The 72,089-nt window shown below is 42.9% G+C and overlaps 1 protein-coding gene across 3 annotated transcripts; it reads right to left on the bottom strand.

Moving 5' to 3' along the window:
• Window positions 1–24,703: 24,703 nt before the first annotated feature.
• C6H1orf159 (chromosome 6 C1orf159 homolog) lies at window positions 24,704–53,433 on the bottom strand. 3 transcript variants are annotated; one of them, XM_072155883.1, is made up of 11 exons: window positions 53,266–53,430; window positions 50,685–50,741; window positions 41,558–41,695; window positions 41,372–41,444; window positions 39,569–39,638; window positions 33,814–33,912; window positions 30,150–30,215; window positions 28,943–29,077; window positions 28,320–28,345; window positions 27,469–27,499; window positions 24,704–25,234 (listed from the first exon to the last, which is right to left on the bottom strand). In XM_072155883.1, exons 4-11 carry the CDS (start codon window positions 41,441–41,443, stop codon window positions 25,137–25,139), a joined length of 597 nt encoding a protein of 198 aa, XP_072011984.1. In that variant the 5' UTR covers window position 41,444; window positions 41,558–41,695; window positions 50,685–50,741; window positions 53,266–53,430; the 3' UTR covers window positions 24,704–25,136. The 3 variants fall into 3 exon arrangements, with proteins under 3 accessions (XP_072011984.1, XP_072011986.1, XP_072011985.1); XM_072155885.1 differs by lacking the exon at window positions 33,814–33,912 and having other exon boundaries at window positions 53,266–53,433; XM_072155884.1 differs by lacking the exon at window positions 50,685–50,741.
• Window positions 53,434–72,089: the final 18,656 nt, after the last annotated feature.

Genomic DNA, 72,089 nt, shown 5'->3' with positions numbered 1-72,089 from the left:
CCCATAATAATAATAATAAAATGTGATTTATGCAGTTTTATATGTCACATCAAGCATCGATTTGCTTCAGAGTTCTCATTTGTTCATTCAGTTTCCAATTTGGATAGATATATTACATTAAATCTCTCATTTTTTAAAGCCATTTTTTTCCACACCGCCTATAACTTTTGCACAGTCCTGTAATTTAACACAAAGACTTTAAGGGGTTGTCCATTTTCAGCAAATTATTGCTATTAAAAGGTAATACAATTTTTCAATATACTTTCTGTATCAAATCATCACGGTTCTCTAGATCTCTGCTTCTATGTTCACTTCGAGTGGATAGAAATCTGTCCTTGGCCATGATGTGTCACAAAGGTGCACGGCTCATTACAATGTTATAATGAGCCGTGCATCTGGGTGACATCACATGACCAAGGATATAATGAGCAGTGCACCTGTGTGACGTCACATGGCCAGGGACAGATTTCTATCCACAGGAAGTAAACAATGAAGTTTCTTATAGAATGACAGCAAGCAGAGATCTATAAAACAGTCAGGAACTGGTACAGAAAGAATATTGGAAAGTTGTAAAACTTTTCTTTACACAAACTAATATTAATTATTTGCTGAAAGTGAGCAACCCCTTTCACCAATATTTGCTGATGACATGTGTCACACAGGTGCACTGCTCGTTATATCACAGAGAGTAATCAGAGCCATGTGTTATAATAAGCCGTGCACCTGTGTGACACCACATGACCAGGGATATAACGAGCTGTGCACCTGTGTGTCATCACATGAACAGGGACAGATTTATATCCACAGGAAGTAAACAATGAAGCTTCCTATAGAAGCAAGCAGAGATCTAGACAACAGTGAGGAATTGATACAGAAAGTATATTGGAAAATTGTATAATTTTTCCATTACACAAACAATATCAGTTATTGGCTGAAAGTGGACAACCCCTTTAAGTAATATTTGCTGATAACACATTCCATTTCAGCTATAATAAACCCATAAGATGGAGCAAGAAATACATTGTGACTTCTCAGTATCTGTGGATTTACTACAGTCATGGCCAAGTTCTGAGAATGACACAAATATTATATTTTCACATCATCTGTTCCCCTCTGGTTTTTATGTGTTTGTCAGATGTCTTTATCACATAAAGAAATACAAGTGCAATCATATTATGAATAACAAAAGTTTTTATTGACAGAATGAGTTAATGCAGCAAGTCAATATTTGCAGTGTTGACCCTTCTTCTTCAGGACCTCTGCAATTCTCCCTGGCAGCTCTCAATCAACTTCTGGAGCAAATCCTGACTGATAGCCGTCCATTCTTGCACAATCAATGCTTGCATTTTGTCACAATTTGTTTTTGTTTGTCCACCCGTCTCTTGATGATTGACCACAAGTTCTCAATGGGATTAAGATCTGGGGAGTTTCCAGGCCATGGACCCAAAACCTCTATGTTTTGTTCCCTGAGCCATTTAGTTATCACATTTGCTTTATGGCAAGGTGCTCCATCATGCTGGAAAAGGCATTGTTGATCACCAAACTGCTCTTGGACGGTTGGGAGAAGTTGCTCTTGGAGGACATTCTGGTGCCATTCTTTATTCATGGATGTGTTTTTAGGCAAGACTGTGAGAGCCGATTCCGTTGGCTGAGAAGCCGCCCCACACATGAATGGTTGCAGGATGCTTTACAGTTGGCATGAGACAAGACTGGTGGTATCGCTCACCTTGTCTTCTCCAAATAAGCTGTTTTCCAGATGTTCCAAACAATCGGAAAGGAGATTCATCAGAGAAATTGACTTTACCACAGTCCTCAGCAGTCCACTCCCTGTACCTTTCACAGAATATCAGTCTGTCCCTGATGTTTTTTCTGGAGAGAAATGGCTTCTTTGCTGCCCTCCTTGACACCAGGCCTTGCTCCAAGAGTCTCCGCAGTCTCACAGTGCGTGCAGATGCCCTCACACCTGCCTGCTGCCATTCCTGAGCAAGCTCTGCACTGCTGGTAGCCCGATCCCGAAGCTGAAACACTATTAAGTGACGGTCCTGCCACTTGCTGGTCCTTTCTGGGCCCGTGGAGCCTTTTTGGCAACAATGGAACCTCCCTCCTTGAATTCCTTGATGATCCAATAGATTATTGACTGAGGTGCAATCTTTCTAGCTGCGATACTCTTCCCTATTAGGACAGTTTTGTGCAGTGCAATGATGCACATGTTTCTTTAGAGATAACCATGGTTAACAGAAGAGAAACAATGATGCCAAGCTCCAGTCTCCTTTTAAAGTTTCCAGTGGTGTGATTCTTACTTAATCATGACAGATTGATCTCCAGCCCTGTCCTCATCAACACCCACACCCGTGTTACTGGAGCAATCACTGAAACGATGTTAGCTGCTCCTTTTAAGGCAGGCCTGCAATGAAGTTGAAATGTGTTTTGGGGGGAAAAAGTTCATTTTCTAGGCAAATATTGACTTTGCAATTTGCAAAAGTTGCTGTTAAGTTGATCACTCTTTATAACATTCTGGAGTATATGCAAATTGCCATTATAAAACCTGATGCAGTAGATTTTGTTAAAAATTAACATTTGTATCATTCTCAAAACTTATGGCCATGACTGTAGAACAATACAGTTCAATGTCAGATGTAAGGCTACTAATGGGCAGTCAGATATCTTGAGGCAACATCTTTGTAGAGCTGTTTTATTGCCTGTGACACATACAGTTGAAGTCTGGGATAGTTTTTTATGAGCAGGGTTGACATTGGTTGGCTACATGGGTCCAGTGCACTTTGACCCAATCAAACCAATCATTAAAAATGTGAATAAATAATCTCTGTAAATTGTGCTATCTACCTCTATGACCCTGACCATGTTTTAGTGCGACTGATGGGACCCACCATTGCCCTGCTCTACGATTAGAATGTTCCTAAACATTGAAAGTGACTATTAGAGGTGAGGTTTATTGGGAAGTTGAGGAAGGTTAGGCAGCTTAATTTTTTTTTAAACAACACTTTATTTTTCCAAATTTTACCAAAATTTTTAAGTACAAACACAAGGAAATACAACAGTATATAAGCTACAGAGTAAAACAAATCAAAGAACAATCGTCACGTACAAAGTAGCATAGTGCAGTAACAAAGGTCAAGAAAGCAAGTTGGGATTACAGGTGTTCCAACGTATCATTAAATTTGCCCATGGTGTTACGAAGAAAAGCAGTAAGGTGTTTCATAGTTGGGAGGGTGGAACAGGATGATGCCAATATAGGGCTATCAAACTCTTTACGGCCGTTAAAATATAAAAGGGCAACCTGACTCTGGAAAGAATTGGGATAGGCTGTTCCGTTTTTTATGTTGAACCCAACCTAGAAGTGCTGCAAGATTGTCTTTGAGGGCATTACAGTACAGAATGGGGCACATTTACTTACCCGGTCCTCTCGCGATCACTAATCCGGATGGTCCGACGAAGATGAAGTCCGACGCGATTCACCAAGATAGTATGCCTGGGATCCTGCTTCTGTCCTTTCCCCGCTGAGGTCACCTTCTTCTTCCCGGTGTATGTGCGTGCATGACTTACGACACAATTTGCAATGTTAAATCCCGCTGGTTGTTCGAATCTGTCGGATAATCCGCGGGCCGGCCCCCAATTTTTGTTGCGTGAAAGCTGGCGCCGATGCACCAAAATCACAAAAAAAGTGTGACAAAAACCCCTGTTAAATGCAGCGCAGCACGGAAATCGTCGGGGAAAAAAAAAAAAAAAGACGAAAATGTGGTCCGCGGTCCCTTAGTAAATGGGCCCCAATGTATTTTGGAAATTGCCTACCTACATTGGCAATAAAAAACCCATTATGATGAAGTCAAAAACTTTTCCATCCAAGATAACCCATATGGTGTAACCATTAACTGACTCAGCTGTCGATCCTTATCCGTAGGTGTTGATCATGGCGATGAGATACCACATGGTTGTAGAAAGGATAAGGATGTCCTTACTGAATAGGAATTTTTCACATTACACACATGGAAATACTTGCCAAGCAAGGTGTCTTACTCATACAGATCTGTAATCATCTAATGAGGACAATGTACTCTGCAGTAATCGTGTACATCCATGTAAATATCACCCATACCTTTTAGTTTATTCTAGATCCACAGGAAATTACTCCAAAGAGAAGCATAGGCTGGCATGTGCTCATCCACATATCTCCGTAGGCTTGTCATCCGGTGAAAGCTCCTCATTTGAAACTTCTCGTTAAGCTCATTAAGCTCCTCATGTTTGGTGAAAAACATCACAGGGGTTTTTGGAGATGACAAACTGATTGCCTAAAAATTGGCCAACTAACATCAGCTTGGTCAAAAACTCACTCACCGAGCCCCCACCGACTTACTGAGTCCTACCATCTCAACCTCACCCCGACACATCAAGGAATGCCTACTTTTGTGCTGAATATGACAGAATTATTAATTAAAATTAATGATAAGCCCAAATTTTACGTAATTAAATGACTTGAGGTATTAAGAGTTCATGGAAAGTATTTTTAGATCCAGCCTTAGTAACCTGTTCCCTTCAGGGGAGGTGCAGCTACGTGGCTGTCGGAGCATTGTAGTGCATGGTAGGCTTTGCAAGACTGGTTCTACAGCAAAGTGCTTCTGTATTTAATCAAATTCATCCGGGTACAGTCTTTATGGAAACAAGTATATCAACATTACAATATGAGGGTGAACAATGGCAACTCTGCAAATGTTCTTTAGTTTTAGGAATGATTTACTCTTTTAAGGAACTATAAAGTGGAACATTGTTTGACTTATAATGCCGTATAGTTTGACTTGGCCGAGATACTTCTGCTTTAGTTGTTCAGCCCTTTATCCCATCTGCCCAAAACTTGGATCATCTCCAAAATTGGTTAAATCTACAGTCAGAGAAGTGATTGATTGAGCGAATAAGGGTTAATGGTGCATGTAAGTTGTAATATTTTATCAACAGTCTGTTGCCGGCGAGTACCGTAATCTATTTTCATGTTTTTTTCACAAAGCCAGTGAGACAGTACAAGAACTTCCTCCAGGAATGTCTCAACGCTCGGTGGCTGCACAAATAGGGAACAAAGATCTCCATTGGCTTCATATGAAAATATATGACTGGTAACGGTATGCAAAAATATACCTGTTATGGGTTGGGATCCTATTACCCTTACAAAACACAGTTTAGGCCTTTAGTACACAGAGGTGTTCTGTTTAATTTTGTATATGTCAAATTTCAAAAGCAGTAAGTTTTGTATATTAAACGTTGCAGGCTTGGTTTTTGTGTGGCAGGTTGAACTCTGGTGGAGTCCATGCAAGGTGCCTATACAGGCAGTCCCCGGGTTATGTACAAGATAGGTTCTGTAGGTTTTTACTTCAGTTGAGTTTGTATGTAAGTCGGAACTGTATATTTTATAATCGGAACCCCAGACAGAATTTTTTTGGTCTTTGGATTTTAAAGGAGCTTGAAGGGCTCCTGGTGGTGTTACAAGAGCCCCTTGCGCTGTAGCTTCACAGGCTGTTAGACTGTCTACCACTCCCCCACTCAACTTTCTCCCTCTGTCTGATGTAATCTCACTACAGCAGAGGAAGTTTCATCAGACATGGGGAGGGGGGATGTCCTCCTGCACAGCGTAACAGTCTTTGAATCTGCACCAGGGGCTCTGATAACACCCCTCCATTAGCATCATTTTAAAAGTTGATTTTAGAAGGAAAGAGGCCATGAATAATAAATATAACTTTACCACCGTCATGGTGCCTGGATCTATGAGTAAGTGTCCCTGGTTTATCATGATGGATTTTAATTGTAGATTTCCTTTAAAAAAATCATTAATTTGTACTTTGCCATCTTCTCAAACTAATTTTTTCAATTTTTTTTTCTACTGGCAGTACCAGATAAGTGTCTTTTCTCGAGAAGGAGTTATTTTAATTGGTACCATTCATGGGTATCTGCAATTTTTTTTGGAGACAAGATGACATTTTTTACAATTTTTTAAGGATTTTTTTTTTACCATTCACAAAGTGGGTTAAATAATATTCATAGAAATACTTGCCAGACAAGGTGCCTTACTCATACAGGTGAGTTACAAGTACTCTCCAGTAATCGTGCACAATCATTTATATATCACACCGACTCCGTAGTTTACTCTAGATTCACAGATAACCATAACGTGGCATTTCCTCATCAAGTAATCTCCAAAGGTTTGGCATCTGGTAAAAGCTTCTCATTCTGGATAAAGTATAGAGATGGTTTTTTTTTTTTTTATATAATTGTATTTTTATTGTCGTTTTTTCAAAGAAATTTTACAACAAATCTAATATGTACATATTTTACAATAAAGTATTTCAAATAACAGTACAACCGAAAGACAAGTTTTGTTTCAATATACATTTACAGCCTATATCATCCATTTGTGTATCAGGACACTAGGCCTGACCATACAGTGTTTCCTTGTGTTTACACACTTGCCCAGTATGGCATCAGCCTTACGCCTAATCGGTTGAGGTGGGTTTGGGGGGGAAGGGGGGGAGGGGGTATCAACAAAAGACAGTCATACAAACTCACCATGACGACAGGTAACAATTGGGTGAAAACAAAAGGGGAGGACCACATTACTCTTCACCTCCCGCTCGCTCCTCCAACCAGTATCGGTCCCACCGTTCCCAGGTCTTGTCAAATAGTGAGATACGATTGTTCAAAGAGGCAGTCAGATACTCCATACTACGTGTTTCCCTCACCCTAGAGAGGAGGTCCATTCGGGTATAGAGATGGTTTCAACATGTTTTTTTCCATGTGTCATTATGTACTCACTCTCAGTGCGTCTTAAATTTAGGTTCATGTTTGGTGAAAAACATTAAAGGGGTTTTCCCACCAAGCAAGCATGATAGTGATAAGACCCCACGGATCACAAGAAAGGGGGTCCAACAGGGTCCAAGGTACCTCTATCGGACCCCTCGTTGCTCCCAGAGATTAATGGAGCCGATGGCCTGCTCCATTCATCTCTATGGAGTTCGCCGAGCAGAATGGTTTTGCTCGGCTGTTTGTTACATTTATCTTGCGGAGTGATGAGGGGTCCGATGGAGGTCTCATTACGATCTCATCACGGAGACCCCCACTGATCAGCAAGTTAGGCCCTATCTTGCTCGGTGTGAAAACCCTTTTAAGGTGGATTTTGGAGATGACCAACTGATACCGGAGTGAAGTTGCCCCCCACCCCCACCTTGTTGAAACTTCACTCAGGTCCAACTGATGTCTTAGAAAATGAAGTAAAGTGTGCCTCCACTTGTGGAAGACCTCTATCCATTAAGCGTGTAAGCAAGTTCTCTCCTGTCTTTTATATTTTACCATTAAGGGAAACCCAATTGATACTAAGGTCATCAACATTAAAATTTCTTGAAGATCTTTAAACAGTGTGAAAAAATTTCCACCCAGTCTCAAATATGTGATACATCCCTTGAAGACATGGAATTTTACTGCTATTATGGGACATGTTCTGTTCTTAGACATTTACTCAGAATCGAAATTCACTCAGGATCTTACGTTTCCCAGTAAATGATTCGTAGAAATAGACAGACCTGTTGGAATGATGCAGTTTAATCATAATTGTTTATTAGGAAACTGGTCATTACTCAGTTTTACAATATACAGAAGCTTTATCAAAGATGTATTTACACACAATATTAGCTGACCTTGAAGACTTAAAAGTATTGTTAGGGAATCGGTAACCTGTTCCCTTAAAGGAAAGTGCTGCTACTTGGTTGTCCGAGCCAGTAGCCAACATGGCAGATGTAGATAAACCTGTTCTGCAGCAAAGTGTCTCTGGAATTCCTAATATTCACAATTATGTAACTTGGTACAGTATGTATGGAAATTAGAGCAGCAACATCATTATCAGATTGGTAGCAGGCCAGTGCTGCATTCACTAGTTTTTGGAAGGATTGACTTTTCTAAGGACAAGAATAGAGATGAGCGAGCACTAAAATGCTCGAGTGCTCATTACTCGAGTCAAACTTTTCCCGATGCTCAAGTGCTCGTATTGAATAACGAACCCCATTGAAGTCAATGGGAGACTCGAGCATTTTTCACTGAAAGAACACATTGAAAGAACACTGAAGAACACGTTGCAGATGTTTCCGTACATCTGCTAACTTATCCGAAGACACGAGTGCAGAACGGTGTACTTCACAATAGTATGTGAAGAACAACATGGGTGAAGAACACATTTCAGATGTTTCCATACATTTGCAATGTGTTCTTCACACATATTGTTCTTCACATACTATTGTGAAGAACACCGTTCGGCACTAATGTCTTCTGATAAGTTAGCAGATGTACGGAAACATCTGCAATGTGTTCTTCACTGTTTACTTCACTGTGTTCTTCACTTAAATGATCCTGTGTTCACTGTTTTCACTGTGTTTCCTTAAGTGAAAGCTCGTTATCGAGCAGGCAGAATACTCGTCCGAGCAACGAGCCGTTTCGAGTACGCCAATACTCGAACGAGCATCAAGCTCGGAAGAGTATACTCGCTCATCTCTAGACAAGAACAATGCTCACCTGTTATAATGAGCTAGAGTTGTGTTTGGTCCAAACACTTTAGGTTTATCTCTTCAGCCAATGATCCGATCTGCTCCAAACTGGGATCTCCTCCAAAATTAGTTGACAATCAAAATATTTAAATGAGTGTTGATGGATATAATACAATCTTTCGAATCTCATATACATGGCATACATTCACCTAAGGAACTGGGAAGATGCTACAATTACTTAGTTCACCAAGATCTAGAATCTTATCAGTAAAGTTTTGAGGAACAATTTGTTCAGAACACATTTTTTAACACTTTTCTGTCCAGGTGAACCTATGTGGACCACCTATCAACGGTAGTGGAGGATCGGATATTGCAAGGAAGCAGCTGTTGTGCCTGTTAGGCAGTGCCTAATCTCCCTTAGACAACAGGAAACCGCCAGCTTTTTCCCAGAGAAGGATCGGATATCGAGGGGACCCAGCTGCAGAACGCGTTTGGTGGTGCTTAGCACTCAACCCCCCTCCCCCACAGGAAACTGCCAGCTCCCCTCCACCTAAGAGCAGACTTGAGCGGGAGAGGACCCATGTCCCTCAGGACGGAGCAACAACACCACCCAGCAGTACTCCTAAACCAGGGGTCGTGATTATCCAACGACACTCCTGAACCATAAACAAGTGGGCAACCCCACTCAAGCAGAGAGGTTTGGTTTTGCTGGCACACAGTGGTGCATCTGATCAGCAGAGATGGTTGCAGTGCTGTCTTACAGGGTCAGGTGGCACAAGGCGTGTGTGGCAGCTGCTGGGCCTCAGGCTGCAAACCTCTGCCTGGTAACCAGCCCATGTGTGGTTGAGGAGAAGACTGGGGCCACGGCCAGCAGATAACCATGTGGGCCATGTTGACGCTCAACAGGCCTCTAGAGATTCATACCACCTGTAGTGCCGGCATGTGCCATCAATAGAAACAATGGACACAACTTGGGGCAATGTCCCTTGCACTCCCAACCAACTGTTAGCAATACCACCGGTACCATTACCTGAATAGGTGCACAAGCAACCAGAAGTGCCTGCAAACACTGACGCCATAGCCACAGCACCAGCACAGGCCTTATGACCACCCAAACGCCAGACTTCATTGAAGCGTTAGGCCTCAGATGCACTAGAGTGCTAGAACCTGGCTGCACACAGAACCTGATCCTGACACCAGACTGTAAGTTCTGGTACCAGAAAATCCCCCTCCCCCAGTAACATATCAGCCCTGCTTAATTTGCTGGCACAGAAGCAATGGATATTGTCCCTCCCAACCTATGTTGGTCTCACTGTTACCTTAGAACACTGTGAGTAAGCAGTAAGTTACCACTAGTATTGTCTTACAATATGGACATAATCAGTTGTATGTATGTAACTATGTAACTAAGAACCTAAGCAATAAGCAAACTAAACAGTCTTTGTCATCCCAATGTAACATGTATGTAACTGTATCCCTATCGGTTTGTAACAATATGTCTGAGCACTGTGTACAAAAGAATTCCCCCCTGGAGATCAAAAAAAGTTATAACAAGTTAGGTGAGATTAACTAAAGCAGAGGTGGCGAACCTATGGCACTCGGAGCCCTTTCTGCGGGCACTCAGGCCATCACCCCAGTTCACCAAACACTGACTCTTCCCAGGCAACTTAAGATATGCTGTTCTCAGCGTTATTTTAAAGTGACAAATCATTGGCTATTTTGAACTGCGGGAACTGTGAGAAGGTTTTGTTGGATGCAGCATCCTGCTGGACTCACCATTCTTCCTGTACAGAGAGAAGCTACAATGAAATTCTTCTTTTAACTGTATTGGTGACCTCAGGAGGCCAATACAATTGAAAGATGTGGAGGAACAGGTAGCAATAAATTACTGCTAAAAATAACATGCTGGCACTTCACAATAAATAAGTGGATTTTGGTTGTAGTTTGTGCACTCGGTCTCTAAAAAGGTTCGCCATCACTGAACTAGAAGGTTCATAAAACCATTCACTAGTGACCCCAAAGGAAGTAGTCACACTTGAAACATATGGATGGTGGAGGTATGTCCTCCAACCTTGCATTAGGATAGCCACACCCCTAAGACGTGCAGGAGAGGTCAACCCTTGGGTCAATAACCATATACACCATGGTCCTTCAGACATCTTCAAAGCATTGTGTTTCATATAGATATACTTTTCCCTTTTAATAGTATAGTTTAGTTGTTTACCAAGTTCCCAGAATCCAGGAAGGGATGTATTCTACCAGTGGGCAGCTATCAGATTGAGCGTATGATAAAAGACCTTAGTGACATAGTCTTTGTGGCCCATTGAGAACAGTAGCTCAGACACATGACCTAGTAAACCCATTAGGAAACTACTCCAGAAGGTTTGTAATATTGGACTTGTCCAAAACACGTGGAGGAGGTCTTAAAATTAAAAATTTTATATAAAATCCCCCTGAACAGGTTGTTATTGGAACCAGCATCAACAATGAAAGAATATTCTCATCTATAAATTATTAGAATATTAAAGATATTGGCATATGGAGGTCATATGGTCTCCAGAGCTTAGTAGAACCTATCAAAGACCTACATTTTCCTAGTACCAACATTGGACCTTTCGGTTAAACTTTTTTTTTTTTTTTTTTTAACTTGGCACAATAAGTTTCTGAAATGGCCACAAAAGTGCAACAAATCATTATTTTATTTTTTTTAGCATCCTTTTTCCTTAATACAGAAATCATAGTTCCTTCCCCTTTATGTAGTTTGGTGATCAGCAGTTATCTGCAATACATTGATGTGAAGAATTTAAGGAGAAAATAACTATTTACAAATATTAATGTTTTTATAGAAGTTTCAAGAACCTGTGACCATTACAGTTGAGAATCAGTTTATTTCTGCCTTATCCGAGGAATAGGCCATTGATATCAGGACATTGAGGAAGCGTTGACATGTTGCATTAGCCTGGAATTTAAGCATCCAGTGATTTATGTGCAAAATATTTGCAACTATTTTCTATTTCTTAATCCATTAACATGTACATGATTGCTCAACAGTTTCAATGTATTCCAGGGATTGAAGCCTTCCTCAAAGAACCAAGCCATTAGCCAAGCCTTGGTGCTAGGGGGTTAAAGAACACTCATTGTTATCAGTGGCCCGATCAAGGAAATTCTGATGAGGAAATTTGTACAAGATCTCAGATGTGCAGAATCATGCTGTCAAAGCTTTTCCGAATGTAAAAATGGACTGAACAAGGAAATTTTGTTAATCTTTTGCAATAAGGAAATAATTTAAAAATATATTGGAAAAACCAAATAAATACAAGTTAACAACATCTTAGATAAAAGATCTTAGGGCCATGTGGAGTTTTTTTTCTTTCGAAATGGGCATAATCAAATTGGATAGCTTTACTTTCAAGGAGGCAACAAGCTTTGTAGTTACAGAGTTCACAAATAAGGCAACTAGCTTGTTGGTTTCACAACAGACTAAGGGATTTTTCACATTGGGTTGTTTTTCACGTCCGTGGTTCACTGATTTCACTGGATGTCTCACAAAGTCATTGATTCCTATGTGTGTTTTTGCATTGGCTTGTATTTTCACTGATACCTTCAGTGGGAAAAAATTATGAAACATGTCCACATAGGTCCACAAAGAAAAAAAAACTGATGAAACATTGTTTTTTTACTGATGAGGATGAAAAACTAGATGTGATGTTTTCAAAGAGATGTTAATCTTTAATTTTTTTTTTTTTGTGGACATGGAGACAAAACAAAAGAAAAACGAAGACACAACAGAGACAAAACGCAACGGATGTGCAACTGAAGCTGAGCACCAACGCCAATGTGAAAGAGCCCTCACATGAAGCAGATGACAAATAACTTGAACCTTTAACATTTTGCCGAAGCTCATGAAATAGAACCAATGTCTTACAGTTTACCAAACCCTGAGGCACCATGCAAATGTTGGCTTCTTTGGCACTACTTTAGCCATCACAACATCTCGGGATGATATAAACAGCTCAATCTCATGAATGGTGGTTCTACTCTCTCCGTGTCATCTTCACTTGGGAGCAATATCCTGGAAATGGCAAGTTCAGACTTGTTTCTCATTTCTCTCTGACCCTTTCTCATAGTCACTTTGGAGCAGTGTCACAGCTGTCGCTGGTGAGGCACTCCTCATCACTCAGACATAGTCTTAGAGCAGTAGTGGCGAACCTATGGCACGGGTGCCAGAGGTGGCACTCAGAGCCCTTTCTGTGGGCACTCAGGCCATCACCCCATGACAGAGTCACCAAACAGGACCAAATCCACTTAATCTTCCGGGAGTCCCAGGCAACTTAAGAGATGCTGCTCTCAGCGCTATTTTAAAGCGACACTTCATTAGCTGTTTGGAACTGCGGGAAAAGTGAGAAGGTTAGGACAGGGCTGCATTATTTTTGGAGATCCTCCTGCTGGACCCATTATTCTTCCTGTACACAGAGACCCTGGAGAGAAGCTACAACGAGAGTCTGAATTTGCCTCTTTCTTTCAACTGTAGTGGTGGCCTCAGGGGCCGATACAATTGAAAGATGTGGAAGAACAGGTAGCAATAAGTTACTGCTTAAAATACCATGTTGGCACTTTGTGAAATATAAGTGGGTTTTGGTATTAGTTTGGGCACTTGGTCTGTAAAAGGTTCGCCATCACTGTCTTAGAGACTTTAGCATGGCTACTTCAACACTTAAAGTGGACTTCATCAGCTTTGCAGATGTGAGATGAGCAATTGGATTTGGGCCGAGTAGAAGGCTGCTATCTGAATGCAATTTATAACTCTATACTGGATACAAATGTCCCACCTCTGAGGATTGAACCGGTCTTGAAAAAAAATAAGGGAGGCTCAATATCCAGTGTCCATTACATGGTCATCGTGAATGGAGAGGTGGTTATGCATGTGTTGTTGTTGTTTTTTTTTTTTTTTACTGCTTTGGCACCCAAGAGGAGAGGCATGAACTATGGAATTGGAGTCAAGAGAACCTCTCTAGATTTAGATGGGAGTCCCACCTCTAGGGACAATGAGCATTAGATTTATGATACATGCTGCAAATATGACAAACATTAAAGATGGAAATACCCCTAAAATTACAGTGTTGGAAATGACAGGCATCATAAAATTCCTTTTTGGAGCAAGTCTGTGTTTAGACCAAACTGATTTTATGGTTTAGATCAGGGGTCGGGAACCTATGGCTCGCGAGCCAGATGTGGCTCTTTTGATGGCCGCATCTGGCTCGCGGCCAGGGCCGCATCCATAGATCGCGTTCAAAAAATCTACTCATTTAAAAAAGCCCCGAGTGTATAAATGAGCTTGTGGCTTCTCTCCTCCCTCAGTCCTGGCAGACACTTACGCCCGAAGGATGGTCATGTGACCGGAGCCAGTAATTGTGTACATACCGTTGTTGCTCCGGTCACATGACCACGAGGTCTGCCGGGATTGAGCCTCGCTGCTGGAGCTGTCCCTCACCCTCTACTGCAGCAGCAGCCGACTGTGTGAGGAGGGGGGAGGGGCTGAAGCTCATGTCTGCCGGGATCCAGCTCAGAGAGCAGACACTGAGCTTCCTATGCAGCCTCTGTACAGACCCCCCCCCCCCAGCCCCCCCCCCCCCCCCCCCCCCCCCGCACTGATGTCCTGGGGGATTTGGGATCTATTCAGAAGATGTAAGTGTGTAGAAGTAACTGTCAGTGTGTATTGTGCTGTGTGTGTGTGCAGTGTCAGTGTGTGACATGTATTGTACTGTGTGTGTGTGTGCAGTGTGGTGTGTGACATGTATTGTACTGTGTGTGTGCAGTGTCAGTGTGTGACATGTATTGTACTGTGTGTGCAGTGTGGTGTGTGACATGTATTGTACTGTGTGTGTGTGTGCAGTGTCAGTGTGTGACATGTATTGTACTGTGTGTGTGTGTGCAGTGTGGTGTGTGACATGTATTGTACTGTGTGTGTGCAGTGTCAGTGTGTGACATGTATTGTACTGTGTGTGTGTGTGTGCAGTGTCAGTGTGTGACATGTATTGTACTGTGTGTGTGTGTGTGCAGTGTGGTGTGTGACATGTATTGTACTGTGTGTGTGTGTGCAGTGTGGTGTGTGACATGTATTGTACTGTGTGTGTGTGTGCAGTGTGGTGTGTGACATGTATTGTACTGTGTGTGTGTGTGTGTGTGCAGTGTGGTGTGTGACATGTATTGTACTGTGTGTGTGTGTGTGCAGTGTGGTGTGTGACATGTATTGTACTGTGTGTGTGTGTGTGCAGTGTGGTGTGTGACATGTATTGTACTGTGTGTGTGTGTGTGCAGTGTGGTGTGTGACATGTATTGTACTGTGTGTGTGTGTGCAGTGTGGTGTGTGACATGTATTGTACTGTGTGTGTGTGTGCAGTGTGGTGTGTGACATGTATTGTACTGTGTGTGTGTGTGTGTGCAGTGTGGTGTGTGACATGTATTGTACTGTGTGTGTGTGTGTGCAGTGTCAGTGTGTGACATGTATTGTACTGTGTGTGCAGTGTGGTGTGTGACATGTATTGTACTGTGTGTGTGTGTGTGCAGTGTCAGTGTGTGACATGTATTGTACTGTGTGTGTGTGTGCAGTGTCAGTGTGTGACATGTATTGTACTGTGTGTGTGCAGTGTCAATGTGTGACATGTATTGTACTGTGTGTGTGTGCAGTGTCAATGTGTGACATGTATTGTACTGTGTGTGTGTGCAGTGTCAGTGTGTGACATGTATTGTACTGTGTGTGTGTGCAGTGTCAGTGTGTGACATGTATTGTACTGTGTGTGTGTGCAGTGTGGTGTGTGACACGTATTGTACTGTGTGTGTGTGCAGTGTGGTGTGTGACACGTATTGTACTGTGTGTGTGTGCAGTGTGGTGTGTGACACGTATTGTACTGTGTGTGTGTGCAGTGTGGTGTGTGACATGTATTGTACTGTGTGTGTGTGTGCAGTGTGGTGTGTGACATGTATTGTACTGTGTGTGTGTGTGCAGTGTGGTGTGTGACATGTATTGTACTGTGTGTGTGTGTGTGCAATGTGGTGTGTGACATGTATTGTACTGTGTGTGTGTGTGTGCAGTGTGGTGTGTGACATGTATTGTACTGTGTGTGTGTGTGTGCAGTGTGGTGTGTGACATGTATTGTACTGTGTGTGTGTGTGTGCAGTGTGGTGTGTGACATGTATTGTACTGTGTGTGTGTGTGTGCAGTGTGGTGTGTGACACGCATTGTACTGTGTGTGTGTGTGCAGTGTGGTGTGTGACATGTATTGTACTGTGTGTGTGTGTGCAGTGTGGTGTGTGACATGTATTGTACTGTGTGTGTGTGTGCAGTGTGGTGTGTGACATGTATTGTACTGTGTGTGTGTGTGTGCAGTGTCAGTGTGTGACATGTATTGTACTGTGTGTGCAGTGTGGTGTGTGACATGTATTGTACTGTGTGTGTGTGTGTGCAGTGTCAGTGTGTGACATGTATTGTACTGTGTGTGTGTGTGCAGTGTCAGTGTGTGACATGTATTGTACTGTGTGTGTGCAGTGTCAATGTGTGACATGTATTGTACTGTGTGTGTGTGCAGTGTCAATGTGTGACATGTATTGTACTGTGTGTGTGTGCAGTGTCAGTGTGTGACATGTATTGTACTGTGTGTGTGTGCAGTGTCAGTGTGTGACATGTATTGTACTGTGTGTGTGTGCAGTGTGGTGTGTGACACGTATTGTACTGTGTGTGTGTGCAGTGTGGTGTGTGACACGTATTGTACTGTGTGTGTGTGCAGTGTGGTGTGTGACATGTATTGTACTGTGTGTGTGTGCAGTGTGGTGTGTGACATGTATTGTACTGTGTGTGTGTGCAGTGTCAGTGTGTGACATGTATTGTACTGTGTGTGTGTGCAGTGTGGTGTGTGACATGTATTGTACTGTGTGTGTGTGCAGTGTGGTGTGTGACATGTATTGTACTGTGTGTGTGTGTGCAGTGTGGTGTGTGACATGTATTGTACTGTGTGTGTGTGTGCAGTGTCAGTGTGTGACATGTATTGTACTGTGTGTGTGTGTGCAGTGTCAGTGTGTGACATGTATTGTACTGTGTGTGTGTGTGTGTGTGTGTGTGCAGTGTCAGTGTGTGACATGTATTGTACTGTGTGTGTGTGTGTGTGTGCAGTGTCAGTGTGTGACATGTATTGTACTGTGTGTGTGTGTGTGTGTGTGTGCAGTGTCAGTGTGTGACATGTATTGTACTGTGTGTGTGTGTGTGTGCGCAGTGTCAGTGTGTGACATGTATTGTACTGTGTGTGTGTGCGCAGTGTCAGTGTGTGACATGTATTGTACTGTGTGTGTGTGTGCGCAGTGTCAGTGTGTGACATGTATTGTACTGTGTGTGTGTGTGCGCAGTGTCAGTGTGTGACATGTATTGTACTGTGTGTCTGCGCAGTGTCAGTGTGTGACATGTATTGTACTGTGTGTGTGTGCGCAGTGTCAGTGTGTGACATGTATTGTACTGTGTGTGTGTGTGCGCAGTGTCAGTGTGTGACATGTATTGTACTGTGTGTGTGTGTGCGCAGTGTCAGTGTGTGACATGTATTGTACTGTGTGTGTGCGCAGTGTCAGTGTGTGACATGTATTGTACTGTGTGTGTGTGTGCGCAGTGTCAGTGTGTGACATGTATTGTACTGTGTGTGTGTGTGTGTGTGTGTGCAGTGTGGTGTGTGACATGTATTGTAATGTGTGTGTGTGCAGTGTCAGTGTGTGACATGTATTGTACTGTGTGTGTGTGTGCAGTGTCAGTGTGTGACATGTATTGTACTGTGTGTGTGTGTGCAGTGTCAGTGTGTGACATGTATTGTACTGTGTGTGTGTGTGCAGTGTCAGTGTGTGACATGTATTGTACTGTGTGTGTGTGTGCAGTGCCAGTGTGTGACATGTATTGTACTGTGTGTGTGTGTGTGTGCAGTGTCAGTGTGTGACATGTATTGTACTGTGTGTGTGTGTGTGTGTGCAGTGTCAGTGTGTGACATGTATTGTACTGTGTGTGTGTGTGTGTGTGTGTGCAGTGTCAGTGTGTGACATGTATTGTACTGTGTGTGTGTGCAGTGTCAGTGTGTGACATGTATTGTACTGTGTGTGTGTGTGTGCAGTGTCAGTGTGTGACATGTATTGTACTGTGTGTGTGTGTGTGCAGTGTCAGTGTGTGACATGTATTGTACTGTGTGTGTGTGTGCAGTGTCAGTGTGTAACATGTATTGTACTGTGTGTGTGTGTGTGTGCAGTGTCAGTGTGTGACATGTATTGTACTGTGTGTGTGTGTGTGTGTGTGCAGTGTCAGTGTGTGACATGTATTGTACTGTGTGTGTGTGTGCAGTGTCAGTGTGTGACATGTATTGTACTGTGTGTGTGTGTGTGCAGTGTCAGTGTGTGACATGTATTGTACTGTGTGTGTGTGTGTGTGTAGTGTCAGTGTGTGACATGTATTGTACTGTGTGTGTGTGTGTGCAGTGTCAGTGTGTGACATGTATTGTACTGTGTGTGTGTGTGTGTAGTGTCAGTGTGTGACATGTATTGTACTGTGTGTGTGTGCAGTGTCAGTGTGTGACATGTATTGTACTGTGTGTGTGTGCAGTGTCAGTGTGTGACATGTATTGTACTGTGTGTGTGTGCAGTGTCAATGTGTGACATGTATTGTACTGTGTGTGTGTGCAGTGTCAGTGTGTGACATGTATTGTACTGTGTGTGTGTGTGTGTGTGCAGTGTCAGTGTGTGACATGTATTGTACTGTGTGTGTGTGTGTGTGCAGTGTCAGTGTGTGACATGTATTGTACTGTGTGTGTGTGTGTGCAGTGTCAGTGTGTGACATGTATTGCACTGTGTGTGTGTGTGTGTGTGTGTGTGTGTGTGCAGTGTCAGTGTGTGACATGTATTGTACTGTGTGTGTGTGTGTGTGTGTGTGTGTGTGTGTGTGTGTGCAGTGTCAGTGTGTGACATGTATTGCACTGTGTGTGTGTGTGTGTGTGTGTGTGTGTGCAGTGTCAGTGTGTGACATGTATTGCACTGTGTGTGTGTGTGTGTGTGTGTGTGTGTGCAGTGTCAGTGTGTGACATGTATTGTACTGTGTGTGTGTGCAGTGTCAGTGTGTGACATGTATTGTACTGTGTGTGTGTGTGCAGTGTCAGTGTGTGACATGTATTGTACTGTGTGTGTGTGTGCAGTGTCAGTGTGTGACATGTATTGTACTGTGTGTGTGTGTGTGTGTGTGTGTGTGACATGTATTGTACTGTGTGTGTGTGTGCAGTGTCAGTGTGTGACATGTATTGTACTGTGTGTGTGTGTGTGTGTGTGTGTGTGTGTGTGTGTGTGTGTGTGTGTGCAGTATTAGGCCACATGCACATGTGAATTTTGCAGTGGGGTGATAACATCTGATAACAGTGGGCTGAATGGTACTTATCTCGCCACTGTCCATCGTAAGTGACTGTGTGGGATGCAAAGACGACAGGTCTTACTCCTGCCGTCTTTGCATGTATGAGGAGGTTCTGCAGCAGCTGAGGCTTGTGCGTAACAGTGTTCCTCCCTGCTGTGCTAAGCCACCACTGGACAAAAACAATGGTAATTCCCTGTAAAATAAAAACTAGATAATTTACATTGGAGCTTGTGATGCTTGACAATTCTTCCAGGACTCTGGCTTCTTCTTTTTAATGGACTGGATCTGGCTTCTTCCCACCTGATGAGAGATGCAGATTTCAGGCGTGCGCAGAAGAAGGAAGAGTGCTGGACGAGATGTCATACATCACAAGCGCGAATGTAAATTATCTATTTTTTATTTTAAAGGGAATTACCATTGTTTTGTTCCAGTTGTGGCTTAGTACAGGGGGGAGGAACACTCCTTGTTGTCCTAATGATTACTGGAGCGATTGTTCTGTCAGTGTCCCTTTAAACATATTGTACGGCTCTCGCAGAATTATATTTTTAAATATTTGGTGCTTATGGCTCTCTTAGCCAAAAAGGTTCCTGACCCCTGGTTTAGATTCTCAAAACATGAATGTTTTTGAAATATGGCTCCAATTTATAAAACATTTCTAGAACAATCAGATAAGAAATGTTCTATTGCGTAAGTGCAGATTAAAATCTTAGAACAACATGACAGCAAAAATCTCTGAACCTTTCATGTCATTGAAACGTATATTCAGAATTTTTTCTTTATATTTGGTCAACAAGTAATGCAACATGGAGATTTGTGTTTTTTTTAGACTCTATTCTGTGCTGATATCTTCTTATATCTTAAAAAACTATTGAAGCTCTAATTCTGCTATAGAGCTCGGAATCCCCAGTAATGCGGTGACAGAGATTAAACAATTTTAAAAAAATCGATATAGGTGGGAATTTCTAGAACAGAAAAAAAAAAAAAAAAGTTTCATTTTGCTAGAATTTCTTTTGAAATTGAAAATTAGGTAAATTTTTCTTTTTACACTTTACTTTGCCTGGCTGTAATAGTGTTATCATAAAGCAAGGATGTAAAACTCATTTTTCCCACAGGTCACATCAACCTAGTGGTTGCTTTAATGCAGCTGAATGTTTAGTTGTTAAATTTATACAGCATTACCAGCAGCCATTTGAGGGCTACCGCAACGATGAACAAATTGTCAAATAAACAGAAGCACTGCTATGGCCTTTCCAAAGTGACTGAAACCTTCAGGTAGCAGGTTGTCCAAATGAAGGCCAAAGGTGTCACCCGATCAGCCAAAGCAAGAGAAGTCTGTCGTTCCAAATCTGTATTTTCTATAATATTGCATTTTTACAACATCAGTCATGTCCCCCATGAAGGCTGGTTGCCCTTGAAAGACAAATGCAAGAGAGGACAGGATAATGCAGAGAATCTCCATGGGTAATCATTTCAACACTGCAGCTGGAATTGCTCACCAGTTCAGCACTGAACAGGGTAAAGATCTGTCTTGATATACAGTGTCTTAACATTTAAGAGCATTTTGACTGAAAACCCACTCTGCAGTGACCAACCCTCTCATCAGGAAGAATCAAAAGGCTAGACTCACTTTTGCTGAGCAACATATTGTGTGGACTGTTAGTTTTAGTGATGAAAACAAGTTTCATTTATTTGGATTTGATGGGAAACATTATGTTTGACAAAAAACTGGGGTAAGAGTGTAAAGAAGTCAGTGAAAGGTGGTGGAGGAAGTGTCATGGATTGGGGAATGTTTTCTGCAGCAGGAGTTGACTGTCTTATCCAATTACATAGCAAAGTGAATACAATTGTATATCAGACAGAACCTTTTCTTGCGTTCTTCACTTCAGTAATTATCATGCAGGACAATAACCGTGTCACACAGCAAAATGGGTAAAGCAGCTCCTTGAAACATAAAACAATGAAATGGTCACATCCCAGAGTTCTGTTCTCAACCCAATAGAAAACCTCTGGAAAATCCATGGTGACAGATTTATGGCCAAGAAACCCACAACTGTCACAGACCTGTGGAAGAGACTGGAAGCAGTCTGGAGCACGCCGACTCTGAGGACATCTTCATGTACACCGGGTTCAGTCACCACACACAGAAGACTGCTGCAACTTTTATGGAGAGGGGGGGAAAGGCTAGTATCGAAGTACCCTAGCCCCTACACTGCTCTTCTAATAGCACAGCACAGGGGCAAGGAAATGGGCAGGATAACACCCATGTCACCTACAGTAACAATCTGCATGTCTGCCGGATTTACCAGAACCAAACCTAGAACAGAGGAATGAACTTTGCACCTCAGAGGTTCTAGGGTGGTTCTTTTTGCTATATCGTAAGTCTGTTTTAAGGTAACGGGGTGTCAAGTGTTAGAACAGAGAAGTGTTAACTTTTCTAGCCCTCAAAAAAGTTCAGAAAAGACCATCTACCACTAGGATGAATGACTGTATGCAAATGAGCCTGGGGAGCTCCATAGGTGTCAATAGAGCCTGGAGCCTCTCAGGCTCATTTGCATACAGTATTTCATGATAGATTTTGCAGCGTAGACCCAGTTTTAGGATAAAACTACATGTTTACAGTGACGTTTGAGATGTCTGGACTGTCCTAGGTCTATATGGACCAAGCAGCAGCCTCAGACGACTGATATAGACCTGTATAGCACACCGGTTGCTGCCCCTATTCTCTGCACAGGGTCTTCTCTTAAGGTCCCCTGTAGCCACACATTGTATACTCCATAAATATACTTTTCAGCTTTAAAAACCTGAACCGCCTGCCCCTTATGAGACAATCTATTGCCTAAAGCCAGGGATGATTTTACCAGAATTTTAGTGTGAGCAGCTTGTGAAGTTTTAGGGACCTACGGACTCTTCCCAACAAGAGCTGCTGTGGGATGGATTGGAAATGACAACATACCATGCCCCATACCACGGTCAGAGGTGGCTCCTCTTCTAATCCGTCTGCACACAAGACAATGGCATACAAATAACTCATCAAGCGAAAGTTCCTTTCTCACATTATTCTCCAGAAGATTCTTATCAGAGAGACTGTGACATGGGGCCATAAAGGGATTATCAGAACCTGCTGGCGGGGAGACTTCCTCACCTGGTCTATGGAAAGGGAAGTGTAGATAAGACATTTGAGTCAGCCATGACCTGAACTATAATATGTACGGCCTCCCGCTTCTAGACAATCCAGACACATATTCAGTATGTTTTGAAATAACACAAGTGAAAAAAAAAAAAAAAAAAAGAAAACAAAAAACCCCAGACTTTACAAAAATAATCTCTTCAATTATCGACATCGGTCATATGAAATCACAAGGCGAGTAACACACATTGGCCACCTCTACTCCATTCAAATGGGGACATAGGGGGAGGATTTATCTCCTTATGACAAATCTCCCCAGTAGACCCCAATCTTGCGATTACATGGTTAGTGTATAGGTAAGATATAAGATCTCATATTTTCACTTTCCGTAATGTTTTATAGACTGCACAGAGAATAGAGATGCACATGAACCCAGTGTAAGGTAGGGCATCACTTCTTATTACCATTACAAAAGCCACCAATGAGTTTCATCAATGCAGTATTAGATTATGAGAAAGAAAATCAATATCTATAAAGTGACAATGTCAGGCAGAAGTCAGTAGTCTTCATTGTAAGAGACTCACGTCCGCAAGGTGCAAAGGGTAAATAGACCAATCTGGCGCCAACTTATTGATGATAAATATGACAGGCATGATAAAGCCGAGACATGCTCCAAGACTGGCCGATCAATGTCTGCAAGGTACAAATCTGTAGGCAAAAAGTCTTTGAGAGGAGATGTAACAATCACACAGGACAACGCAGCGCTCAGTTCTCATTCTACAGCTGATGCTGGGTCTGAAGAAATGCAGAGTATTGAAGACTTCAGTATCTACCCTACTCTAGGAGGGAGACATTAATACTTCTAAAGACCCCCATTGTAAAAAATCTACCATCAAAATCCATCATGATAAATCAGGGACGCTTACTCATAGATCCTGATAGAAGATTATAAGAATCAGGCTAAAAATCAACTTTTCAAATTATCCTAATGAGTCCGTGGGTGGCGTTTCCAGGGCCACAGTAAAGTCTTTTCACTGGTTGTTACAATGAGAAGAGCAGGCCTACCCTCCCCTTGCTGCTAGATTACACAGGCAGAGGGAGAGAATATGGGGGAGGAGAAACATGTTCTGCTCATTGTAACAGCCCATGAAGCTACAGCACTGATGGGCTCTGCAAACACTAAACAGAAGAGAGGAGGCCATGGATATATGTAAGAAGATTACCACAGTCACAGTGCCTGGATCTATGAGAACGTGTCCCTGGTTTATCATGCTTAAATTTGATGCTAGAAGTGAAGTTACACAATTTTTCAATTCCTCCTGATTTTCTAGATCTCTGCTTACTGTCAATCAACAGGCAGCTGCATTGTTTACTTCCTGTGGAAAGAAAACCGATTCCTGGCCATGAGACACAGGTGCACGGGTCCTTATATCCCTGGTCATGTGAGGTTACACAGGTGCATGGCTCGTTCTCTCGCAGAGAGTAATCAGAGCTCTGCACTGTCTAATGAGCCGTGCACCTGTGTGACATCAGCTGATTATGGACAGATTTCTATCCAAGAAAGTAAGATTTTATGCACAGATTTTGTTCCATTGCATAATGCTGTAGCATTTAAGTGAATGCAATTTGGAAAAGAGTCATGTAGATTAGGCGTTTGAGCGTAAATTGTTGTTTACTGCAGAAGATCCAATAAATGTTTATGTCACTTGTGCATCCTTAGATTTTTGCATGTGTTTGGTCTTCTTTATGTAAAATGTCAAAACTTTCTTGAAATGACAAATAAGGAGAGGCAAAACCAGAAAAAAAAAAAAACACCTTACACGATAAATCCACATCAAAAATACTCTAGAAAGAACACAAATCCGGATGAAAAAAAAAAATAAATAAAACAAAATAAATTCTGACATTTCCAAGTAGACGCAACAAGAACCTCACTCCTAAAATGATTGCACAACAGTCCGGCTCCTCCCTTCTACTCTGGGTAAAAGCTGTAGCTGTCCTTTGGATGACTACTATAGAACCCGGTTTGTATTAAACTGCCCCGCAGCTTTTCGGCTCTAATTGCACAGCCGTGTGAGGACTTTGGAGAAGCTGCAATATATGGTTACTGGGCTCTTAAAAAAAACTGCACGCTGTGTTTTGTTCGCAGGACAATAGCTGCTGAAGTCTTTAAAGGACACCGTACCATTGCCATAAATCCTGTCTTATCTGCCAGTCAAATGACCCAAACTTAGAGCCCTATAGATCCAGACGATCATATTTTGCATCATTAGACCCACGGATGGGAGATGTGCATCTGTCATAGGGTCCATATAATAAAGATATACACCCATGTGAATGCAGCCTTACTATTACCATATATACTTCTAAGCCTAGTTTTTCAGCACAAAACAATTTGCTGAAAAACCCAAACTTGGCTTATACTCGAGTAAAAAAAAAAAAAAATATAGGCGTTACCAGGTTTTTGTGGTAAAATTAGGGGCCTCGGCTTATACTCGAGTATATACGGTAACTTTAAAGGGGATGAAGTTCAACCTTGAAAACGTACCTTTAAAAACTGAACATAACAGTGTAAACCAAACCTTACCGGCAATCTTCCACGACAAAAATCGGCACATACACACAACATGATTTTAAAAAATTTCTTCTTATAAAAATTCCCTTAATTTATTAAAGCCATTGAAATCTATTAAAAAAATACAAAGGAAATCTGCACATAAAACACAGACAGCAGCTGCTCATATATGACATACAAATTCATTGCAAAAAGAAAAGATATAATTTTACACATTTTACAAAAAAAACTGAATATTGTTCGGTCTGTGGGATACGTGGCGAGTAGTGAAGCCTTCCCATTCCTGGAAGAAGAGGCTTCAGAAAGCTGCACAATTAAATTGCTAATTAATTTTAAGAAAAAGTCATTTGCCACTTGGGCTGAAATGTCATCAGTTCCTTGGCTACTTCACTGGGGAGTCTGCTACTTCATAATAGTTCTCCTTCTGTAGGACAGTGGTACCACAAGGATATTCCAGAACCGTCCCGGTTGGACTTTAATACCATGTTACACATTGCTGACTTGTGTCTCTGGAGATGGATCCAGTAACACTGGGGCCGATGCCTGGCGAGTTCTTTCACGTCGGACGTATCTTGGTTTCCGTCCTGAGAGGGGAAAGAGACAAAGACTGAATTTTCACAGGTCAAAACCCCTTCGCTCTACAAGTTTGAGTGGTGCAGAATACAGTGTAATGTCTCTACTACCCAAATCAAGTAATACAGAGGGTGCGGAAAGTATTCAGACCCCTTTACATTATTCACTGTTTCGCTGCAACCAATTGGCAAGATCAAAAGAGTTATATTATGGCGCCGTAATGTACACTCTGCACCCAGCGTAATATATTAGCAACAATATCTGCTTTTATTTAAAAAAAAAAAAAAAAAAATGAATAACTGAAGAAATAATCACGTGGTCATAAGTATTCAGCCCCTTTGCTCAGTATTGAGTAGAAGCCCATTTTGAGCTAGTACAGTGATGAGTCTTCTTGGGAAGATGCAACAAGTTTCTCACATCTGGATTTGGGAATCCTCTGCCTCTTCCTGGCAGATCCTCTCCAGTTTCCGCAGGTTGGATGGTGAACGTTGGTGGAAACCATTTTCATGTCTTTCCAGAGATGCTCAATTAGGTCCAGGCTTTGGCTGGGCCAGTCAGGAATGGTCACAGAGATGTTCTGAAGCCTCTGCTTTGTTATTTTAGCTGTGTGCTTAGGGTCATTGTCTTGTTGGAAGGTGAACCTTCGGCCCAGTCTGAGGTCCAGAACACTCTGGAAGAGGTTTTCATCCAGGATATCTCTGTACTTGGCCACATTCACCTTTCCTTCAATTACAACCAGTGGTCTGGTCCCTGCCACCACCATGTGTCACTGTTGGGATGGTATTTGGCAGGTGCTGAGCCGTGCCTGGTTTTCTCTGCTTAGAATTAAAACCAAAAAGTTCAATCTTCGTGTCATCTGACCATAGAATCTTATTCCTCATAGTCTGTGATCCTTCATGAGTTTTGCACACTGTAGCTCTCATATGTCTTGCACGGAGGCTTCCTTCGGCAGACTGTCATAAAGCCCTGACTGGTGGAGGGTGAAAGCCCCCCCTCCCGATCACCCTTTTGCATCTCTGGTGCTCAGCCACAATGATCTTGCACTTCTTCTTTACCTCTCTCACCAAGGCTCTTGTCCCACAATTGCCTAGTTTGGCTGGACTGTCAGGTTTTTTTTGTAACTTTGGCCAGATCTGTGCCTTGTCACAATTCTGTCTGAGCTCCTTGGACCTCATGACTAATGTGCTCCGACACATACTGTGAGCTCTTATATAGACAGATGTGTGCTTTTCCAAGTCCTATCAGTTTCATTAAATAAGCTGGACTCCAATGAATGAGTAGAACCATTCCAAGTAGGATCAGAAGGAAATGGACATGATGCAAGTTAAATATGAGTGTCACAACGTGTCTGAATACTTCTGACCATGTGATATTTCAGTTTCTTGTTTAATAAATAAATAAAATAGCTTCATTTCTGTTTTTTTCTGTCAAGATGGGGTGCATTGTCCTTCCCAATTGGCTGCAATGAAAACAAAGTGAAAAATTTAAAGGGGTCTGAATAACCCCCTATACTTCTGCCATCACTTTTCTAGTTTTAGCCAATCCGTAAAGAGTGGCCAAAACCACATAAAAACTTCTAGTTCAATCAAAAGATACCTGGCTCCAATGGAAACGCGGGAGCTTATTTTGATCAAACGCTAAGGCCCAGTTAACACCTGAATTTGTACTTCTGTTATCTTCAGTCACCAAACAACTAAGTTAATAAATTTAGTGAAATGATATCAATAGACATTTAATGGTTTTCTGTTATTTATGCAGAAAATAGGATGTTTTGGAAAATTGGAAATTTTTTTTCAGTTTCAAATAGCAAAAACCCAACAGCGGCAGCACAAAAAGACACTAACACAAAACTAAAGGCAATTGAAATCAGTGGACATAAAAAGACATGTTAGATTTCATTATTTGGCATTAAGGTGATGATAAAGAAGATTAAACGCAAATCAGAGATTTGAACTTAAGCTCAGTTCAAATAAGGTTTCCACCAATGGTTCTAATATTTCAATGCAGCCTTCAGTTCTATTCATTGATGGGGGTTCCATCATAATTTATGTTAAAATACATATGGCATTGCTATTTGGGCACTGAAAACGTAGTATGTGAAGAATTAGCAACATATAGTGAAGGAAGGGGAGGGCGAGTGCAGAAAGGTTGTACCCATTTCGGAAGATTTGAGGTTATGCATCGTCCATCAATTTATATTATATAAAAAGACATTTTCAGGGACACACATTAAAGATTGAGTTACCTGAAGTATTTGGCTCTGGGATCATAGATGCCTAAAAAGAAAAGACAAATTAAAACCATGTACAGTATAGGCGACTTATGCTCAAAAGGTTTATTCCCTGCTCTCTGTAGAACTGTGGGTAGAGCTACTGACAGGACCACCCTCTGGTCTTACTAGACAAGAACAGCAAGGATTACATCAAAAAATTAAAAGCTCCCCCAGATAGGACTTGATCCCTGTCATTTCTGTACTGTGGTATTTATAGTTTCTGGGGTGGCATTTTGTGCTGTACTGTGGTTATTGGTGCATCTAGGGTGCTGGTTACTGATGTGGCTCCTTAAAAAGTGAGCAGTATGACAAATATAGCCCTTGGACCAATAACCCTTGCTGACCCTTGGATCGAAAACCTTAGGTCAGGAATAGAATGGACATTTAAAGGAAATTTCAACATTTTTATAAAATTATTATACGTTTGTGGAGTCAGAGTCATGGAGACTGAGTCATTTTGTTGGAGTCGGAGTAGTGATGAAATGGTCAAATTCCGGCCAAAATGGTCTGCGTCTCTCCGACTCAGCTGAAGCGCCTTTAAACTGCTCTCCCTACCAACCCGAATTACTGCAGAACCTAGAATGATGTCAGAAGCATGGGACTGATCATATGCTTCATGCTGCCTGGGGAGAGGGCCAGAGCGGTGCGTGAACAGGGAACGGATATCCAACAGAGCGGTGCGTGAACAGGGAACGGATATCCAACAGAGCGGTGCGTGAACAGGGAATTTTTAATTTGTGTCAACTATAGTTTTCCTTTTTTGTATGGCTAAATCTGGAGTGCGTCTTATAATCAGAAATATTTGAGTACAAAACATTTCTTACCATTTCACTGGGCTGTAGGATGGATGCTAAATTGAGAGGATACATAACAAGTAATTTAATTATAAACCTGTTAAAATCCAATATAAGCAATGTGTACATAGTCTGCAAAACACTGGTAATAAGAGGGAGATTAAGCACATTTAACTGATGTCTGGGCTATACAATTACGATGACATAAAGGTGTTGGGGTCCAGAAAAATGTTACCCTTGTTGAACATGCCTCAGTGCATTGCCTCCATGCTGTATGGGCAGCCTTCACGTGGCAATGACCTGCCATTATCTTATGGTGTACAAGACAACATATTGCCTTCTATATCAAGGATGAAATCTGAGATTTTCTTTGTTTAGAAACGCCCAAAAAGTTTACACAATTTTCAACACAGTCTAAATGAATGAATAATTTGGCTGTAACCTCCATGGATTATAAAAAACCGATATGGTAGATCCTGCAAGATGTAAAACGGACTGACAGTAGAAAGAGTGCAACACAACAGCAGGATACGACTACATATACAGTTTGTAGTCTGTAACCATGGAGAAACAGTTATCTTTTTTTATTGTACACCATGATGGGGAAAAAAAAAAAAAAAGTCATGTCTTCAACACCTAAACTTTACCAATACCTTTATTCCTTCGGTAGAACATTTCTGGCAGCATATGTGAACGCTTGAGGTAAAAGAATGAGGCCACCGAAAGAACAAGGAAGAGACTGATGAAGAGTGTTCCCAGCAGAAGAGATGCAGCCACCCCCGGATTACCTGAATTCAATAATTAACAAAATATATATCTATATTTATCACATATTTCAAGCACGTCACTTACAGCAATTCTCAGTCACTTCCAAGAATCTATAAATTAGCAAAATCTGTACTACCCATGTAATGGGAGCCTGGTGTGCCTTTGTGAAGATCATAGTGGTGGTGACAAATTATGCCATGGAAATAGGAGCTAATCTGAACGTCCAATCAATGCATTTGGGGTCCATCTGACCTCAGACCACCCAGACAATAGGATACTAGAGCCAATAAGGATCATGGAATCCGATTTCAACAGCCTGATCCTTTTTGTTCTTATAGATACAAGCGGCTGAAGTAGTAAGGGTCAGAAGAGAGAGGGTTGGCTATACAGTTCCTCAAATATATTTTTTTTACTGGACACATAGTTAGGACAAAGGTGACCTTAAGTGATGTGTCATTTTTGGGGCCTCCCAGAAGAGACCTTGAAGTCACAATCCTCTCTCCAGGATCATGGTCTGGTTTGGCGGCACGCCATCACTGAACATGCGGGCAGCATTAGCTTGTCTTCACTTGCCTTCATTTGTCTTGCATATCACAGTATGATAAGTGTATTGATCTTAGCTTAATCATTAGGTTTCACAAGTAATCGGAAGACATATTTGAGTCGCATAATGTCCCTGAGATTTGCGTTTGGCCTTAATTTTTCTAGGTCACTAACCAGTTAAGCATCCGATTTGGCATCCATTGTCCGTGAAAACAGTTCTACTCATTAACGGATTTGCCGAGGACCTTCTGATGGAAAACTACTGCGGATCGCTGGCATCTATGGCCCATCACACAAATTATTTCTTATTACTCTGCCAACGTAACACCAATTTACAGAAATGGTGAGAACATCCTGAGCACACCTAGAAAATGTACCCTGCTACTGGGATATGCTGTACTTTGCCTGATCCCCTTTAGGCCCCCCCGACTTCTAGCAGAAACCATAGTCGCAAAACATTAAAATCACTAACAGACCGTCCTTCCAACATGAAATAGTCATTGGGAATTCAGTGAGAAAACAAATGGCATACGGAGCGTTCACACTTACTCAGATGATGAGGAACAGATGGAGTTGTGCTGAGATTCATGTGGATTTCCGATGCTTGAGTGGTAACTGACACATGGCAAAAACAAAAAAACATAAATAACAATGCTGGAATGACTGCACCAGGAATCTGCCGGACTGGGGGCATCACAAACTGCAGCTTAAGGGAATGGTGAAGATATGAGGCTTTATACAAGCACATTGTTTGGCATCTGCAGAGGCTACTGGGCGTGGAGTGGAGTAGCCTGGCCGGGCACGAAGGCTACTCCACGCCCTGTGTAGAACTGCACATCTTTTAAACCCAACTATGCTCCCATATTAGATTATTGTCACCAATGACACACACACGTTATATATCATATACAATAAAATGTGTATATACAGACTGTCCCCTACTTAAGGACATCCGACCCCTAGTTACAAACAGTCCTCTGGTTGCTTACTGTACTTTAGTCCTAGGCTACAATAAACAGCTATAACAATTAAACGTGTCTGCAATGAAGATTTATTATTAATCCTGGTTCTGACGACAGTCCAACATTTTTAAAATCCAATTGTCACAGAGACCAAAAAAATTAAAAATAAAATTGTCTGGAGCTACAATTATAAAATATACAGTCCTGACTTCACACACACAAATTCAACTTAAGAACAAACCTACAGAACCTAATCACATACGTAACCCAGGGACTGCCGGTATATTCATTATTTTTTTTATTTTTTTTTATTTTTTTTTTTAACACACTCATCCCCTAAACAAGTCATTGATGGCAGTGGCATAACTTGCTCCCAATGGCAGACAGGAAACTGTCAGGACAAGTATTAAATTGGTGACATTTTTAGGGCCTTATACTTGCCCTTTAGAGTTTTCTATAAGTTGCCAACCCATTTAAAATGTGAAAATCTTTATCTGCACTACATCTAACTGCCCATTTCTACCATTCTGTGACACACAGAACAATAAAAGGTATGTTAAAAAGCCCAAAATAGGGGCATCTGAACTGATGCTTCTCCCCCACCTCTAAAGTGATTCATCTCTGGCAAGAAAAACACACACACACACACACACAAGACGTAGGTGTACTTTTTTTATTTTTTTTTTTTATAGTTTTACCGTAAACTATGGAATTCTAAAAATGAAATTTCATCTACAATTTTAGGATGCCACGAGTCCAATAATATAAAAGCTGGTGACAGGTTCCCTTTAAAAGGAATTATGCGAACTCCCAAATTCACCAACACATACAACCTATTAGTGTGTAGGGCAATTATTCTCCCCTCGAAAGAGTGCGATCTAGTGAAGGAAGATTAGTGCATTTCCTACTACACAGTTACAGATCAGCCTCGTTGCATCTGATCCCTTTTCACGCTCAATTAAAAAGGTGAGAAGTCACAGATTAAATTGGAGCATTTTATGTGGTAATAGTTGAAGTTCTTAAAAGAAGACGAATTTAGAGATGTTGATTTATTGCACGTGCGGGATTACTGCTAGAACAGCACGTAGGTGAATCACGGGAGAAATGCCAAGAATTCACACGAAACGAGGTGGACTGGTTGTGCAAAGCTATACTAGAAACAATAACAGAGTGACAATAATGATGTCAAATAATAGGAAAGTAATGGAACACTGCCATATTTAAAGCCGCTAACCCCACCTATTACATCCAAAGTTCACCATCTTCCCATATGCAAGCTTCAAAAACAACTTTACAAGGACATCTACCATCAGTTTAGAGATGGAAGAGGTGTCCTAATAAGTCCTTGATGAATATCATTCCTAAGGACTATTTCTATTAGAACTCTATATTTAAATAATTGCAGCATATAGAGTTAGAAAAGTTATGCACATTAGCCTGGGTCACTTACTCTACGTGCACTCCCTCCTAGCATAGCCCAAGTGCCCCAGGGTAATTTGTGTAACTTTTTTTTTTTAGAACTATATAGAATGTTCTAATAAAAGAAGACCTGTAAACGGATTGTAAACGTTCTATAAGGGGGTTGCCAGTTACACCAGAGGCTTATCGTTGCCATCAAATCAGTAGGGTGGAAAAATTCAGACCACCACTTATCTGATAGATGGCAAATCCCAACATCTTTCAACATCCCCTCTTGTATGGTTTCTCTGAATAAAGCTGCAAACACCCCCTCCCCTTCCGAGCACAATCAGCAGAGGAGTCCAGTAGCAAGCAAGGATTTTTTTTTCAGGAGCACCAATGCAGGTGATATATAGCAGTACCCTGTTGGCCTCATGGACCTCAGAATGTAATTTCCTCTGACAATGGGAAATCACTTCCACTGTTGCTACCAGATTTGAGGCCAGTCATTGGCTAAAGTGGGTCCTGTGATATCCCAGTTCCTGAGTCTCTGGGGGCTCTAGTAACCCCCCCCCCCCCCACCTCTGCCTTGATCCCCAGGAAAACGTGTTTGAGCTGCACTGAAAAGCATAAAAACCACACAAAACAACTTTTGCCTCTTTTATGGACACATAGTACTACAACAATCCCATACGGACTTGGCGGAAACACCTTCCTGCTGCAGATTTTTTTGATCCATGGCAAATAAGTGACACCTCAATTCTCAATTAATGCAGTGGATCCTGGTGTGGAAGGGGGCCAAGGGGGCGTCAGAAGGCAAATACACGGTTAGTTTTTTTTTTTTTTTGTGCAGGCTATATACTACAGGGGGCTTGCTGGCTATATATTGGGTCAGTGGGGACACTGACCAATGCATTTCCCACCCTCTGCTTATACTCGAGTCAATAGGGTTTCCCAGTTTCTTGTGTTAAAATTAGGGGCTTCGGCTTGTACTCGGTTTATACAGTAAGCAGTTCATGATTTTTAAGTCACGAAATAAAAACTTGGCTCAAGCAGCAACAACCATCTATAACTCGTTCTACATTCTAATATTTATAAGCTGTTCCTTGGGAATTATTACTGCCGTGGTGGAAATGCTCACACAGTGATGATCCCGTATGATCTGATCTCCACTTCCTTTGTTCTCCTTCTGTCAGGTGGACAAGACGTGACTGAGGACAAGATGCGTGAGGCAGCTGTGCCAAATGCCACCGTACCTGTAGAACTGGATCCACTGCTTCTGTGCTGGATGTTACACAAGTTAACAGGAACATCTACTGTCCTGTACCATAAACCCCACGTAATGTGATGAAAGGTTGGGGACCGTAAAAAACACAAAAAAAAAAAAGAAGAGGTCTTGTGCCCCTCTACAATTCCCACTTTCGCAACAGATGAAAAACCATGAGTAAGGCCCAGTACAATACAGTTGTAGGACAATATACAGGCAGTCCCCGGGTTACATACAAGATAGGTTGCGTACGTTTGTTCTTAAGTTGAATTTGTATGCAAGTCGGAACTGTATATTTTATGATTGTAGCCCCAGTCACATTTTTTTTTTGGATCTCTTTTAAAATCCAATTGTCACAATGTTGGACTGTCATAAGAACCAGGATTAACAATGAAGCTTAATTGCAGATGTCTTTGATAACTGTTATAGTAGTTTATTGTAGCCAAAGGGAAAATTAAAGTCAATTAGCAACATCCAGAGGTCCGTTTGTAAGTCAGGTTTTCTTAAGTAGGGGACCGCCTGTATTAAAAACAAAAAAAAACAAAAAACAAAACACAATGTGCGGATATACTACAGAGGCACTTACCATCTCCACAATCTGTAAGGTTCTGTGACGCTTCCAAGCTGGTTTCATTATTACATTTTATACAGGAAACGCTGCCATTGGTCCAGACCTGATAACAACCTGCGGGAGGGGACAAACATTCTATAAAAATGGACAAAAGTTAACAATATCAGATTCCTCAAAACATGTAATCAGTATGGATTTGCAAGTTTTTGGCAAATCTTTGTCAGGGTCAGAACTGCCGTCACCACATGTCTACCATGGACATCACTGTGCACAGCGACTGTGGCGATCTAATATTTGTTACCCATGGCCGCCCTTCTTCTAAAATCAACTTTTACACAGGCAGTCTCCGGGTTACGTACAGAATAGGTTATGTAGGTTTTTTCGCAAGTTGAATTTGTATGCAAGTCGGAACTGTAGATTTTATAATTGTAACCACAGCCAAATTTTTTTTTGGTTTGTGACAATTGGATTTCAAAAAAAAATGTTGGGTTGTCATAAGAACCAGGATTAATAATAAAGCTTCATTGCAGACACCTGTGATAAGTGTTATACATGTTTATTGTAGCCTAGGGGTAAAGTACAGTGATTACCAACATCCAGAGGTCCGTTTTTAACAAGGGGTTGTCTGCAAGTCAGGTGTTCTTAAGTAGGGGACCGTCTGTATTTATGCTACTGATATTGGGCTGCTCCTAGAGCCACTTCATGCTGCAGCTTTATGGGCTTTTAGTGTGCAAGGAGCACTCCGTCTGCCGTACTGGGTGCTGAAACTTCTTCACCGCCGTGAGATTACATCAGGCAGAGGCCTTCTTCCTTCAAAAATCAACTTTTGGTGTGCAAGGAGGACTTCTCCATGCCCTTCTGGGTGCTGAAACTTACTATTGTGTAATTACATCAGGGAGGGGGGAGAGCAGAGGGAGCAGGTGGGCGCGGAAACAGCCTGTGAAGCTGCAGCATGACCTGGCTCTAGGGACCGCCACACTAGCCCTTCACACTCATTAACAGAATTTTAAAAGTGTATTTTCAAAGGGCTACTGGGGCGGTTCCAAGAGCCACTCCGTGCTGCAGTTTCACAGGCTGTTACACTGTCTCCCTCACTGTAGCAAGTTTCAGCACCCAGTAGGGCATGGAGAAGTCCTCCTTGCACACCAAAAGTCGATTTTTTACAGAATAAGGCCATGGATAACAAATAAGATTACCACAGTCATGGTGCCTGGATTTATAAGCAGTGTCCCTGGTTTATCATGATGGATTATTTTGATGGTAGATTTCCATTAAATCTCTCAAATATTATAAAGCCTACAAAAATATTTAATTTTTGTAATGTTTAGGCTGCATTCACACTACTGTATGGGGGACTTATATATACGGCCGACGTATATATGCGGCCGATATACGTCCCCTATACACTTCTATGGGCTCGCGGCGCCCTACGGGAGTGGTACGGTGCAGCACACGTGCGGCACCATACCGCTCCGTAGCCCGGGAAAAGTTAGGACATGTCCTATCTTTTCCCGTATTACGGCGCCGCGGCCACACATCGCTATGGAGAGGGGCGGGGGTGAGCTGCGCTCACCTCCTCCTCCTCCTCCTCTCCCCGCGCCGCCGTGTGCCTGCCGTGCTACGGTGCGGCGGGCTCACGGCAGTGGGAATGTAGCCTTAGGGTCAGTGCATTTTATTCCCACATAGAAGTTAAAAAAAACAAAAAAAAAAAAACACCACACACACGAAGACATTACCAAATATTTAATAGGACAAAAGATCATTAAGCTCCACCCTCTTTACTAAGCCCATCCCTCTACCTGGCTTCTAAACAAAAATGAGAACTGCTCAGCGGAAGACAAGTGTTCTTTTTAGAATCGGTTTAAAATACACATGTTCAGGATTTTTTTTTGGGGGGTGGGGAAAAGCGATAATACAACCAAACAGCAATTTAGCGTGTGAAGGAAGGCTAAAGTATTTAAAATTATATGGGCATAGCTCACATCTACCACCAGTACAAGGACTGTAAACCAAGAACACACTTACATGTTGGTGTGTGCCCCCTCTAGCATAAACTGCTCTTCTTTTAAAAAAGGCTTTTAAAACTATGCAAATGAGCCCGAGGGGCTCTGGGCTTCATAGTTGTTAATGGAGCCTGGAGCCCCTCAGACTCATTTGCATAATTTAAAGCTCCCCCCCCCCCTTAATACGGGCATAGAAAGCTTAAAGAAGAGCGGATCCTGCCAGATGGTGCACACACCAGTATATCAGTGTACAGGCGGTCCCCTACTTAAGAACACTCGACTTACATACGACCCCTAGTTACAAACGGACCTCTGGATATTGGTAATTTATTGTACTTTAGTCCTAGGCGACTTACATACAAATTCAACTTAAGAACAAACCTACAGACACCATCTTGTATGTAACCCGGGGACTGCCTGTACTTGGTTTACAATCCTTCATCCTGGTAGTAGATTTCCTTGAAAATACAATAAGATCTGAAAATATGCTACAAGCATCCTCGGTTTCGAGCTCAGAAAATTGTTGTGTAGCCCTGTGACCAAAACAAGTGTGGAAATCCTTGATGCCAGATTTAAACTATATAATTTTTTTTACTTAAATAAGGGAAATAATAAAACTGTAGGATTTACACATCAAGTTAAAACAGAGTGTTGTGTTTCTAAGTTTCTTTCCTCATACACCAAACATACCAAGTAGAAACCCACCCCATTCCTTAGTCAGCGATCCCTCTTGGGATTAGGTCATTCAATACAATTTGTGCACTGAAGGGATTTTGGGCGTGATCCTTAGTCAGAACAAATGCTTTATAGAAGACATAACCTCTACGTCACATTTACAATAACTGGTCTCAGCCGCTTCTGCCCAAATACAAACATAAGAATATTCCGGAATTCTGGTAAATGAAATGGCAATTTAATTTTATGGGAATGTACAAGCATCCTCTCGCCTGACAATTCCGAATGGGGTTTTACAGATGGGATAAAGTTTTGAGTGTGTGGTGCCAAGGGTCACGCACATGGTTCGATTCTGCCATTGTTAAAGGGGTTGTATGAGTTATTAAAATGTAACAGTCAGGCTGGGGAGGCCATAAAAAAAAAGCTCTACTTGCCCCAGCGCTCCCGGGTTCCATGCCGCGGTCAGTCGCTGTACCATGCGCGGGTACAGGGGACGGGTGGGCGTGCCAGGCACAAAGAAGTTGTCAGAGCTGAGCAGAGATTCTTTACAGGGCCACGGATCCAACAGACAGCGGCATGGCACAGCTTTATTTATGTGTTTAAGTGCCCTCCCCAGCCAGGCCACTACATTTTGATACCAGTCGGACAGCCCCTTTAATGGCGATTTATGGTGTATTCCATGGAGAGACCATAAATATCACCGATAGGGAAAGCCCTATAAATCAGCGACATAAGATCAGGACCGGCTGGAGAGAGGGCAGATCACCTGATTTTCATATTAGACCACAGACACACCCGACATGGGAGTGGTTATGACTGAGGGGGCGTGATGACAGTGATAACTATACGGCACCCTCCAGTCGTCGGAAGCTAGCAGGACACAGCATGTCAGTACAAGTCCTGCTTACCAGGGAGTCATGTGACCGACGGATCCCTGCAGGAACCCCCGAAACTTTAATCCGGGTAGCTACCTTACAGGTGACCCTAATAGGGACAAGTTTCTTGTATTTTTTTTTTTGCAGGTGTGCAGCAAGTGAATCAATATTATGACTACACATGAGGGGCTACCCTGGAGAGCTGAAGGTGATCCAATCCCTTTAGGTCAGGGGTCTCAAACTCAATTTACCTGGGGGCCGCTGGAGGTAGATTCTGGGTAAGGCTGGGCCGCATCAAGTTTTCCACACAAAATGCGCTTACAAAATATCATTATTCAGATTCAAATGTCATGGCGTCTCCCAGCGCAAGGAAAGCCCCAAGCGGGGAGACGTGTTTTCTCTATGAACGTGTCCTGTGCACTGAGGGGTCCCAAGCTCCTACCGCACTGAGCCCAGTCAGGGACACTCCATCCCCCCCTCCCCCCCGGTACTTGCCTCCCCGTGTCCCTCCCATCGAAGAAGATGAAGTCGCCGCTCTGACCTGCACCAAGTGCGTTCAGAGCGGCGACTTCATCTTCTTCAAGTACCGGAGGGAAGGGGATTAACCGGTTACGGGCCCTTTCCTGTTTTTTCATGTCCATTTTTCACTCCCCACCTTCAAAAATCTATAACTTTTTTATTTTTACACGTAAAGAGCTGTGTGAGGGCTTGTTTTCTGCGTAACAAATTGCACTTCATAATGATGGTATTAAATATTACATGCCATGTACTCGGAAGCGGGAAAAAAATTCCAAATGCATTCGTGCCATTTTCTTGTGGGCTTGGATATTACGTCTTTCACTGAGCGCCCCAAATGACATGTCTACTTTATTCTTTGGGTCGGTACGATTAAGGGGATACCAAATTTGTATAGGATTTATAATGTTTTCATACATTTACAAAAATTAAAACCTCCTGTACAAAAATTATTTTTTTTGATTTTGCCAACTTCTGGCGCTAATAACTTTTTTATACTTTGGTGTACGGAGCTGTGGGTGGTGTCATTTTTTGCGAAATTTAATAATATGTTCAATGATATCATTTTTAGGACTGTACGACCTTTTGATCACTTTTTATAGATTTTCTTATATTTTTCAAAATGGCAAAAAAGTGCCATTTTCGACTTTGGTCGCTATTTTCCGTAACGGGGTTAAACGCATTGTAAAAAACGTTATCATATTTTGATAGATCGGGCATTTTCGGACGTGTCGATACCTGATGTGTTTATGATTTTTACTGTTTATTTATATTTATGTCAGTTCTAGGGAAAGGGGGGTGATTTGAAATTTAATGTTTTTTTATTATAATTTTTTTTTTTTAACTTTTTTTTTTTTTTATTTATACTATTTTTCAGACTCCCTAGGGTACTTTAACCCTAGGTTGTCTGATCTATCCTATCATATACTGCCATACTACAGTATGGCAGTATATGGGGATTTTCCTCCTCATTCATTACAATGTGCTATCAGCACATTGTAATGAAGGGGTTAAAACGAAATAGCCTCGGGTCTTCGGAAGACCCGAGGCTACCATGGAGACAGATCGCCGCCCCCCCGATGACGTCAAGGGGAGCGGCGATCCCAGGTAAGATGGCGGCGCCCATGCGCCGCTATCTTTTTGAGGCTGCCGGCAGCATTGCCGGCAGCCATCGCTGTGAAAGCACCCGCGATCGGTGCTGGCACCGATCGCGGGTGTTACCGGTAAGCCTTTGCTGCAATATGCAGCAAAGACTTACCGGCTATAGAGAGGGCTCAGCCCGTGAGCCCTCTCCATGCAGCGCTTCCCGACCGCCGCCGTGAATACACGGCGGGCGGTGCTTTTCTAGGTGGGGGCAGCAAAATGTTGTCCCGCGGGCCGCAGTTGGCCCGCGGGCCGCGAGTTTGAGACCCCTGCTTTAGGTCAACCTAAATGCCCATGAATAAGAGGGTCCCATCCGAATAAATGGCTATGGCTATTTATTGCGACAAATGGCTATATGGACAAATGGCTATAGAAATGGTGCCTTATTACTATGCCACACAGAAGCCTGGACCAAGATAAACCACACGTTTTCCCTGCATTTACATGTACAGAGAAATGTGACAAGTATGAGCATCACACAAGGTATCCCTATAAAACTTATGTAATACCATAGTAATTATCGGAAGCTCAGTGTGGTTGGCAGCCAACGCGGATTACCTGGACTGCATCGCTCATCCACAGGGCACGAGTCATTTAGGAGCAAACTCTCGCTACAGCAGTCAGAGACCTAACACAAGGACATAAAGACAAAATTAGGTGAAATAATGGAGAGGAGGGAAAAAAAAAAAAAAATAATCAGGTCAAAGTTTCATGTGAGAATTAACATTGTGCCTTGTGAGGTAGCAATGATTAAGCCCGCAGTAATTTTTATTTTTTTTATGACTCCTCTAATGTTTAGGATCAAGAAGAAAAAAAAATTCTGGAAGCCATTTCATGAAATTTTTGTACCAATGTGTTCACCCCAATGTGAGACGCTAAAAAGCACAAAGTAAATTGTAGCATTTCTTGGAATGAGCAATACATATAATATATATATATTTGGAACCTATACAGATGGTTCAGCCTATATTTACTTTTCTCAAGTCTTGGCAACTTCTCCTATTCCTGAACAATGTGCTTTCACACTTAACTATCTGCATTTTCCCTCAGTACACGGCTGAGTAAACTTTGTTTAGAAACCTTGTATAACCTCCATAGATTGTATCAGAGCCCCATTATAAATAGGTATTACCAGAGCTACGCCCTTTAAACCAGTGTTGTAGTGGGGACTGTCAGTGTCGGACTAGGTTTCCTTAGGCCCTCCAGAGAAAATCAATTTGGGGGCCCACACTTCAATATCCCCCAGGAAATATACTCTAGCAGCCTCCAAATTGTGTTGTTTTCTGATGGACCTCTCGGGTTCAGTATTGGGTTGAGCCAGGGCCCACCAGAGGATCCTCCGGTACTCTGGTGGGCCAGTCCGACACTGGCGAGGAGTTGCACATAGGCGGCCTTATTTACTTCTACAGTAGGCGTACCTTTTGGCACCGCTGCCAAAAGTTGAGGAAAACTTTTGGACACAATCAGTCTTGCTCCAGCTTTGGCAGATGCAATTCTCCCATTACTTTCTTTGTATAACTGAGACTCCTCCTGTGAGAGGCTCTGCTGCCTTCCTGACAAGCAGGGCAGAAAACCATTTCTATTGGCTGCTCTGCTATGAACAGATAATAACTATTCAAAGACCACACTGTATTACTTTAACTCCAGAACCTTGTTCATAAATAGTGCAACAAGCCAATTCACAATGGATTATTCCAGAGCTTTTTTTTAGGCCCAGTTCACATCTCCATTAGGTCTTCAGTAGAGATGAGTGGACTCCTTCTTAGTTTGGGCTCAACCAAACAGCCAATCCATGAAATTGACGCCCCTTTCTACTAGCCATGGTCAGGATAGGCCACCTTTTGCCATGCCTAGTAGAAAGGGACGTCAATTTGCCGGATTGGCTGTTTAGCCGGCAATATATCCGGGTCGCGTGTCCAAAATAAAACCACAGGTCCACTCATCACGTTAATAACCAAAGTTAAATATTGCAATGTAATGTGTATCCAAGCCCATGCAGACCTGTGGCTTCTGAAGTTAGTCTAGATGAAGAGTTACCCTTTTGGTTTGAAGGGGTTGTCCTATAAACAAGGCTCATCTTATTCAACAGGGTAGAGGAGAAGGGTCAGTTAGAGGAGGCTCCACCATACGAGATGGTCACCTCATTGCAATGGTTCTGAATACTTGTTGTGGATCAGTTCTTGTCTATAGCAACGCAGAAGGTGGATCAAACATAAGGCATAACCATCTCGGGTTGTCCAACGGAGCAGGTAGTACCCAAGTGCTACCACTAGGGACCACCAAGACTTGCTTATGGATTTCCCTTTCAAGACAAGATGTATTGCCTTAAAATAGCTCATGCAGGAAGGCGATTATACATACCAAGAAGTTCATCGATTCTCCTAAAGAATTCACGATAAATCTGCCCAGGATAACAAGACAGGCCACGGCCATTCTAGCACAAGAAAACAGGGGGTCAGAGGTCATGGGTCATAATCTGATATCCAAGCAGTGTAATGAAGACTGTCATACAGTAGTATAGTGCTGTTTTATTAGTCATCCACTCACCTTGGATTTAAAGCCAAAATTTTTGCTCATGCATTTTCACGCCAAGTGAATTGTATTATTTTTTTTTTTTTTGGACCTGTTGCTATGTAACCAGGGACGTTATCACAAAGCGTCTGGATGAGTTTCACATGCAAGGACCTGCCATTAAAAGAAAAATCAATGTAGTATTCAGAAAGACTGTCACAGTGTGTTACAGCTGATAATAAGAGGGTGTCATGCCGTCTGCGAGTGACATGGAGATGGGTCCAGAGAAACTAAATTTCCAGCACACGTCGGCCCCGCAGGAGGTATAAAGGGCACATATACCAATCATGCAGAGACAACCGGGCTCTATATTTAACACACAATAGAAATACGGAGTAAACCTGGTTATGAAACACAAAGCATGTATTATTATGGCCCAAAATCAAGGACGTTTTTGCCTCTGGTTCACTCAATATTCAAAATTTATCAGCATGGCTGTGAACTAAAATGTATATTTTAAGGTATATCTAATAAAAATATAAGAAGGTCACAGGTTGTGAATTCTAAAAACAACAACAACAACAACAACAACAATCCGTACTATAGACGCCGACCTAGGCGACTATACTGATCACCACAACCCCCAACGGTTGTGGATCAAACAATGGGGATACCACGTACCTGCAAATCACGGTGCCATGCACCATACCATCCAAAAAATACCTTGCAAAGAGGAAATAAAAGATGGTTCTTACCACAACTGGTAATGGTCTGTAGTTGTGTCCAGTGGTCAGCTGTGCTGTTTCCAAAGTACGTGTATTGACGGGAGCATTAAGATGGTAAAGGACATACCTGTATATGTTAGATCCAAAAATGTCACGAACTGTAACAAGGCTACAACTGTCCCTGTCCCCAGGTGTGATTAGCTCCCGCCCTGACAAGGGCAGTCCCAATAACTTGCCCTAGTTTAGAAGTTCTAAACTAGGGCAAGTTATTGGGACTGCCCTTGTCAGGGCGGGAGCTAATCACACCTGGGGACAGGGACAGTTGTAGCCTTGTTACAGTTCGTGACATTTTTGGATCTAACATATACAGGTATGTCCTTTACCATCTTAATGCTCCCGTCAATACACGTACTTTGGAAACAGCACAGCTGACCACTGGACACAACTACAGACCATTACCAGTTGTGGTAAGAACCATCTTTTATTTCCTCTTTGCAAGGTATTTTTTGGATGGTATGGTGCATGGCACCGTGATTTGCAGGTACGTGGTATCCCCATTGTTTGATCCACAACCGTTGGGGGTTGTGGTGATCAGTATAGTCGCCTAGGTCGGCGTCTATAGTACGGATTGTTGTTGTTGTTTTTAGAATTCACAACCTGTGACCTTTGTATATTTTAAGGTATATCTAATAAAAATATAAGTTTTAGTTCACAGCCATGCTGATAAATTTTAAACCTGGTTATGACTTAGAACTTGGGCAGCACGTGGCTCAGCGTTAAGCATTACAGCCTTGCAGCGCTGGGGTCCTGGGTTCAAGTCCCAAGATCAAAATCTGCAAAGAGTTTGTATGTTCTCTCAGTGTTTGTTTCCCCCAGTTTCCTCCCACACTCCAATGTAAGTCCCATTTGGCAAGTTCTTTGTAGCACTGGATAATCTGCGCTATATAAATAATGATACCGTTATTTATATAATTAGAACTTAGGGTACATTCACACAGCGGTATGTCTGCCGTGCGGGCATACCGCCGTGTGCTGGAGAGGAGGAGGAGGCGGCCCCTCCTCCCTCCATAGAGAATAGTGGCGCACGGCCGCACACACGCCAAAAGATAGAGCATGCTCTATCTTTTTGCGGAGTTGCGGGCCGGATCGGTGCCACACATGTGTGGCACCGTATCTGCGCCGCGCCGCTATTGCCGTCTATGGGGACGTACATGCGGCCGCAAATTTGCTGCCGCATGTACGTCCCCGCAGACGGCCATGTGAATGTGCCCTTAGGAAGATTTGCGACGCAAGAAAAGCTAAAATTTTTAAACACAGGTACGAAATGCACAGATTGCCTCCTGGAGGACTAGTTATGTACTGCATTACTATTAGTAAAGTAATGGGGGGCAGGGAGGAAAGAACTTGTTTGGTCAGGAGAGTGGACCGCAGCTTTATAAAAAAAAAAAATTAAATAAATAATAAAACAGTGAATCTAGGATATGGATGGGACGATTCTCGGCCTTGAAAAACCCGACAGTTTCATCGATTTTACACAAGTGATTTGCATTCCTTTGGCAAAAATCCTCATGAACTACAGTCCTGCAGCCCATGAGGACAAGGAAATTCTCTACATTTTATTGGTACCAACATTTGGAGAGACAAAGATCTGGACCGCCTATTATATAATGATTGCCGGCAGGCTACATTAACAAATCAAAGTTGAAGTTATTAGTTACATTTTAATCAAATTGCATGAGCCCACTAACCACTCGGAGGCGAGATTGTTCTAGTGGGTCCCTACGCTAGTGTGTGCGGCATCACATGGCATCCACCATCTCTGCAACACAGCGCCAGCAGGGACCAAGACCCAGCAGCCCCCCAGTACCCATAGTGGCAGGCTGAGTTCTTATGGCTGTGGTACTCCATTTTGTTCATTCTCCACCTTCAAAAATCTGTAATTTTTTAAATTTTTCCATGTAAAGAGATGTGTGGGGGCTTGTTTTCTGTGTAACAAATTACACTTTATAGCGACAGTATTTAATATTCCAAACCATGTACTGGGAAGCGGGATCAAAATTCCAAACCCGGTGAAATTGGTGGAAATTTTATGAATTTTATTTTTTTTTTAAGACTCTTTATGCGGTACTTTAACCCTGGGTTGTCTGATTGTCTGATGGCAGTATATCTTTCTGATCATCTATTACAGTGTGCCACTGGCACATTGTAATAAAATGATCAAAAACTATACAGCCTCAGGTCTTTGTGTGACCCTAGGCTGTCCTAGCAGTGGATAATTGTTCCCCGATGACATCACAGGGAAAGATGATCCAAGCCAAGAAGGTGCCACCCATGCTTTTTACCGCCGCTGGCAAAATGCTTACCTAGTATGGAGCAGGTTCAGCCCGTGAGCCCTCTCCATGCGCCGGCAGCTGACGTGTGACATACATATGTCACACATCAGTAAGGGGTTAACATGCATTGCTAATAATAGTAAGACTGTGGAAAATGCATTTATATTTCAAGACTGTTGATCTAAAACACTGCTGTGTTCCTTGCATTTAAACTGTTACCCAGCACCTACCTTCTGCTATAATATCTAACCAGAAGCCTGCTATTGCTCTCTTACTCAGAGCAGAGTGGAGGAACTGTGCTGCGAGATCAGACGCACACACGCTCTCAGTTTTGCTACAGTGCTGGAATATGAATCCTGCTAACTCACACACAACACAAACAGATTTTCAGGGCCACTACCAAACACTATGTGCAGCTTTGTATAGTCAAACCTGCTGGTAGACTCCTTCGAAGACGTTACATGACCATACATTAACACTGTGGGTCTCTACTGCAATTTTTCCCATTTCACAATGCAGAATATGGACACATCCCACTGTATGTGATCATCAATGGACCCTCCGTGTAGAAAATAAAGTGAATTAGTCTCACCGGTAATTCTGTTTCCATAAGTCCACCATGACGGCACCTGGAGGTTGCACCTTGACCTTTGGTAGGGACAGGAAGTTGCGAAAGATATAAGGCCCCTCCTCTGCCGCTGTTCCCCAGTGTCTTCCAAATAACCACCGGGGTTCCAGTAGAGAGCTAGAAGATATTAGCCAGACATCATTAATAACACAGGGCAGGGTAAATATAGCCGTCATGGTGGACTTATGGAAACAGAATTACCGGTGAGACTAATTCACTTTTTCCATTACGTCCCCCATGACGGCACCTGGAGACTTACCAGATAAATAGATTAGGGAGGGACCACAGCCTGGAGAACTTTCCGTCCAAAACTCAAATCATGGCTAGAAGGTAGATCCAGGCGGTAATGTTTTGGGAATGTCGATGTACTTGACCACGTAGCTGCCTTGCAGATCTGGGAGATGGATGCTCCCCGTTTCTCTGCCCAGGAAGTAGCCATAGCTCTGGTAGAGTGGGCTGTTATGTTTTTTGAGAGACTCACATCTTGTAGCTGGTAGGATTTAGAGATGGTTTGTTTTATCCACCTAGCAATGGTGGAACTTGATGATTTCTCTCCTTTATTTTTTCCCCCAAACTGAATAAAGAGGTTTCTGCACTTTCTGAAAGATTTGGTTCTGTCTAGATAGATTATGACAGCTCTTCTGACATCAAGGGTATGCCAGAGTGCTTCCTTCTCATTCTTTGGGTTGTTACAGAAAGATGGTAAAACGATTTCCTGACTTCTATGGAAGTCTGAGACTACTTTTGGGAGGAAAGACGTATCTAATTTTAGTACTATCTTGTCTTCCGAGATGATCAGGAAGGGTTCCTTGGAGGATAGGGCCTGCAGTTCTCCAATTCTCCTGGCGGATGTTATGGCCACAAGGAAGGAGGTTTTGAGAGATAGGTCTTTCAGGCTGCATTCCGAGAGTGGTTCGAACGGAGGCTTCATAAGGGAGTCTAGGACTAGTGATAAGTTCCATTTTGGTATCTCTGATCGGATTGTAGGTCGCAGTCTTAAGACTGCTTTCATGAACATCTTCACCCACTTGTGCTCTGCTAATGGGAAGTCAAAACAGGCGCTTAAGGCCGAAATTTGGACCTTAAGGGTGTTAGGTCTTAATCCTTTAGAAAACCCATCCTGTAAAAAATCCAGAATTTTAATGATATCCGGTTTGCCCGGAATCGGGGAAAGGTCCCCGCACCAGGATATATACTTTTTCCAGATCTTGTAGTATATTTTGTTGGTGATTGGTTTCCTGCTTGCTATTAGGGTCTGTATGACCTGGTGAGAAATTCCCTTAGCTAGGAGCAATTCCCTTTCAGGAGCCAGGCCGCTAGGTTCAGAAACTTCGGGTCTGGGTAAAGAAGAGGGCCCTGGTGTAGCAGGTCCCTTCTGTAGGGAAGGAAGATGGGTCCTGAGATTGCTAGTTTCAAGAGAAGTGGGAACCAAGGTTTCTTCGGCCAGAATGGTGCTACTAGGATCACTGTTGTCCGACTCGATAGAATTTTTTGTAAGGTTCTGGAGATTAGGGGAAATGGAGGAAAAGCATATGCTAGATTTGTCCCCCATGATTGGCTTAGGGCATCCAGTCCCATAGGGTTGTCCTTGGGTGAGATGGAAAAAAATACCTCTGTTTGAGTATTCTTTTTTGAGGCAAACAGATCTACCAATGGAGAGCCCCATTTCTGGGTTAGAGAAAGAAAAACTTCCCTGTTCAGGGACCATTCGTGTGGGTCCATCTTTTCTCTGCTCAAGAAGTCCGCTGACTGATTCTCTGACCCTTTTAGGAATACCGCTGTTAAGGAATCTAGGTGATTTTCTGCCCAGGAGAAGATCTTCTTGGTGACCTCCATCAGGTCCGAGGATCTTGTGCCCCCTTGACGACGTAGATAGGCCACAGTGGTCACATTGTCTGAGAGGATCCTGATATTCTTTACCTGGGTTCTGGGAAGCCTTTTTAGTGTTTCCCATACTGCCGATAATTCCCTTAGGTTTGAGGATTGTCTTCTCATCCAAGGGGACCATGACCCCTGAAGGTAACGGTCTGGAAGAACAGCTCCCCATCCTGAGGAACTGGCGTCTGTTTGGATGATCAGGACTGGAGTTGGATTCCATGGTATTCCCTTTTCTAGATGCTGTTGGTATTTCCACCAGTTTAGAGAATTTTTGACTTCCAGGGGAATGACCTTCTTGAAGTCTAAATGATCCAGGTTCTTGTCCCAAATTTTTAGTGTCCACGCCTGTAGTGTTCTTACATGGAACTGGCTCCATGATACACAGTTTATGCAAGCTGTTAAGTGACCTAGCAGTCTCATGGCTGAACGGACGCTGCATGATTTTTTCCTCTGGAATTTGTCTATGAAGGAGGTAAGGGATTCTCTCTTGTCTTGTGGAAGAAAAGAAGTTTGGCGTCTGGAATCTAACATTACTCCTAAAAATCTTGTCTCCCTCTGGGGGTCTAGATGGGACTTTTGGAAATTTATAATCCAGCCCAGATTCTGCAGGGTTCGTATCGTCCGATCTCTGTGATTGAGAAGAGTCGGGGTCGAGTCTGCCACTATGAGGAGGTCGACCAGATATGGAATAATTGAGATTCCTTCTTTCCTCAAAAATGCCGTCACTTCTGCCATGACCTTTGTGAAGGTCCTGGGGGCTGATGAAATTCCGAAGGGCAGGGCTCTGAATTGGAAGTGGCAGACCTTCCCTTGAGGTGATTCCACTGCGAATCTTAGGAATTTCTGATGATTCTTGTGTATGGGGACATGATAGTAGGCGTCCTTTAGGTCGATAGTGCACATTTGTGCGCCTGGAGGAATTAGTGGGGTGGCTGTCCTTACTGATTCCATCTTGAAATATTTGTATTTTATGTTCTTGTTTAGCCGCCTGAGGTTTATAATAAGTCGAAGGGTCCCATTTGGCTTTTTCACAAGAAATAAGGGGGAGTAGAAGCCCTTCTTTTCTTCTTCTTTGGGAACTGTAACAATTACCTTCATTGTTAACAATTCTTGAAGATTCTTCCATAGCTGTATTGTCATTCTCCGAGATGTTAGGTTGGAGACAAGAAATTTTTGTTGTGGAGGGGAGCTGAATTCTATCTGGTAACCTGATTTGATGATACTCAGGATCCACTTGTTTGATGTGATCGTTTCCCATCTGTGGAAAAAGAAAAGAAAAGAAGACGCCCCCCTACCTGGTAGTCACTGTTTTTTTGATTGATGTGGAAGGTTGGAGAATAGATATCCTCGGCCTCTTCCACCTTTGTTGAAGGACCAGCGGCCCTGTTTTCCTCTGCCTCTGGAGTCTTTAGAATCCTTGGGATTCCGAAAGGAATAGTTTTTCTGGGGTTTCTTAATTTCCGGAAAACCTTTCTTTTTATCAGAGGCTTTTTCCAGAAGAGTATCCAGTTCAGCGCCGAACATGAAGTCTCCTGTGAATGGGATGTTGCAGAGCTTTGTCTTGGATTTTACATCCCCTCCCCACTGTCTAAGCCAAATAGCCCTACGGACTGAATTAGATAGAGCCCCTTCTTTTGCTGACAGTCTGATGTTTTCAGCTGAAGCATCAGCAAGAAAGCCTGTCGCTGAACGCAGCAGCGGTATTGTTTGTAGAAGGAGATCCTTGTCCGCATCTGTTTTAAGGTGGTCTTCCAATTCTCCTAACCAAAAGAACAGAGTTCTTGCTACCGAGGTAGCAGCTATGTTAGACTTGAGGCCGAGCATGGAAGATTCCCAAACTCTACGGAGTAGGGCATCAGCCTTTCTGTCCATGGGGTCTCTTAGTTGGGAAGAGTCCTCAAATGGCAGGTCCGTTTTTTTCACCACCTTAGACACTTGGATGTCTACCTTGGGGGGGCTGTCCCAGGTTTCTGTCTCTTTGGGGTCAAAGAGTAACCTGTTCCTGAACTCTTTAGTGATGTTTGCCCGCCCCTCAGGATTCTTCCATTCCTCCTGGACAATATCTTTTAGGGTCTGATTTATGGGGAAAACCCTTTTCCTTTTGGATTTTAACCCTCCAAACAATTCGTCTTGGATGGATTTTGGCTCTACCACCTCTTCTACGTTAAGCGTATTACGTACAGCTTTAAGGAGGTTATCCAGTTCCTCATTAGAAAAAAGGTATTTTGAGGTTCCTTTATCCTCGGACACCGAGGAGACATCATCAAGCGAGTCCTTCCAAGAATAGGTAGGAGCCGCAGAGTATTTATCATAGTCCGAATCAGTGTCCTGGGATCTAAGTTTTTTAGGAGCTGGCTCTTGATATAAATCCGGATCCTGGACCAGTTCAGGTTCGGGATTTGGCTCAGGGCCCAGTCCCGGTATCGGTCGGTTTAAATTGGTAAACATCATAAGAGAGGATTGGAATTCCTCCCGCATGGCCGCTTTAAGCTCATTTAACATTGATTCCTTTTCCTGTTGTAGGGCCCTGGCTAGGCATTCAGAGCATAGTGATTTTGGATACAAATCTGATAATCTTATGTTACAGGAAAGACATCTTTTTGATTTAGTAACACATTTCCCTTTTTTGGGGTCCTTGTCTTTCTTCTCCTTGTCCTTAGGTCTAGAAGAGTCGTCCTAGGACAAGGAGACAGACTATATTAGAATCTAAACAATAATGCACACCAAATTTTTATCCCTTTTAAGTAAAGTTTTTTGGTTGTACTCACGGTACCCGGGACAATGGGGGAAGAACCAAGGTCGTCCGCCATAGTAAAGGATATTTTCCACAGCTTCAGTAGTGAACTCGTTGGTGGTATAGAGGCTGACACAAAGCAGGAAGCACTTTTAAACTTCCCGCCACCTTCTAAGCCAATCAGATGGCTTCTTTAAGAGTCACGTGACCCAACCCGGAAGTCGGGCGCACTGCGCATGCGCGAATCGGCCGGCGATACACGGCCGTCGCGCAGTACGCACCGGCGTACAGGAGGCAGTAGCTGTGGGAGGTAGCGCCCGGAAGCCGGGGGGCACCTCATCCAGGGTCCGGAGACCCATGCTCCCCTCGGCTTCAGCTCCAGGCCGCAGGAGGAGGGGAGCCAGGACGCGTCCCGCAAGACGTCCAGCCAGGAAGGGAGGTACAGCCCCCGCTCGCGGCCCGTCCTGGGGGGGTTTCTAATTTCATTCCTCCCCCCCCCCCCCCCAAGGGGAGAGACGAGGTCTCGCAACCCTGACCCTTGGTAGGGACAGGAATACACAGGGGGAACAGCGGCAGAGGAGGGGCCTTATATCTTTCGCAACTTCCTGTCCCTACCAAAGGTCAAGGTGCAACCTCCAGGTGCCGTCATGGGGGACGTAATGGAAAGTAACATTTTACAAAACGAGTAGTAGTAGTAGTCGTCGTCGTCTTGTATATTGCAGGTTATTGCTGTATGTAGTTGTAGTGCCCTTACAGAGATTGACGACTGAATTAAAAATGTGATAATCTCATGGGAATCTCTCAAAGAACCAAAAATGAAAAAAAAAAACTACATAAATATTTTATGATATCCCAATGCACTTACCTGATAGAAATCTCTTAGTAACGTGAGACAGGAAGTCCTATACACTGCACTTCCTTCCTGTAAGAAGCAACTAAAATCAGTCAAGTTTATACAACTACATTTATAGATACATATACAGGACGGGGAGAACCTGGCTCAGAGGGCTTTACAGCGGAGGGAGAATCCTGACATTGAGCTGCAGGCCAGGGTGAGGGGTCAAGAAGCCTGCCCCAAAATATATTAAAATATCTATCTCTCTGGATCTTCAGCATCTGGCAGTCTCCTACTTAAGGACACCCGACCCATAATTAAAGACAGACCCCTCTGCCCACTGTGACCTCTGGTGAAGCTCTCTGAATGCTTTACTATAGTCCCAGACTGCAATGATCAGCTGTAAGGCGTCTGTAATGAAGCTTTATTGATAATTCTTGGTCCAATTACAGCAAAAAATTTTGAAACTCCAATTGTCATTGGGGCATAACATTTTTTTTGTCTGGATCTACCATTATAAAATATACAGTTTCAACTTGCATACAAATTCAACTTAAGAAAAAATCTACGGACCCTATCTTGAATGTAACCCGGGGACTGCCTGTACTATCCAGAGTAACTCTCTCTCTCCGCATAGTGCTCACAATATGACCTTGTTCTGAGGTAGAGGAGCTGATGAGACGAGTTGTTGGCCTTCACCACACATGGGACAAAGTGTAACCCCAACAGGAATAATTACTCTAATGATAATTGCCCTGTTTACATCTGATGCATGTTCACAGCAGACAGAATCAGAAGAAGAGGCTTTCATACACTTATATTTCTTCCATTAGGCTCAGAACACACAAGAATTCCACAAGAGTTCTGGCCAAAAGCTCAACTTGTGTAAGCTGGTAGGTTTCTCCGAGACCAATATCATCACAGCATTTGGACCCCACATGTGCTCCATCAGCAGTAACCAGAAGACTAGCTGGGAAAGTTTGGGGACACATTGATGAGCGGACCAGACATTTGCAGGCAACCAGCCATGGCTATGACTGAGCAGGGGAACACTCCTGGCCAAGGCTAGTTGCGTCAATTACCCAGATTGACTGTTCGGCCGCCAATATGTCCGAACTCGAATGTTGGGTCTGCCCATTCTCTATGAGGGACAACGATTGTGACCCCAACTCCAGCTCAGATAGCATTCTGAAGTCTGCTTTCACGGGCCTAAAATATATTTCCCAACCATCCCAGATTGAGTGGAACAGTCGCAGATTTTCAGGGCTGCACCCCATCCCAACTATGCTTCCGTATAGTTGAACGCAATGGTGAAACAGGGATCCATGGGCTCCCCACATTATTACTGTGTGATGTGGTGTCATTGTCATGCCTTCCTCTATCAGAGCAACACATATCAGTGGCTACAAGGGAAAGAGGAGATCTGCTCCAGGGTAATGGGGACTCAGGGAGCATATTATTATACATTTCATTTAAAACATTTTTTAAAGGGGGAGCAAAAATGTAGGTATAGTAAATTGTGTAGCATTTTAAATATTGGGATAAATCAGGAAATGGGATATTATACAGAGAGGCCAGTAATTGAGCCCGGTCTGGTACAAATTAAAGGCAATCTACCACCAGGATGAAGGATTGTAAATCAAGCACACTGACATACTGGTGTGTGCCCCCTCTGGCAGAATCTGCATAATCTTTTAGCATCTTATGCCCTGGTGTTAACCAAATAAAAGTTTGAAAATTATGCAAATGAGCCTGAGGGGCTCCATCGCTCTTAACTCATTTACATAATGTTAAGGTCTCCGTAACAAGGACATAATGAGCTAAAAGAAGAGCAGATACTGCCAGAGGGGACACACACCAATATGTCAGTGTACTTGGTTTACAATCCTTCATCCTAGTGGTAGATGTCCTTTAAGTGCGAAGGCTTGTGGTGTTTGGGGATCCCAAAATTTGGGAGGCATTATTCAAGCAAACCTGAATCCCAGCTCTGATAAATATTATCAGGACTTCTTGCAAGTGACAAAAGGATCTTACAACCCCACAAAAATTAACTATACAGTAGAAAACTAATACTTGGTTACATCATGAAATTTCGGCACACCCCGTAAGGTCACATAATAATAATAATTCTTTATTTATATAGCGCACACAGATTACGCTGCACAAAGCATGTCAAATTGGTCCATATATATGGGGTTATAATCCGTGGTCCCTCTAGGAGTCTGGGGCTGTTCTGGTGGACCCCACCACCCACGTATTTATTAGTCAGCCGTTAGTTATAATAACTTACACCCCGGTATGTGACCGCCATTGCTCGCACTAAGTGGGCGTGGCATTAAAGTCACCCATAAGTGCTAAAAATAGCCCAAATCTCCCAATATTCAGTATCACTTATAAAACTTGTGTCAGTTTGGTAATATTCAACAAGACGTTGTAATAATTGTGCCCCACAGTTTGTCTTGTGGCTAGTAAAGTTTTATAGGTGGTGAACTTCCAGCCACTGTTGGTTCTAGATCCCTCCAATGATTATGGAGACCACAGACCTAGACGTATCCCTCAGCCCTGCAGCAGGGAGGCTCGCTGGCATCACCCGGCATCTCCTGTCTCTTACCTCCGCAATGAGAAGTCACACTTCAGCCCAGAAAGCTCAGTTTCATCTTCACAGCCGTTCCTCCTCCTGGGACTTGTAGTCTCCCCAGCAGCTGACCTCATTAAGCAGCAACGTCAAAGACTCGCCAGACAAACTACGATTCCCACAATGCCGCGCGGTTCTCGTGCGCCTCACCTGTCTGTGTCTACGGCAGGTAACAAAGCGGCTTTCAATCTCTTCTCCGCCTTTGAAGAGAATGGGCGATCGCACCAGGGGGGATGACGGGAATTGTAGTTTCAGATCCTATCGTAGAAGCTTGAGCTGCGGCAGGGGAGAACTCGATTTCCCGTCGTTCATTGCGTTAAGAAGACGGAAAGTACTATGGCGCGCGCCCCGATAGGACAAGGTTTCTAGGAGACCACGACGCTTCTTATAGCCGGGTGGAGAAACGTGGTTATCACTATCAATGCAGCTGTCAATACAATGTTATATCAATACAAATAAACTACAAAGTATGTGATACTAGTCATTGTCTATTCATTTCTATGGGACCATGAATATAAATGATCATTATTATACCCTTTTAAATGTCACCTGTGGCATCATCACTAAGTTTGGGGATAAGACTGGCAGTGTTATGATGGAATTGAAAATGGTGGCACAATTAGAAGTCATTGCTAGATTTTAAGAATGAGATTGTTGGGGAGGAGGTATCATGAAACTTTCCGCCTTAAAGGAAACCTACCACTTGAAGTGGCAGGTATAAGAGGGAACTACTCCGCAATATCGCGGTTTAAAACACTTTTTAAACTTTATGGCCGAAGCTGCTTCGGCGCAGGGAGGTACGCGCTCGGCGCACCATGCGCGCGACCGTGCCCGCGGCTCTCATTCGCTTCCTATGTAGCCGCGTGCACGGTAAGCGCATGGTGCGCCGAGCGCGTACCTCCCTGCGCCGAAGCAGCTTCGGCCATACAGTTTAAAAAGTGTTTTAAACCGCGATATTGCGGTTTTTAAACACTAACAAAAATAAGCTCCGGCACCAGCTTACCCTCAGCTGGTGCTCGGTAGTTCCCTCTTATACCTGCCACCTTTAAAGGAAATCTACCATTGTAATGTATACTGTGCAGAAATGCCATATACTGCGATACAGTTGTATTGCAGTACATGGTAGGAACGATCTGACCATCTAGGGTTAATGTACCCGAGATGGTCTAATAAATAGTGAAAAAAAAAGAAAAAATTTTAAAAATGTATAAAATATTAAAAGTTCAAATCACCCCCCTTCCTAGAACTCATATAAAATATATTAAACAGTAAAAATCACAAACACATTAGGTATCGCCGCATCCCAAAATGCCCGATCTATCTCCAAGACTGGAAATGGCGCCCAAATGTCCAAAATGCGACTTTTAGACCTTTTTAAATGACATAAGAAATGTAATGAAAAGTGATCAAAATGTTGCACAGACCTCAAAATGAAAACTTCGCCTCATTTCGCAAAAAATAATCCCTCCCACAGTTCCATATGAAAAAGTATTAGCGTCAGAAGATGGCGAAATGTTTTTTTCCTATTTCGTACACATTCGTTTAATTTTTGAAAATGTATGAAAGCGCCATAAAACCTGTATAAATTTGGTATCACCGCAATCGTGGCGAACCAAAGAATAAAGTAGAGGTGTTATAAGTGTGAAAGTTGTAAAAACTGAGCCCACAAGAACGTGCATTTTTTTTTTTTACATTTCTCCACATTTGGAATTTTTTTCCTGCTTCCCAGTACACGGCATGGGATAATAAATAACATCACAGGAAAGTAAAATTTGTTATGCACAAAATAAGCCCTCACACAGCTCTGTACACGGAAAAATGAAAAAGCTATGGATTTTTGAAGGTAGAGAGCGAGAAATGAGCGAAAAAACCCTGTGTCCTTAACCCCTTAACGACTTGGCCTTTTTTAGTTTTTTCACTTCCATTTTTCACTCACCAACTTCAAAAATCTATAACTTTTTTATTTTTCCACATAAAGAGCTGTGTTATGGCTTATTTTCTGCGTAACAAATTGCACTTCATAGTGACGGTATTTAATATTCTATGGCATGTACTGGGAAGCTAGAAAAAAATTCCAAATGCAGTGAAAATGGTGAAAAACCACATTTGTGACGTTTTCTTGTGGGCTTGGATTTTACAGCTTTCACTCTGCGTCCTAAATGACATGTCTACTTTATTCTTTGGGTCGGTACGATCATGTGGATACCAAATTTGTATAGGTTTTATAATGTTTTCATACATTTAAAAAAATTAAAACCTCCTGTACAAAATATTTTTTTTTTATTTTGCCATCTTCTGGGGCCAATAACTTTTTCATACTTTGGTGTACGGAGCTGTGGATAGTGTCATTTTTTGTGAATTTTGATGGCGTTTTCATTACTATAATTTTTGGGACTGTGCGACCTTTTGATCACTTTTTATTAATTTTTTTATATTTTTCAAAATGGCAAAAAAATGCCATTTTCGACTTTGGACGCTATTTTCCGTTATGGGGTTAAATGTAGTGAAAAAACATTATCATATTTTGATAGATCGGGCATTTTCGGACGCGGCGATACCTAATGTGTTTATGATTTTTACTGTTTATTTATTTTTATATCAGTTCAAGGGAAAGGGGGGGTGATTTTAATTTTTAGGTTTTTTTATTATAATTTTTTTTTTTTAAACTTTTTTTTATTTTTACTTTTACTATTTTTCAGACTCCCTAGGGTACTCTAACCCTAGGTAGTCTGATCGGTCCTATCATATACTGCCATACTACAGTATGGCAGTATATGGGGATTTTACTCCCCATGCATTACAATGTGCAATTAGCACATTGTAATGCATGGGTTAAAACGAAGTAGCCTCGGGTATTCGGAACACCCGAGGTTACCATGGCGAAGGATAGCTGCTCCCCGTGACGTCATCGGGGAGCAGCGATTCACGACAAGATGGCGACGCCCATGCGGCGCCATCTCTTTGAAGCCGCCGGCAGCATTGCCGGCGGCGATCGAGGTGAAAACACCCGCGATCGGTGCTAGCAATATGCAGCAAAGACTTACCGGCTATGGAGAGGGCACCGGGACCCGGCGCGCGCCGTACTAGTACGGCGCGCGTCGGGAAGGGGTTAAGGGGTTAAGCAATCACCTCAGAACAGTGCAGAAGCATTTAGCAGCTGCACACCGTTTGGCCTCCTGCACCCCTCCTCCCCAGCCCTGTCCAGACTGGCCCAGAAGGAAGAATCTCTGTGCTGCTCTCAGTAGTGACGATTTGGGTGGTAGCCTGGGGTCCAAGACTTCTTGAGGGCCCATGGCCACCCAAGCCACCTACCAAATTTTATACTGAGAAGAACCTTCACCAATGAAATCCTTGTATTTGAAGGTCCACCTTAGGTCCAGAAACTGCGGATTGAAAGCAGCCAGAAGGGACACATCCTCTATTCCCTAAGAAACTTGGACTGGTATCATAACGGGGGAGCACATAAATGATAACACAGGGTGCTCTGAGGCTCTCTGGTGACATAGCTGGAATGCCCCAGACTGATTAGTATAATTTTCATAACTCTATATACATCTGCAACACCCCTGCCAATACATGGGCAGGCTGGTAGTTGCAAACAGCGCCCTCTGCAGGTTAGGAGCTGCCTAAAGGAGTCATGAACCTTCCAGTAAGTTCTAGCACTGGATCATTAGGTAATCAGCAGCTGTAGATTGTGTCTGAAAAGGCAATAGTTAAGTGGATGTAAGTTATCGACCAATTATGTTTCTGCAGTGTACACTGGAATGTGATTGGAGAGGTTGCTACCACCTGACCAGGAGAACAGAAGCCCTGTGCAGGGAGGAGCTTGGTCTCTTAGAGCACATGCTCTTTCCAGCAAGTTCTCTTGGAACCCACCTCTCCCTAGAGAGCAGATCCTCTTAGAGACAGTGTCAGTACACCCTCAGTGCTGACACTTATCCCAATCCCAGGACCAGAGTCAGGAGACTCCAATCCAGAGCTCCAGCTTCCACAGTTTGGACACAGCTCCATCTCAGCCTGCATCTACTACCAGGCTGGTGCACTATTATTACGCACCGTACTATTACGGCGCACGTCGTTAAGGGGTTAACCATATTATAGACTCCACACCCTAAACTAAACTTTAACCCCTTGAGGCCACTTTTCACCTTCCTGACACAACCCATTTTTTCAAATCTAACATATGTCACTTTAAAGGGAATCTGTCACCAGGGACCTCATTTTCACTAAAGACAGATTGTAAAAGCCCATGACACCTGCAGTGCAAATCTGCCTTTCTGCCTTTCCTAAGCATTTTCATTACAATATATTTGTGTGTTATAACTTACTCTTGCATCCTGACAAAATCCTGGGATAGTCACACGGGTTGGGTTTTGGGTTGGATGCATTTCAAAAAACAACATGTGGCTTGTCTGTGTACCTCACTCCTCAGAGCTTGGCCCCCACCTTTGTGCTCCCCCATTACAGAAACTACACCCCTTAATGCATGTAAAACAACTTGTTTTACAGGGGTTAAAACAAAATTGTGTGCAATTTTAATAAGTTAAATATTTTTGGCTAAATAAATGAGTTTTTCAAAAAATTTACACATTTTTTGATAAACTCTCCACAAAGTTTGAGACCTCAATTTCTCCAGAGTATTCCAATAACCCATGTGTGGTGGTAGACTGCTGTATGGGCACACGCCATGGAGGATGGTGCGCCATTCAGGGCAGATTTGCATTGTCACCTATTAATGGCTATACAATCTACCGTATATACTCGGGTATAAGCCAACTCGAGTATAAGCGAGGCACCTAATACTGGGAAAACTTATTAACTCGAGTATATGCCGAAGGTGGAAAATGCATTGGTCACAGCCCCCCGTGTATAAAGCCAGCAGCCCCCAGTATATATCCGGCCCCTTCCCCTTGTATAAAGCCAGTACCCCCCTTGTATATAGCCAGTTCCTGCCCCTTGTATATAGCCAGCATCTGCCCCCTTGTATATAGCCAGCACCTGCCCCCTTGTATATAGCCAGCAGCCCCCTTGTATATATCCAGCCACTGCCCTCAGTATAAATCCAGAGCCTGCCCCCCATTTTATAGCCATTATATAGCCAGTGCCTTCCCCCCATTCCATATATAACCAGCAGTCCTCTACCCAGCCTTTTAACAAACAACAACTCTGTACTCACCTTTCCAACGCCCCCACAGCTCCTCTTCTGTCTTCAACTCCGGCTCCCTGATGGTGGCGCACACTAATATGTCGGCAACGGCTGACTTCAAAGTGTATGTGGCGGAGCCGAAGCTGAAGACAGAAGAGGAGCTGCGGATGCGTCGGAAAGGTTAGTACAGAGTTTTTTTTCATTGACTCGAGTATAAGCCAATAAGCAAATTTTTTGTGCTGAAAAACTCAGCTTATACTAGAGTATGTACGGTATATTGTTTTGGGCAATTTGGACATATAAAGGATTATTTTATGTAAGATTAGATGCACTTTACAAATACTTCATCTTATTGGCTCAATGGCTTATTGATGAGATTTTGTTAACTCTTGAATGTATGGAGGAAAAGAAAATCGCTAATTCTGGTTTCTTTTCATTTTGTACTTTTTGGGGGCCGTACACCGCACCATAAAAATAAAATATTATCTTTATTCTATAGATCACTATGATTACGGTAATACCTCATTTATATAGTTTTTAATATTTTTTTTTTACAATTTTACCGACAAAAACCGAATACATAGAAAATTTCCTTTATTTTCATATCGCCATCTTTTCAGAGACATAACTTTAATATTTTTTGACAGTCAGCTGGTTTTGGGTTTATTTTTTACGAGTTGAGTTGTCCTTTTCAGTGGTACCATTTTGGGGCACATAACTTTTTTGATCACTTTTTGGAATGGTTTTGTGAAGGGATTTTATGAAAAATTCAAATTTTGAGTATGTTTTTTGGGTTTTGTTTTTTTACTGCATTCACCAAAAGGGTTCAATATATTACTAATTTACTGTAGAGATTGTTACGGACACCAAATATGAGTTTTATTTTTGTGATTTTGTGGGGTTTTTTTGTACTTTATTAACATTATTTATTATTATTAGTTTATTTGGCTCCGGGCTCCCCGGGCGGCGGACCGAATCCCGCCGATGTGCCTTTAGTCCATGGCAGAGCGAGGGAACAATAAGTTCCCTGTTCTGCCATAGACGATCAGGTTTAAACAAAGATGGCGGCATCCTGCAGCTGGCAGTGCATAGTGTGACCTGCCAGCGCGTGACATCACGATGCCGCAAAATCACGGCGCCACCTGTAGCAGGGCACCACCATCTTTGTTTAAGCCCGATATCCACCTGACACCAGGAGGGAAGATGACGATGGCGCGCATCGGGGGAACGATGGAAGGTGAGTACAATTTTATTATTATACCTAGGACTGTATATAGTTATGATAGGGGATTATATATAGTTAATATTGGGGAACTGTATATAGTTATTATAGGGGGACTGTATATAGTTATTGTAGGGGGGTGTATATAGTTATTATAGGGGGACTGTATATAGTTATGATAGGGGGACTGTATATAGTTATTATAGGGGGACTGTATATAGTTATTATAGGGTGACTGTATATAGTTATTATAGGGGGCTGTATATAGTGATTGCTGGGGAGCTGTATACATTTATTACTGGGGTCTGTACATAGTGATGGCTGGGGAGTGGTATGTAGCGATTGCTGTTCCCTGTCTGAACTACATTCAATGGGGGCACCCACCATATTTTGCGTCCAGGGGCCCCCACCGACCTTAATCTGGCCCTGGCCTTGAGCAACCAGAACAGTTCTGCTCTCAGACACTTCTGATTCTGCAGTATTGAGTAAAAACTGTTTTACTACAATCACATACGTTTCAATACCTTAATTCATACAGTGACATATATATCTCCTGTTTCCTCCAACATGAAAAACTACTTCCCCAAAACAGCTGTAATATTATATGATTAAAAACCACATTACTTTCCTAGTGTGACCCCACCCAAGTCCAGTAGCGATCACACAGCCAAATATTCACACAAGCAGTTCCTCTCATTGTGTTACAAGTGGAATGCAAAGTATGAAGACAGCGGCTCAGATAGAGCAGCCTTGGGATCAGTCACTATTCTGAGCTGTGTGAACATACCCTAACAGCAGTTTCACGTGTCATAGACTTACAAGACGATATAATCTTGGCATCAGTTCCACGTCGCTGTAAAGTCATTTCATTTTTCCTTTTCTTGGCAGGAAAATCAAGGAACTCCTTATATTTGCATAGAGATAGCTGATCTGCCAGCATAGACTGATTGACACATGATGAATATCTTACTTTGTCCCTATTATTTTCCTGGTTCCTTGAAGCAGCTGTTGTATTGCATTGTACAAGGTTTTTTTTTATAGTGGTTATAAAACATTTTTAACCACATGACCGTAAAACACGACTCCACCCAGAATACTACAATTCCCTATTGATTTCCTAGATTATCTAAGATTAGATTGACTTTTTTAATCAGACATTGGAAGGAAACTGTGGTTGCTCCCATAGAAACTACTTTATATTCTCTAGGAGGATTCCATTTGGATCACCTAGAACAGGCCAGTTATTGAAAATTGCACATGGATTTTCCTTCTTTCCGAGAAGGAACATATTTAGTGTAATGCATCACCACTAATTAACTCAAGTTTCAGGAGCAGATTATTTCCCCAAGGAAATTGACATTTTGAAATTTACAGAAAGACAATTCCCTTTATACTGAAACGAGATCACTTCATATTTTTAACATACAGTCATCAAATATTTAGTTTTTATTTTTCATCTGTGCTGGAACGCATTTCCTTCCATGTTCTATGTCAATTCTTTGTCTTTCAATAAGAGTGTCAGCACTATATTCCCAGGGCAATTTTGGTTTGGAACATTCCAGAAACGCTTAAGCCGCGTTCACACTTGGCGTTTGCTCTGCCTCCTCCTGCGCTCATCTATTGAAGTAAGTTTGCTTTTACATTGCTTTTTACTAAATGCAATTTAGTCGTAAATGCAAACTTAGCTCAATAGGTGATCGCAGGAGGAGTCTGTGTGTTGAGTTTCAAAATGCCAAGTGTGAATACGGCCTCAGGATAAGTGCACATGTATCCGAATAGCTGCAGGACTTACCCCTGCGATAAATCTGTAGCCATTCCACAAGTATCAGAAAGCAACCTAAATGCGTAGCAGAAATCCATTGTGGCTGCAAACTTTTCTACAGAGTGGGGCACATTTACTAAACTAAAACGGTCTCCTGTTCCCTAAAATATTCCCTAGTTTTATCATACAAAACAGCCCCCTCATGGTTATTTCATATACACCCCACTCATGGTTATTTTATATAAGCCCCCCCTGACCCCTATGGATTCATTAGATACAGATCGCCTCACCACCATGGATTCCTTATGTATAGCCTTATGTGGGGCCCCCTGCAGCCATGGGCCCTGGCTAGGAATGCCCAGTGCTGGCGCCAGCCCAATATAACCCTTAAAGAAATACATTGCCCATGGCTACTTTTGCTAGCCGTTGAAAGAAGCTAAGTAGCACGAGTCCCTGAACTGTATCAATGTGAATGAGGGCTTATTTTCTATGCTTTTGTTGCTGCAGGGGGCCGAAGATCAAACATATTTGTGTATTCTTAAAGGAAACCTGTCACCAGGAATGCAATTTTTAACTGGTGGCAGGTTCCAATATCCTTTGCAATGATGAGTTTAATGATGCTTTTGTCAATATTCTAAAATATTTTAGTACTTTATAAAAGTATATTACACATTACCTGGCTCCCTGCCAACACGGTCCAGCTAGTCACGCGGGTCAAATACAGCAGCTGACTCCTCCAGCCCCTCCAATGTTTGCCTGTCCCCTGCTACGTCAGCTAACCTAGGAGAGGGGGCTTTAGCTGTTGGAGCTGTCCCCCATGACTCGCTGGATGGTGCTGGCAGGGAGGTAGGTAATTGTTAATACAGTAATAAAGTACTGAAATGATTCAGAATGCTGACAAAAGAATTTTTTAAACTCATCATTGTAGAAGCTATTGGAACCTGTTACCATTTCTGTTTTATCTGCAGCAGAAATTCAGATTCCACTGTAGAGTTCTTTATGCAGTACATAGGTGGAATTTGTATAGATTTTTTGTATAATATGCGTCACATATAGACAAATTAATGGTTTTTGGGTGCTCACTCTTTTGTGTAACTACAGGGGTAGCAGCCATAGCAACTGCTGTGGGGCCCGCAGTGTCAGGGGGCCCGGAATCTGGGGTGTTGGGGGTGTATATACTGTATTTGTATGTGTGTGTATGTTTTGTATAAGGTATTGTGTTTAAGTGCTGTATGTGTGTGTTTATGTGATATGTAAATGCTATATGTCTGTGTTCATGATGCATGAGTTTATATGGTACTGTATGTGTGTATATGCTGTATGTATGTGTTCATGGGTAAGGGGGACTAATCAGATATCTGCTATGGGGCCCTGCCTCTCCTAGTTATGCCCCTGCAGCCTATCACTCTATGTAATCATCACTCTATGCCCCAAATCGCATAGAGAAGGGGCTGGGGACTGTAGGGGATTTACGGTGATGGTGCAGAAAGTGGCTAAAAAGGCGATTGGTCCCTTCTTTAGGCAGTCCCAAAAAGGGTCTGGATTGGGCGGGCTTATTGGGGCTGGCCCCATGGTTTTAAAAGCTATGGAGGCACGTGGAGGGGCCTCTTTCCTTTTGCCCTCAGGATCGAGCGGCGAGAAGTCTCCCACCCACCCTGCCCTCAGGCTAATTTTCGTGTACAGGTGGTTTTCCGGTTTCTGGCTGGTTTTATTTTGCAAAGATTTAAAATTCTGGGTCAAGAGCCTAAATAATTTGGGCTTAGTTTACAAGTTCCTGCAGTCACAGGATAATGGGCTACTATCTGCATGGGGTGGAACAATTCATGATGATTTATACAGGTTAAGCAGGAAATATTCATAGGGAAATCCATGACCCCTCAAAGGACATAAGTTTATTGTGTTCAAAGCAGAATTCAACTTTATGGGGATACTTTATACTGAACCCACTGTAGAGTATATATGCTCAGGGTATACTCCTGTGATAGGCACAGTGACATCCAGCATGCATAAGGTCTTAAGGGATACAACATGGGACACATATATTTATGGATGCCCTCCGCAATCCATTGTGCTTTGCTATACACAGGTAGGTGGAAAGATACCTGCCATACAGAGACATTGGGGCTAATTTACCAGGGGTCCGAACGCTGCACTTTCGTTGGGTTTCCCAAATATTTCCGTTTTGTGCTGAATTGCCCCCGGGATTTTGGCAGGCCATCAAACAACCGACGGATTCGCAAGATCAAGCACTCACATGCACCAGGAAGAAGAAGGTGAACTCCTGTTTCCCATGGAGGAAAACAGTTTCCTCCTCCTCTCCAGCACACGGCGGTATGCCCGCACGGTGGGCATACTGCATGTGAATGCAGCCTTAGGCTGCATGAACAGAGACAGTGTTGACTGATGATCGTAGAATACTTAAAGAAGAATAATATTCCCACCTAGATACCTGTAAATGGAGATCTTCTGATCGGTCTCATCTCTGGAGCCTGTGCTGTTGTTTTCATGCTGGGAGAGTACACATCAGCAAGTTGACTATGCAGGCACTCCAGGTCTGGCTCCAGGGTGTCCTGCTCCAGCTTCACTAAGGTACTACTGAAGTGCCTCTAAATGTCATAGATGGACAATGTGAAAGGAAGTGGAATAACTCCTCTTCACTTATCCAGGGTATAGGTCCAGGGAACCATTTAGAGACCCAATGCCGAAACAACCCACTTTATCGCTAAGTTCCAACATTGCAATTTAAGCTGTAACTTATTTCTCCTGCTTTCAATGGTATTAGCTTCCTATCATTGCAGCTTTACTCAAGGGTTCCCTGAACAGAAAGAATTGCTAAGCCTCGAGCAGTAGCATCAATTATAATCCAACTCTGTCCACAGCTTAGTCTGTAGTCCCATGTAGCCCAGGATTTGTCGTCTTAAATATCAGCCATCAGGAAGGGTCTTTTGTGGCCTGGGACTGTAGGAGGGGACCTTGACTTCTGTCTGGAGCTGGACTGATGGACTGGGTACCCACAGAGGGGCTCTGAGTGCCACCTATGGGTTCACCACCACTGGTTTAGGCTGACTCACACCTCCAAAATTTTGCTAATATTGCACTTGTTATTTGCACCTTTTGGTGCAAAGAACAGCTTGAGAGGACAGGTTCTATATATTAGGCACTCATAAATGTGGTTTTGCATGTGTATGCACTGGTGTTTTCATTGGCCATTCACTTCAATGGGTAAATCAGTTCTGTGAAAATGTGTCCTATCTGCAAATACTAGCACATGGGACTATGGGGACCATGGACCACTCATAGCTAAAAACATTGGCCATGTGCTTGAGGTCTATTAACCATGCAGATAGCATATGGCAAACAAAGCCAGAATCAAGTTTCTACTTGTTCATTGCTTCATCCAGATGGGTAGACTTTGTTTCCATATACATTTGTTGTAACTCTTTTATTTGTATATAGGATACAAAGGATATTTTTCCATGTGTATTTTATGGGGAAAGGGGAGAAAGCCCCACTACTAAATTCATCTGTTTGGGGCAAATAAAATTATCAGGCAGATGGAGATGGCAGCTTTATCCCTATGAACCATGCCGTCTACCATGGACATACATATTACTGAAGAAGGTACAGTTTGTGGGCTTTGGGGGGGTGGTGTGGTGATGGTTTCACTTTAATTACTACTGGGTAAATTCTGCAGGTATTCTGCCATGTGTGCACTTAAAGGGAACTTTCCATCAGATTTTACCCCATTTACTGTTAGTGTGTTAAATATCTGCAACACCCTCGCCGATGCAAGGCGACGGAGTGTTTGCGAATACGCCCCACCTGCATGTAACCACATTACACTACATGGTCCTTATAGGACATAGGGGACATTGCAGTGGTTAATCCTGCCTGGCAAGGCAGAAGTTAATCTGTGTATGATGTAAGATTCTATTATCCAATGATCTGTGTTACATCCTGTCCTCTGTAAGCTGAGATGTGATTGGAGGAGCAGCCACCACCTGACCAGAGGAGTTACAAAACCCCTGGCCAGGAATGTTCTAGAGAGCAGTCTCTCCCAGGAGGGAGAAGAGACCAGTCCTGGTCAGACCTGAGGGTCTGCAGGACATCAAAAGAGTTTAGTTTTAGCCTAGCTCAGATCAGAAGAAGCAGACTGGGTTACCCCAGTCCAGACTCTATACAGCTAGCATACCATACCAGAGCAGCAAGAGCCTAGCCCCTGCCTCTGAAGAGTGGAGCTAATAGATTAGAGTTAGTGAGGAAAGGGGTATCATCCTACCTTCAAGGGTGATACCTGAAGCAATGCAGGATAAAGCTGAAGCATCCTATTAGGACACAGCTACCTCCCAGCCTGCCCTCTGCATCCAGGCTGGCGATCTACCTCCTGTGGCTTCCTCCAGCTGCATCTCAGCAATCCACTACCATTCTGTTAAAGGCACGTTGCTGCGGTTCCTGTCGGTTCCAATAAAGAACTGTAAGTTGTTTTCGTTCAACCTCTGCCTCCGTCTGGTCCCTGCTACTACGGCTGCCATCATCACAGGCACCCTGTCCACCACACAGAGACTCATACTCTAGACACCAAAGGGTTGCCCCAGGGAGATCCACTATAGCAGCCTCTCCCTCATCATTTCTTGCCAACACCACCCTGCTGGAGACCTGCCAGGCTGTAGGACAGCCCTCCGGTTCCCCATACCAAGCACCGTGACACTAGCGTGCCAAGGCCGCAACCGCCAGCCACTCAGGTACTGCGGGCCCCGGCTGACTCCAGGCCCCGAGAAAAGGCTAGGCCCTGGTGGGGGATGTTGCAAGTGGCATCACGAACAGGATTGATACTTCTGTGCCTTATTCCAGCATTAAGGACTATCCTTTATTGAAAAGACTGTGCTGCCTAACCCTGCTGCCATTCGGGTTTAGGCCCCAAGTGATTGTGTGTTTCTGCATTGAACTGTATTACTGCTGCCACATGATGTCGAGCACCGCTCGACATCACGTAAGAGGTTAACCCCTGCAAAGAACTTTGTCAGCTCTGCTACATCCGGCGCTGCCGCGTCTGAAGCATTTTACCACAGAAACTGTGGCGCAGCAAGTAATTCCAGCCCTGGCAAGGCAGAAGTTAATCTGTGTATGATGTAAGATTCTATTATCCAATGATCTGTGTTACATCCTGTCCTCTGTAAGCTGAGATGTGATTGGAGGAGCAGCCACCACCTGACCAGAGGAGTTACAAAACCCCTGGCCAGGAATGTTCTAGAGAGCAGTCTCTCCCAGGAGGGAGAAGAGACCAGTCCTGGTCAGACCTGAGGGTCTGCAGGACATCAAAAGAGTTTAGTTTTAGCCTAGCTCAGATCAGAAGAAGCAGACTGGGTTACCCCAGTCCAGACTCTATTCAGCCAGCATACCATACCAGAGCAGGAAGAGCCTAGCCCCTGCCTCTGAAGAGTGGAGCTAATAGATTAGAGTTAGTGAGGAACGGGGTATCATCCTACCTTCAAGGGTGATACCTGAAGCAATCCAGGATAAAGCTGAAGCATCCTATTAGGACACAGCTACCTCCCAGCCTGCCCTCTGCATCCAGGCTGGCGATCTACCTCCTGTGGCTTCCTCCAGCTGCATCTCAGCAATCCACTACCATTCTGTTAAAGGCACGTTGCTGCGGTTCCTGTCGGTTCCAATAAAGAACTGTAAGTTGTTTTCGTTCAACCTCTGCCTCCGTCTGGTCCCTGCTACTACGGCTGCCATCATCACAGGCACCCTGTCCACCACACAGAGACTCATACTCTAGACACCAAAGGGTTTCCCCAGGGAGATCCGCTATAGCAGCCTCTCCCTCATCATTTCTTGCCAACACCACCCTGCTGGAGACCTGCCAGGCTGTAGGACAGCCCTCCGGTTCCCCATACCAAGCACTGTGACACTAGCGTGCCTAGGCCGCAACCGCCAGCCACTCAGGTACTGCGGGCCCCGGCTGACTCCAGGCCCCGAGAAAAGGCTAGGCCCTGGTGGGGGATGTTGCATATCCTTCCTAGAATCCCCTTTTATGTGACAACTCTCCCGTTTACCTATAAGCAAACCTCCTCCACAGTCATGTGAAAATGAGAAGAGTAATATTTTCCTGAGATGAGTTTGGCTGCAGAAGGAGAGTCAATTTAGATGCCACTATCTTTAAATCAGTAGTGCCTAGATATGTCTATTTTATAAGAATCCCATCTTTCAGGCTTGTGGTCTTGTGATCTACAGAACTGGAGACACAGACTGTTAAATATAATTGGAAATGCAAGCTGCAGATACTTTTTTTTAACTGTCTGCATCTCTGGCTCAGTATTTCACAGAACTACAATCCTGCTGTTATTAGATGAAATTCTTATCTTTAATATGACACTAAAAGCATGTTTTTTAGGTTCTATAGAACTGAAGATCTGAATGACAATTGTCAGGGAAATATCCCCATATCTGGTGTGATGTGTGGGTCCAAATTATAGTATAGTACGAGCTGCTCGGTGAAACACTCAGACCTTCACATGTTTGAGAGAATTCCAATTTATTTAGGTAGCAGACAGTTTTTATAGGTTCTTGGGACAAAGAAACCTACTGAGCATGTCCACATTCCAATAGCCTTCAACAGGAGGTATCAGTGTAAAATGATCTGTGTACACGGGGGGATGGTACTATGCATAGAGGTCTTTTCTATCAATAGATACATGGTAGGAGAACAAAATAAAAAGGGGATTCTATTCCCTCACACAATCCCCTAATAGCCTCTAAACTTGACTCATCTCAGGCATCTTATGTCCATTTGCATAAGATTTTGGGGGAGATTTTTGATATGTAAATGGGGGAAATTTCATACCTTACCTGAGGGTGCTGGTAGTTTAATGGGGAAAAAATTTGGTAACAGACCCCCTTTAAATATTAATGTCTGGGAAGTTTAATCTGTGGCCACAGAAGATTTATTTTTTAGTGATTTTCACAAGGCACCTTTAGGCAAATTTACATCTTTATGTGACATTTTGTCTTATCAATGCCAGTGCTCACAGTGACAGCCTTCAGAATAAGGTTACTTTTAACATCCCGCTGCCAGTAATTAAGTATATAGTCCCGTGCACTTTTGATTGACACTTTCAATCTACTGCAAGATCTCAGCTCGGAGTAAATGTTAAGCATGGAAAGTTACAGCGTCTGGTAATGTAGGTCCTCTCAGTAGAGCTCCATTATATGATAAAATGCCATTAGCATATCCTTATCCCAATTAACTGTTTAATTTGCTCGTGTCCTATCACTGCTTGTACGAGCAAATACAGGAGGGGTCAATGAGTAACAGCAGTGGAGTCGGAAAACAGACACTCCTATTCAGAGCAGCTAGCGCACACCGCGCTCTATAGTTGACCTTGGCAGGTCCTGTGTTCCAGTCAGTGAACTTTTTTGCAGCAAATCACCACAATGTACAGTATGTCATTAATCTTAATGGTCTGTGAACACGTAGAGGCCCAAGCAATGTTCTACTATAGGCCACAAACTGGTTTTAGATCTGTGCATTGGTAAAGAATACTTACTTATCTGTTATAGGATAGTTTGACTACAATTTTGGTAATAATAATAATTTTTTATTTATATAGCATACTGTACACAGATTACGCAGCACTGCACAGAGTTTGCCAAATCGGTCCCTGTCCCCAATGGGGCTCACAATCTAATCAACCTACCAGTATGTTTTTGGAGTGTGGGAGGAAACCGAAGGATCGGGAGGAAACCCACGCAAAAACGGAGAGAACATACAAACTCTTTGCAGATGTTGACTTAGATGGGACATAAACCCAGGACCACAGCGTTGCAAGGCTGTAGTGCTACCCACTGAGCCACCATACTGGCCAAAGTTAATACAACTTGGTCTGTGGCCTTTTAACTCCATGTGAGATTAGGTGTCAGTAATGTTTGTACTTTCAGAAACAAAATGAGTTGATTGGAATAATGGGGCTTATTTACTAAGGGTCACGGATTGAACTTTCATCGGACTGTTCATGGTTTTTGGGATTTGTGCCGCAGGGACAGGTATTTAGCACCGGATTGTGTCGCACGTGATTGCATTTTGGTGCCGCTGCGCTGGCTTCCATGCAACAGAAATCGAGGGGGGGGGAGGGTGTTTGCCGTCGGACCATCTGACGGATTCGGACTGAGCGCGGGATTTAACATTCAAATTGTGTCGCAACACAAGCACTTACATACACCAGGCAGAAGAAGGTGAACTCCGGCGGACCTGAGCGGGGAAGCGACACATGCAGTATAACGGGCGCACAATCTTAGGGAATCGCGCCTGAGTGCATGATCATCAGAACAATGCACTGTGGATGAACTCCTTAGACGGGTAAGTAAATGTGCCCCAATGTGTTTGGCATCTGTAGCTTACATGTGTACACACTGGGGCTCATTTACAAAGGGTCGCGCTGCTCACTTTTTTCGGACTGTTCGCCTTTTTCAGGGATCGACGATGCCGGCGCACACATTAGAATGTCAGCAAGCAGCTGCCGTCATGATGCATGCGACAGACCGCGTGCCAACACGGAGCCAATGGAAAGAAGAGGACCTACGGACCTCAAGTATTTGCTGAGTTAGGGTTTTTCTGCCCACTTTTTTGCTGAAAAACTTGGCTTATACTCAAGTATATGCGGTTTGGCAGCCAGCATGCAACCCAGCTTTCCTAAGGTCCTGAATTTTATAATTGCTTTTTGAGCAGAATCACTCGGTTCTGTGATTAAACAAAATATGTTCCTGCATCAGTGTAGGTACAGCATTCTCAAGGTATGTTTGGTTCACAAAGCATAAAAACAAACAGTAAATTTCCTTTAAGATAAAGAGTCAGCAGAATAGGCCTAGAAACTTAATAGTCGGAAATGAGCAAAAACTTTTCATGACGTAAGTTGTAAACAAGTATGACACAGTATTGAAGCGTCTGATACTTGTACAAAGTACAGTATGTCCTATGTAAATGAAGGCCTGTAATCCTGAAGGTGAATCAGTCGGTGTTAATGGCCTTATAAATCCCACACCATACAAGGTAGAGAGGAAATGATTTGTATTCTTATGATGAAACATACAGATAAGGACATGAGCTATGCTGGACTTTGGTAACTACTCAGCCTATAGTCAGATGATATCAGAAAACTTAGAAATGTAAACTATTGCGTACAGAATACAATGTACTGTGCAAAAATATAAACAAGGAGGATAAGACAGAATAATAAAATCTGCTGGTTATAACATTTTGTACAAAACAGCTATTTACAGCATTTTTATTTTCCTAAAGGGGTCTTCCACCTAATTTCTATTGATGACACATCCAAAAAGGCTCACCACGCCCCCTTTAACCTGATAAAATTTGGGTGACTGACTGGCCTGCGGCTCCCTATAATATATATGATAGGAGCCGTTCAGGATCCAGAAGAGCCGGCTCTTCCTAGTGAGCGGAGCCAGCGGAGGCCGGGGATGGATGCAACACTGTTGGCCTCCGCCGAGCATATACTGCACTCTCTAGCAGGAAGCAGGATGAAAAAGTTGAGTCTGCTTTTCTTTTTCATACAATATTTCCTTCTGTATGTGACACATGCTGGACAATATATGTCCATGGGCACGCTCAGCATGTACTCCAGGAGCTTACTTGGTGTAAATACTGTCAAAAAAGCCAGATCTGAACTTATCCTAAGTATTACTTCTTTATGATTTTAAGACTGCTTTAGGCCAATAGTATAAAAATATATGAAGCCAGACTACCCCTCTAAGTGAAGTTGTTAAAAGGGGGTACACAAGCAATAGACAATGGCAGCTACTTCATACTAGATATCTCTGCGGACCCCAGGGGCCGAAACATTTGATTACCTGGAGGGCTTCTTCAAGGTAATTCCTACTGTTTCCCCTATAAGCCGCACCCCCTTGTCAGATAAGGCACAAAAAAGTGTCGAAGGCAGTTAATACATGTGTTGTAAACTGCATTTGTTAGGAATTACAAAATTCTTTTATTTTCTTACATTTTCATTAGAAAAAAAACTCTATTGTTATATTACCTTCCTGTAAGAAAAGACCAGAAATGATATTTTCTCTGTAATATAATATTTCCCTGCGATACAAGCACCTGCATGCAGTTAGGGATGAAGTAGTCTGGTAAATCTCCCTGTTACTTTTCTGTTTAATGCTTCCTTTGAATAATGGATGGAGCTGATATTGTTTGCCTTTATAAAATCTTCACTGCGGTTTATTGTTTGGCTTTAAAGTAAATTTACCAAAATGCAACAATCAGATGGAATAGCTGGAAGAAATCGCTTTGATGTCGCTTAGAAGTACATTTTGAAGGCGGATCTAGATTCACAGCAATTATGGCGAGGATTTTTTTTTAGATCTGCAGAAAATAGATATTTTTTTGTGATAAAACAGATGGAGTAGTTATATTTTTACTGTATGTGATATCAGGATGATGCTATTTTTTAAATTACAGAATTAACTCCTTATTTGCCTTGAAATGGGTTGTCTAGTTTTTAAAGTAAATCCCTTGAAACAAAAAATATGCACATAGGACGCTTGACTCAGTATACAACCATAAGGTATGTGAAAGCCAAACTGTAGTTGTATTACTGTTTCCATATCCCAAAGCCAGTAATACAGCAGATGACCCCTGATGCAGCCAT

The sequence above is a fragment of the Engystomops pustulosus genome, chromosome 6 (genome assembly GCF_040894005.1).
Source record: "Engystomops pustulosus chromosome 6, aEngPut4.maternal, whole genome shotgun sequence".
Lineage (NCBI taxonomy): Eukaryota > Metazoa > Chordata > Amphibia > Anura > Leptodactylidae > Engystomops > Engystomops pustulosus.
This window is presented reverse-complemented; position numbering and strand designations above follow the sequence as displayed.

Bases quoted from the DNA above. Each gene is read 5' to 3' on its own strand.
- C6H1orf159 (XM_072155883.1), bottom strand. From the start codon at position 41,443: ATGGCCGTGGCCTGTCTTGTTATCCTGGGCAGATTTATCGTGAATTCT. The intron at 30,216-33,813 runs GTAAGTGCCTCT...GCCATGTGTCAG, and splicing joins CCTTACAGATTGTGGAGATG to TTACCACTCAAGCATCGGAA. The intron at 28,346-28,942 runs GTATTGGTAAAG...CTCTCAATTTAG, and splicing joins GTTCTACCGAAGGAATAAAG to CATCCATCCTACAGCCCAGT.